Source organism: Silurus aristotelis (genome assembly GCF_946808225.1).
Source record: "Silurus aristotelis genome assembly, chromosome: 21".
NCBI classification, from domain to species: domain Eukaryota; kingdom Metazoa; phylum Chordata; class Actinopteri; order Siluriformes; family Siluridae; genus Silurus; species Silurus aristotelis.
Window position 1 is genome coordinate 17,644,351 of NC_139594.1, and position 72,089 is coordinate 17,716,439.

At 37.6% G+C, this 72,089-nt stretch overlaps 2 protein-coding genes across 3 annotated transcripts; both read left to right on the top strand.

Moving 5' to 3' along the window:
- The first annotated feature begins 20,390 nt into the window (after positions 1–20,390).
- tmem196 (transmembrane protein 196) lies at positions 20,391–32,136 on the top strand. 2 transcript variants are annotated; one of them, XM_083523842.1, is made up of 4 exons: positions 20,391–20,793; positions 24,137–24,193; positions 31,151–31,462; positions 31,551–32,136. In XM_083523842.1, exons 1-4 carry the CDS (start codon positions 20,635–20,637, stop codon positions 31,617–31,619), a joined length of 597 nt encoding a protein of 198 aa, XP_083379968.1. In that variant the 5' UTR covers positions 20,391–20,634; the 3' UTR covers positions 31,620–32,136. The 2 variants fall into 2 exon arrangements, with proteins under 2 accessions (XP_083379968.1, XP_083379967.1); XM_083523841.1 differs by having other exon boundaries at positions 20,403–20,799.
- A 2,609-nt stretch (positions 32,137–34,745) lies between these two features.
- On the top strand, positions 34,746–38,642 carry polr1f (RNA polymerase I subunit F). Its single transcript, XM_083524181.1, has 4 exons — positions 34,746–35,074; positions 35,805–35,946; positions 36,933–37,141; positions 38,125–38,642. The coding sequence occupies exons 1-4, from the start codon at positions 34,794–34,796 to the stop codon at positions 38,576–38,578; spliced, it is 1,086 nt and encodes a 361-aa protein (XP_083380307.1). The 5' UTR covers positions 34,746–34,793; the 3' UTR covers positions 38,579–38,642.
- Positions 38,643–72,089: the final 33,447 nt, after the last annotated feature.

A 72,089-nucleotide genomic window follows, 5' to 3' on the forward strand; every position in this document is an offset into this window, starting at 1 on the left:
TGGTTTGGTGCCCAGTTTTACATCGTCATATTCACCATTATCAAAATATCACACGGTTGATATTTAAAGCTCGGTTGCTGAATGTAGAATTTCATCATTATTTTTTTGCATGTAGACGCTAAAGGACGAGGTTGCTCGTTCTTGCTTAAAAGGCTGACCAAAATACTGATCCAAATAAAACAAGTATGAACATTCCTCTGCAAAGTTCATATCATGTCTAAGCTACCTGCTTCTTACCGACTAACTAGATTCAACTGTTTCTGTGTATTATAAGCAAAAATACTGTATATTACAGTGTTGTTTATTGATTGAAATGAATGAATTTATTTTTCAAATTAATTCAAATTTAATTAGAAAAGTTAATGTTTAATTAGAAACATAGGAAAATTATGTCTAAGTGATTAAATTGATCAGAAGGTTGAGAGGTAAAATCCCAGTACTACCAAGCTGACACTGCTGGGCCCTTGGGCAAGGCCCTTAACCCTTAATTTCTCAAGTTGTATAGATGAGATTGAAGTCGTTCCGGATAAGGGCGTCTGCCAAATGCCATAAATGTAAATGTAATTACTTTTCATTTTATTGAAAGGAAAGTCATGCTGTTGGTTTTAAATTCCACTATTGTCTAGGTGTATTGTCTAGGTTTCATAATATCACAGTCACATTTTGCAGTTCTGCTGTACAGTAGGCACTAAAAATTGACTGTGTGTTGGAGAGAATAAGTGTGTATGAGTGTATATGTGTGTGTGTGTGTGTGTGTGTGTGTGTGTGTGTGTGTGTGTGTGTGCTGTAGGGGTTTAAGAGTTGACTCAGGCATGATTTGACCCTGTCACAGAACAGCTATTCAGCAATGTTTTGTCCTTCAGAGGGCTTTACATCCTGACTGAGCCACCTGAGTCACAGTAAACCTACATGTGCTTTAACCTGACCGAGCACTGTGTCTGCACCATAGGCCTGCCATAAATTTGAATATCATTAAAAAGTTGTAATTCAATACAAAAGGTGAAACTGGTATATTATATAGATTCATCACACACAGACCAATATAGTTCAAGTGTTTATTTCTTTTCATTGTGATGATTATGGCTTACAGCTAATAACTCTCTTTTCGGCTTCTCCCGTTAGGGGTCGCCACAGCGGATCCTCCACACATTTGATTTGGCACATGTTTTACGCTGGATGCCCTTCCTAACGCAACCCTCCCCAATTTATCCGGGCTTGGGACCGCCCCAATTTATCCGGGCTTGGGACCGGCACTAAGAGTGGCTGGGGATGGTTCCCTGACCGGGAATCGAACCCGGGTCGCAGCGGTGGGAGCGCTGCATCTTAACCACTAGACCACCAGGGGACCTTATGGCTTACAATATTCTAACTTTCTGAGATACTGAATTTTGGGTTTTTATTAGCTGTATGGCTTACAGCTAATAAAAACCCAAAATTCAGTATCTCAGAAAGTTAGAATATTGTAAAAAAGTTTAATATTGGAGACTCGTGGTGTCTCACTCATTAAATCTAAACACCTGCAAAGGTTTCCTGAGCCTTTAAATGGCGTCTCAGTCTGGTTTTAATGTACACAATCATGGGGAAGACTGCTGACTTTTGTCCAGAAGACGATCATTGACAATCTGCACATGGAGGGTAAGACACAAAAGGTCATCGCTAAAGAAGCTGCTGTTTACAGACTGCTGTATCCAGGCACATTCATGAAAAGTTGAATGGAAGGAAAAAATGTGGTAGAAAAAGTTGAAATGAAGCCCATTCAAGAATTTGGGGAGATTCACAAAGAGTGGACTGCAGCTGGAGTCAGTGCTTCAAGAGCCTCCACACACAGACGTATCCATGGGCTATAACTGACTCATTCCTCGTGTCGAACCACTCCTGAACCAGAGACAACGTCAGATTTTGGACTGTTGCTCAGTGGACCAAAGTCGTCTTTTCAGATAAAAGGAAGAAAATTTGGCATTTCATTTGGAAATCAAGGTCCCAGAGTCTGGTAGAAGAAGAGAGGAGAGGCACAGAATCCGAGTTGCTTGAGGTCCAGTGTAAAGTTACAGTCAGTGGTGGTTTGGGGAGTCATGTCATCCGCTGGTGTTGGTCCACTGTGTTTTATCAAGTCTAACGTCAGCACAGTCCCCTACCAGGAAGTTTTAGAGCACTTCATGCTTCCCTCTGCTGACCAGCTTTATGGATATCCTAATTTCATTTTCCATCAGGATTTGGCACCTGCCCACACTACCAGAAGCACCAAAAGCTGGTTAAATGACCATGGTGTTGGTGTGCTTGACTGGCCAGCAAACTCACCAGACCTGAACCCCATAGAGAAGAACATACTTTCCAGAAGGCCAACAATTCACTAAAAATGTTTTTTTGATTGGTCTTAAAAAGTATTAAATTATTATAATTTTTTTTTAATTGGTGGGTTTTTGTTAAATGTGAGCCAAAATCATCAAAATGAAAAGAAATGACACTTGAAATATATCAGTCTGTGTGTGATGAATCTATATAATATACCAGTTTCACTTTTTTTTATTGAATTAAGTCAAGTCAAGTCAAGTCAAGTTTATTTGTATAGCGCTTTTCACAACAGACATTGTCTCAAAGCAGCTTTACAGAAAACAACAGTGAAGGTGAATGGTGTGCGTTTGTCCCTGATGAGCAGCCGTGGCGACAGTGGCAAGGAAAAACTCCCTTAGATGATATGAGGAAGAAACCTTGAGAGGAACCAGACTCAAAGGGGAACCCATCCTCATATGGGTGACATCAAAAGTTTGGTCATAAATCTTTCAACAATACAGAACAATTTGTGATCATCATAGATCCAGCATCAGCTTCTCCATGCCAGGGCCTTTAAACACTCGGCATCTACTTCTCCATGATCATCCATAGGTCCATAATCTTCACGAGGTGGGACGTGACTGGAGCTGGCCAAACCTCAGGATGCCTCGGGATGGGGAGAGAAAGAGAAGCAGTGGAGAGGAATTAGCGTAGCTGCTGTTCATGATATTAACAGCACAAGTTGATAATGTGCATGTGATCAGATGTTCTGGAGCACAAGGTTATGATGTGATGTGTGTGATGTGTGTTATGTGTAGGCTTTGCTAAAAAGATATGTTTTTAATCTGCACTTAAACTGGGAGAGTGTATCTGAACCCCGAACACTGTCAGGAAGACTATTCCAGAGTTTAGGAGCTAAATGTGAAAATGCTCTACCGCCTTTAGTGGACTTTGCTATTCTAGGAACTACTAGAAGCCCAGAGTTTTGAGATCTCAGGGAGCGTGACGGATTGTAGCGTGTTAAGAGACTGGATAGATACATGGGAGCCAAACCATTTAGTGCTTTATAAGTGAGTAGCAGTAGTTTGTAGTCTATTCGAAACATAATAGGAAGCCAGTGTAGGGACGATAAGATTGGGGTTATATGATCGTATTTTCTTGACCTAGTAAGAACTCTTGCTGCTGCATTCTGAACTAACTGAAGCTTGTTTATTAATGATGCAGGACATCCACCTAGTAATGCATTACAGTAGTCTATTCTAGAGGTCATAAACGCATGGACGAGCTTCTCTGCATCAGATATAGATAAGATATTTCTTAGCTTAGAAATATTTCTAAGGTGAAAGAAGGCTGTTTTTGTAACTTGATTGATGTGATTTTTAAAAGATAAGTTGCTGTCTAAAATAACTAATAATTAATAAAATAAATTAACTTTTTAATGATATTCTATATTAATTGAAATACACCTGTACAATTAAATATATAGATATTTAAATCCTAAGCTACCAAATGTTTATTATGTCAAGCGGATGCTATTCAATAGAAGCGCTAAAGGTAGAACAAATCAAAAGATATAAGATACTCAAACAGCCACCAGAGTGTTTTCAGTGCATTTAGGAAAAAAGAGATACAGTTTTGCATGGTGTGCATGTACGGAACTCTTACAAATATGTCTCAAAGAAAGAAAAGATTTTGTACAGTAATGGTTTAAGATGACAAATCAAACTGGCCAAAATAGAGACAGAGCTGATGTTTTGGTTCAACAATGGTGATATATTATTTACAATCCTCTCCAGTCACATGAGTGCGCTGTGAGTGCACACTCAGCCACAGCAAAAGAAAGGATACGTTTGTAAAATGCTTTCAATGTCTGTGTGTGTGTGTGTGTGTGTGTGTGTGTGTGTGTGTGTGTGTGTGTGTGTGTGTGTGTGTGTGTGTGTGTGTGAGCAATTTTATCGTGTATGTCATAACATAGCATAACATTACTTGAGCCTTCTACCTCCACTGGTAGAAGCTAATGCCACATTCCTGAGATCAGTCACTCGAAATCCTGTTGCAACATTTTACTGGAAGTGTCATTTAAATGCCATTTTGTTTAACCCACATTTACAATCAATGTAAAAAATTACAGCGGCTTCTGAGCTCTTTATTAGAACTGCTTTTTTTCCCTGTTCAGTGTAACCAAACACCATTCCAACATTCTCCTGCAATATATTTATATAGGGCAAGTGCCTAGACCAGACTGGACCCATTAAGCTTGTACTAAATGACAGGTTTATTTCTGTGCAGCCACATGTGGCACGGTCACCAAGTCTCTAGTCGATGTGGAAGTTTTAATTTGAACGCCTAGCTGAGCAGGAGGTTAAGGATATGCCCAGTATGTGTGTTGATTGATTTACAGGCTGCTCATTTCCCTGCAGAGGTTTGAGCCCATCAGCTCCCTCCCACTGCAGCAGCCTGCTTCTTCCTCCAGCTCCTGTGTTAGAGTGACTTTCTATAAGATATCAAGCACACGAGTAAGGTAATAAGAAACCGCTCCACCTCTGCCTTCCCTCTCTCTTTAATACTCTGCCTTAGGGGAGTTTGTTGATCGCACAGATGTGCAAAGCAGGAAATGGCTGATCAATGGTTAGATGAGAGCATCCTGAAGCTGTATAAAGCTGTGCTGGCATTTTATTTTAGGGTCTAGAGAAAATCCTGGACTGTTTTGTGGCTGATTTATTTACAGGCAAAGAAAATCTGAGTTGATTATAACACTATAAGGGCCAGATGGACTGGAGTCCTTTTACATAATATGCATATTGCTTATGAGTATTTTTACAAGCACGATTTGGACGACAGACTCAGGAATTAATATGCTGTCTAGGTTAATACGCCGTCTAGGTAAGATGATACAGTTGATACTGTGTGATTCAAGATTTTGACGGCTCAGCAGTCCTGGGTCTTCTTTGTTGTATTACTCATTTCATGATGTGCCAAACGTTTTTGATTTGTGAAAGGCCTGGATAGCGGACCTGGATGTCTTGTGGAAATATGCAAGGCCTACCCTGAAAAAGATGTCGTCTGGATGGAAGCATACATTGTTCCAAAACCTGTATATAACTTTCCGCATGAATTGTGCCTTCCATATACAAACTCCACACAGACAGTAACTTCTGCTCAGGAATTAATATGGAACCGGAGTGCAAGGATCCAACACTACCCACTGTTAGAATTTTGTATTCAGTATATACAATGTGTATGTATAATCATAGTGGTTCATGTGTGAGAAATAAAAACCCAGAAAAACAAAAGCCTATATAATACAGTATTTACACAATATGTATGTATATATGAATATACAGTCCCCGGGTTATGATGGTTTGACTTACAAATTTTTAATCATACGATGACGATTGTAATATTTAAAAAGTGTACAAATATTTAATGTTTTGTACAGCAGGCAAATGTAGCAGCGTAGGTTTCGCTCGCCGATACCATCTGCCGTGCGTCCACGCACCTGCTCATATATTTACATCCACCGATCAGGCATAACATTATGGCATTATAACATTATGACTGGTAAAATTAATAACACTTTTTATCTTTTTAAAATGGCACCTGTTAGTGGGTGAGATAGATTAGGCAGCAAGAGACCTTAAAGTTGATGTGCTACAAGCAGGAACAATAGGCAAGAGTAATGATTTGAGTGAGTTTGACAAGGGCCAAATTGTGACGGCTAAACGTATGGGTCAGAGTATCTCCAAAACTGCAGCTCTTGTGTGGTGTTCCCATGTTGTTCTTCATTGGTATATATTAAAGGTGCCCCAAGGAAGGAACAGTGGTAAACTGGCGACAGGGTCGTGGGCGGCTGAGGCTTATTGATGCACATGGGGAACGAAGGCTGGTCCGTGTGGTTTGATCCAACAGACGAGCTCCTGTAGCTCAAATTACTGAAAATCCACTGTTAATGATCAATGGATCAGGACTGTTTAGGCAGCAAAAAGGGAACCAACAATAATAGGGAGGTACCTGATTGGTGGCCATAAAGTTATGCAATATATGAATATATATATAAATATACAACTTATGAGTTCATTTGTACCAAATCAGTACAAACTGCAAAAACATTAGCCCTTGTTGGAGACTATTAATCTGTCATGAGATCGGATTTGCATTTTGGATTCTGACTCTAGCATAAACACCAGATCCTTAATTTTTTTTTATTTCAATAATAGAAGCTACATATTTATTATGTTTTTATTTTTGACCCTGTGATATTTAAAGCTGTAACAAAGACAAAGTTCATTCCTATCGCACCCTCTCTGGGATGAGGACACACTTGACAATGCTGATGTAATGCTGATTTACTGACATCCAATATGTGACATCGCATGTCCTTTTCTGAATCAATAGGCTAGAAAAAACTGTGACATTTCATTAACTCACAGATTTTTACTCATAATTAAAGAGATTAGTGTGTGCACACATCAGTAATTATGCAGCTTTTAGCATAAATAGTTATCCATATTACACAATAAGTCTAATAGGGCTTGTTCTTGTTTCATACAAAATAAACCCAATAACAATGCTGTATATATCCAACCCTAGCAGTGTATTGATATATTCAGTTTGTAGTCAATATTAAAATAGACCTCCCATGCACTTAGGGTCTTTCTGGGAATCTTCTTCTGTTATTTACTCACTTTATCACACACACAGTGCTAAAGCCAATTATAATCCACTCCATTCGGCCCTGTATCAATGTAACATCCACCAATATGACATTGTCACCCTAGAGGGACAAAGTTAAAGGCCAACCTGAAACAACACATTCAATAGTCTTCAATGTGACTTATAAGAATGTCACTCTGCAGCTTGAGCTCACACTCGCTCTGTATTCCCAGAGGATGAAAGTGTGTCTCACAGTAGGCCAGGTTCCTTTGTTCTGAGAACATTTTATCCAATCACTAACATTTGATGTCATCGTTGTCTGTCTCCTGTTCCTCCCAAATCTTTGAAGAATTTCTCTTCATTTTAGTTCATAAAATGTATAAACTACATTTATTTGTTCCATAAAAGCACATCATGCAGCGATTTACTCCAAAAATAACACACAAATATGCAGGAGCATTAATTTATTAAAGACTGTCGCATCACAATGTTTTATAATTACCCAAAAATCCAAAGCATCAAAAATTAAAACAAACAATTGCAAATACAACCAAAATTCCAAAATAGTTGAGACACTCAGTAGGACAGGGCCATGTTTACCACTGTCTAGGTAAGATGATACAGTTGATACTGTGTGATGCAAGATTTTGACTGCTCAGCAGTCCTGGGTCTTCTTTGTTGTATTACTCATTTTATGATGTGCCAAAGTTTTTCGATTTGTGAAAGGCCTGGACAGCAGCCAGGCCAGTTCAGCAACCAGACTATATGCAATAGGGGTTTTGCATTGTCTTGTGGAAATATGAAAGGCTTACCCTGAAAGAGATGTTGTCTAAATGGAAGCATATGTTGCTCTAAAACCTGTATATACCTTTGCGCATAAATGGTGCCTTCCAGATGTGCAAGATGCCTATTCCAAAGACACTATGTACCCAAAATCATCAGAGAGTCTTTTGAACTGAGCACTGATGGGACCGGATGGTCAAACTCTTATTAAGTCTGGAGGGCTTGGTTTCCAATTTGCCTAAGTTCATTTTAAATAAACTTTTATTTTAAATGGGTTTCTGAGCTCATCCAGTGATTTTCATTAGAGAATCTTGCCTGTTACTAATTCAGTGCTCCCTGAGTACCCAAAAATCACACGCATCAAATACTGAGTTTTAATGATATTATGTACTGATGATGATTAGATTTGATGTTGAAGAACATTATTCTGAAATTGCTAAACGTTTTGTAGACATGGTTTTTAACAGATTGGTAAACTTCTAACCTAACTAACTTTTTTTTAATAAATACTCTTTTTACACACAGTCATGTTACTGACCTCTTGCCAATTAACCTAATGGCAAATGTTCCTCCAGCGATTTCTTTTAATAACATTTACATTTCCCATCAAATGTTTCCCCATCCAAACTGTTTTGAGATGTGATAATTGAACAGAGTATGTTATATAGAGCACAATATCAGCACTTACTGCCCCATTAGGACAGAATGTGGTGGTGGTGGTGGTTCCAAGGAGGTGGCTAATGTATTTGGCTCAAAAAACTGAATCTGGTCTGCCTCTTTTATTATTTCAAAGAAATCAAGGATTTACAATTAAATGAAATGCAGAGTTACAGCAAAGCAGGGCACTAGAGGAAAAGACAAGAGAGGAAGAATTATAAAGGGCACATTTCCAAGAAATCAGAACGGCAAATGGATTGTAAGACAGAGACACATACTTCTTAAAGAAATTACATTCATGAATAAATATTATAACATATTTTTGCAGGTTTGTAGATATATCAGTTTATAGATCAGTATACAAGGTTTCCTCAATGTGACATGACTCAAAAGCTTCTAAGATTTATTCCTTATGGGTGCATTTATTTAGTCGTTTTAGAAGCACTAAAACTTTTTTCCCCACAACAACAGCAGCAGCTGTTCTAGGTTTATGCTTTTCTCAAGAGTACTGGAGACATCCTCTAAACATTTTGTTTAAACAATTATCCTTTGTTTAAAACATTTTGAGTTCCCCAGATATTTTCCCTATTATGACAGGGCTGTTAGGAAAAATAAGTATGTTAAGACATAAGTCCCAAGTGAGATAATTGTCCTATATACAGGAAACATCCTATTACATAATGCAATGCAGTTATTACACTTATAGCACAAACATTGTTTAATATTAGCATTGGTTATTTACTAATGACCCAACAGATTATGTTTTTCATGAGTTTCTAGCTATGTATATTAATACAAAACAAGACAAATTAGTTCCTGTTGTCACTTATACCAATGTACCAGTCACTTTTTCTTTTTTTCTAATTTTTTTATTTACAAATAACAGCTTCATTATACGAAAGTATGAAACTGCAGAGTGCATAGCCATGCTTTTGCATTGTGCATTGTTCAGCTGTTCATTTTTCCCCTTTTTGCAAAGATGAATGAGGCTCTGTGCACAATGCAAAAAAAGCAACCCTTTTTCTGATCTGATTTCATTGTTCTATTCTCTCATTGCATTGATCAGACTCGACACTCAGTCTGGATTTAGCTGCTCTGTCCTGACCATGTACTGAACCTACCCATGGAGATTGCTAGTTAGCGTGTCAGTGGAGCTCAAGCCCACGTGTGGCACTCACAAACTATAATTTGCTTGTCTTAAGTGCATTGGACAAGCACATGGGCCAGGTCCCTTGCGAACAATTACACAAAGCTCTGGAGCCGGAGCTCACAACAGCTGCTTGTACTGGATTGAGGCCCAGTTAGAGGAATTGCTCTGGGCAGTAACAAGTGTATAGCATTCTAACATCTCTTATTGCATATAGCATCTGATCAACCATAAAAACTCTCTGGCTAAGTATTTTTCATTATTGTGGGGGTTTGGATTAAAAAAAAAATAAATAAAGAATTGTAATATTGCTGGTTAAAAGAAATTTTATAATACAGCATTACCATACAGCAACAATGAGTTACACTGAGTTAATGAGTTGAGATTTCAGTATTATATACTTGTTAATTCCTATTCAGGTTGAAAGTGTGCGTATATATTAGTGCAAAAAAAAAGTGTATAAGCTACAGTCCCTAGGACAGATTTAAAGCCATTTTAAACTCTCATTTCAATCATTTCAATGTCTTTATTGTCTACAAATAATGACAAATTAAAGGATAACAAACAGTATAAACTTTTTTAGTGAAGTGCTGTGCCATGACAAGCCCCCAGATACGCTTCAGTGCTCTTTGCCATCAATTCTAAATGCCTCTGGAGCTGCAGTGGAACAAGATGAAGAGTGTTCTTCCACAGGATTTCCACCAGTAGGTGTTTTAATAATGGTGGAAGACAGTCTAACACATCACTTCAAAACTCCCAATTGGTTTTTAGTTGGGTTAAGAGCTGATGAGTGTGAAGGCCATAGCATCATTTTCAGATCCATCAAACCATTTAGAGTGTGGGTAGGTGAGAGATTTTATACCCACCAGAGAGAAAAAATACATTTGGATAAAGGTGATCAGTCAGAAGACCATTTTTAAGACACATTGACTTGACAAAATAATTAATAAATGCCCCCTAGTGCATACCAGATCCTTTTATTTATTTAAATTTTTTTGCCTGTTGTCTGTATTTTGTACAAACCAAATTTCCCAAATAAATGACATTGTGTAAAATGTCAAAAAAAAAAAAAAACCCCAGAATGCAATGATTTGCAAATCTCATAAATCTATATTCTATTTACAGTAAAACAAAAAGACATATTAGATGTTTAAACTGAGAATATATACCATTTTAAGGGGGAAAAAAAAGGTCATTTTGAATTTGCTGGCTGCAACATGTCTCAGAAAAGTTGAGACAGTACTATGTTTACCATTGTGTAGCATCATGTCTTCTGTCAATATTTATCTGGTAACTGAGGAGACCTCCAACTGTTTAATTTTAATAACACTTACCTTTTCCAGACTTTTGTTGCCCCATTCCAACTTTTTTGAGATATGTTGCAACCATTTAATTTTAAATTACCTTATTTCCTCAGTTTAAACCATTTATATATGTTGTATGTTCTATCGTGAATAAATGGGTTTTTGAGATTTGCTGATTATTCCATTCTGTTTTAATTTAGATTTTACAGTGTCTCAACTTTTTTGAAATTTGGGTTGAATAATGTTTTGTCTTGATTTTATTTATCCTTTACATTTACTCAGCTATTTTATTAAATTTCATTAAAATGATAAATTAATAATTATATATAAAATATGCAGTGTAAATGAAAACAAGGTTAATTATGCTCCAAAATTATAAGGTAAATAGTAATTGAATATACTCTCTCTCTCTCTCTCTCTCTCTCTCTCTCTCTCTCTCTCTCTCTCTCTATATATATATATATATATATATATATATATATATATATATATATATATATATTTATGTACATATGTATTAAGAGTGTAACGGTACACATATTCGTACCGAAACCTTTTGTTATAGGGCTTTAGTTCAATCCTTTTTACCTGTGGAACCTAGTTCAAATTTGAGTTTCAAGAAATTTGCTAAATTTCGAGTTTATTTAGTCTCCACCTCGCACTTGCAAACATATGTGAAAACAACAATGTCAGGGGTATAAAAAAGAAATGTAACTAGATTTAGCGCAGTGTCACTGTGGCAACTTACTCTGTACCTAAAATAAGATTTGTTTTGCAAATGAATGAAAACACTAAAGAATCCATAGCACTATCATTAGCCGCTAACCAGGAAGTGACTAGCAGCTGAAGTTGGTACTATTGACTCTTTAGCGTTTTATGTCCAGCTTTAAGAATTTTTCTTAAAAGGAGAAAATACTGACAATTCTGTCTATGAAAGAAGGATGGAAGAAATGATATTTGTCAAAGTATGCTGAAACATACAGAACAGTTAAGTAGATTATGAAATTAAATATTAAATATAACCCACACGAACGCACACACGCACACACACACACACACACACACACACACACACACACACACACACACACACACACACACACACACACACACACATCTGTTTTACCCAAATGGGGTCTAACAAATGTGAAGTATTTAAATAAAATTAAATACATTGAAAAATTGATGAAAATAAATTTGTACTAATTTAATTGATTACTCAGTTTAATCAATATAATACAAAAATGTATTGCATTAATTTGATTTATTCTGTTTTATTTTTTATAAAATCAAACCAACTACCTGCATGTCTTCCTTCACCACATCCATACAACTTCTCTTTGGCCTTCCTCTTTTCCTCAGCATTCTCCTACCGATATACCCCATGTCCATCCTCTGCACATGTTCAAACCATCTCAATCGGGCCTCTCTCACGTTGTAACCCAAATGTCCTACATGCGCTGTCCCTCTAATAAACTCGTTTTTATTCTTGTCCATCGTCGTCACTCCCACTCTGCTACCTTCAGCTCCGCCTCCTGTCTTTTACTCTCCTGCTATCACTCTTCTCCACCCACTCCACCCTGCCTGCACACTTTTCATCACTTCTCTAACGCACTCTCCATTACTTTGTACTGTTGATTTCAGGTACCTGAACTCCTCCACCTTCTCCACCATTTCTCCCTGCAACCACATCACTCCACTGCCCTCTCTCTCATTTACACACATGTACTCTGTCTTACTCCTACTGACTTTCATTTCCCTTCTCTCCAGCGCATATCTCCACCTTTCCAGGCTCTACTCAACCTGCTTCCTGAGAGAAATGTCAGCAAGGCTAAATAGCACACACACACACACACACACATACACACACACACACACACACACACACACACACACACTGCTCTCTATGGGTTAAAGGGAGCTCTTGTATCCCCTCCCCACACATGCACACACATAAAAATGCTGCTTTCTTTTTTTTATTATAGACTTAACAAAAGAAAAAGCAAACCTCTGACACACCAGTGTGAAGAATATGATAAAATCCTGTCCCCCAGCTCCCCCTCTCCACCCGTTTTCGTTCACTGCGCAACACTGAGTGTCAGTGAGCTCTATAAATAGCAGTTTCCTTTCTCCTTCTTACTATTTCCAGGTTTCTGCTCTGCATGGGCTCTCCAAGCTGACAATCAAATCATGCTTCTTTTTTTCTTATTTATAGCTGAAAGCTAGAGAGAGTGCACAGAAGACAGAATGCACATTAAGCCAGAATGTATTTGATGAATCAGCAAGAGTGTATCCACCCCTCTTTAAGGACTAATAGTGAAAATTCAGCCAAATGGAGTTCCCATGAAAAAAAAAAAAAGCATGACAACACAGATGGTATCTGAATACTGACACACTGCATACTTGGTCACAAATATTCTCCTAGTTCATGTAGGCACCGAGGTGAGGAACTTTTCAGACATCCTACATGACAAATGGTTAGTGGCTTGTCCAATTTTTTAGACATGAAGTGTCTAAGTGTGGAGGGGGAACAAAATAATAAGCCTATGAATAGAACAAGGCTACAGAATATCCAGTTCATTCTCCTTGCACTGAATGAACAGCTACATTTCCTGATTGGATTATTCGATTGGTCAGAGGATTCAAATTAGTTTATTCCAAAACTGAAAACTAATAGAAAAATAATGTTTTCATGTACCTGATGCTTTCAGGAAAGAGGTTGAAAAAAAAAGAAAATTTAAGATAATAAAAAATGGTATTGTCTATATTTATAATAAGCCTAATATTTGAATGTCACAAATATTTACTGGATACTGAAATCTTTGTTTTTTAATAAGTCCTTGGTTTGAGAACCCCTGGAAAGGAGTCATAATTTGACAGATTATGGTTTGATCAGTGTGATAGCTTGATTGTATTGCTGCCCAAATTAAAAAATGCAAAGAAGCAAGAAAATTTATATATATATATATATATATATATATATATATATATATATATATATATATATATATATATATATATATATATATGAATTAGTAGATGTGCAATACTTTTATTATTTAGAAAGTGACCGATAATTTGTGAGCAACATTTTAGATGTAGGTTGATATTTCCTCACTAAACTGTTTCTTAAATGCATTTTCTCACCACCACTGCTGCTACATGAATATAACGTGTCACAACACTACAGAGACTGAGGCGTGTCCTGGGAGTCACACTGAATATAGATTAACATGGCAGAGGTAGAGCTGCATCTTCCTGGAGACACAACACAAAAAGAGCATCTGGTTTTATTTGATATTTTTCTGAACCAAAGAAATAAAAGTAAACTATCTGAACCATATTAAATTAGACATTTGACTTCTCAAAAAATCTTAAAGAATCCTTGTATGCCTGTTGAACTTGAATACACTCTCCAGATGTTTTCTGTGTTGACTTTGGCTTGTCTCAGACTTACTGAAACTTGTAATTGGACTTGTCTCAGGACTCATCTCTGGATTTGGATTAGCGAACTATTTTCTTTTTATGTGTGCAAACTATTTCTTCTTCTTTTTTCTTTTTTGGCTTCTCCAATTAGGGGTCACCACAGCAGATCATCCGTCTCCATTCCCCCCTGTCCTCTACATCTGCCTCTTTCAAACCAACTAGCTGCATGTCTTCCCTCAATACATCCATAAACCTCCTTCTCCAGATTTGTTGTCAAATATGTAATGTTGTGCCAGTTATTCATTAAAGTTACTATGACACTAAATAGTATGGCTAACTATCAAATGTATAGCACAGAGACTGTTGAATTGTAGCGCTAAGATCACTGCATGTGTGAAACTCACATTAGTTTCGATTAGTCCTGCTCTTGGACTCATATTTCATCACTAGAATGTGAGCACTACATTTGTTCAATTGACTTTATAGAAGTTTGTCAAAATGGAAATGGATGAAAAGATGTATGTACAGCTTTAAAAAAGTTAACAAGGCATCACATTCGTGTGTGGGCTGTCCTCCCATCTAAACTATTCCAACACAATTACCCTACTTCACCACTTAGACTGTATTTTTCTCACACTCTCCATGGGATGCAAGACCTGCTGTCATAGCGTGTGTGCTCGATTACACTGCAACAGGAAAAATGCCAAGGAGTCAGTTATGATTCTGAGTGGCCCAAAGTGCTTTTACCCACTGATGTAATCAATGGGGGGGAACCCAGGCCTTTTTTTTAGAGAGTCAGGTAAGAATGTGAAAGACAAAAAGCACAAATAAATGTAGAAAGTAAAAATACTGCGGTTTCTACATAGTGTGAGGATAGTTCTTGGGGAATGTGCATATAATAAAAATGCAGTTAACATCTAGTGTGGTCAGCGATTTTAAATTCCAGAGTTATTTTAGAGTTATTTGTGCCATAAAGCACTGTTTGTATGCAGTAGCAACTTAATTGCAGTGGACTGGACACACTGCATGACTCCTACAGTATGTTCCACAGTGTTTGTGTGTGTCTAGGTGTGAACTGTAAAACTACCTAATTTCCCCGAGTCATGCTAGTAACGATAACAGCTAGTACTGTATACAAAAAGCACAAGACAAAAAGCAAGCATACAAAAAGTTGTACTGTACGATATTATATAAAAAAGCAGACGACATTGAGTAAGTTGTAAACCTCGTTAAACCTTGCAGAATATCATCTCGTGCTTGTTAATATCATGAACAACAGCTACGCAAATTCCTCTCCACTGGTTATCTTTTTCTACCCATCGCAAGGACACCAGAGATTTGTCCAGCTCCAGTTGTGTGCCACCTGATGAAAATGTTGGACCTTGGAATAGAAGAAGCCGACCCCACGAGAATCCCGAGCCATCTAGAGATGTACCAGCTCCAATCAGATCCCACCTCAAGATTTCAGACATTGCTCAGGATGTTTTAGACAGTAGAAAAGACATTCCTCATAATCACACACTTTATTGTTTGTAATGTTTTAATGATTTTTAATAACACACTCTTGGTGTCAACCAGATGAGGATGGCTTCCTCTTTCAAATCTGGTTCCTCTCAAGTTCCTCTTGCCACCGTCACCATAGGGTTGCTCATCGGTGATAAATAGACATAAATTTAAGTTTAAGTGAACTTTGTTCTATCATTCTTACATTCTTTAGAGCTACTTTGAGACAATGCGTATTGTTAAAAGCTTTGAAGAAATAAAATTTTATTGAAATCGAATTGAATTGTAGCTTAAGGCTGCTAATCAATTAAAAAAACGTCACGAACAAAACCAATGTCAGGATTCACAACCTTTTGACCATATGGCAAGATGTATGGACCCTCAACCAAATTCGATATTACATTCATGAGGTAGCATCATATCATTGTTGTCATATTAATTTGCATTTCAGATTATAACACATATGAAAAATCAAGCTGCATGAGAACATGCAATGCATGTAAATAGACCATAAGTGTTTGAAAACAATTTGTAGAAATGTTCATGTGATTCTGACTATGTGATGTTTGCGAGTAAATGCGTGTACCAGGAAATGACAGGGTAGGTGGACCAATTGTTTGGCTGTTTTTAACCCCATTAGATTATGTACAAAATCTGCATTAAAAACTGTAACATGGCTATCTTAAGTCTTCTATGTGCTTGTGAGAGGTAAAGGTTGTTAAAATCTGACAGTGTTCTCCACCCAGTCCAAATGGAAGCCTCTGAAAAATGAAATAGTTTCTTCTTGCTCTCTTGAGGACCCACTCTATGTAAAACCCTTGCAGGAGTAATACATTTACAACTTGCCCTGCAGTGACGCTCCTGGTTAAGGTTTAAATTAGAACATTTAAAGCTTTTTTTATGGGTGTTTCTAACCTACCAGGGGAGAAGTTAGGTGATTTATTGTGATTCCAGCTTAAACTATGATACAGTACAATCCGATACCAAGACCTTGGAGCAATATAGTATTTTTATTACGGAAACATGATGCAGTGCAGTACAAGATAATCCCCAGGTAACATATAGTGCAGATTTAAAAAAGTTAGAGTGCAAAATAAACAAGACACTTAATACACACTGAGCGTGTTATTATAAAGTTGAAGATACATTTATATTCAGCCTTGTGATTTGGCTATCGTTTTATCCAAAGTGTATTTCTAATTTGTGTTTCAAAGGATCTACCAGGCAGTGGTGTAAAGAAATTGAGTAAATGTACTTTATTACTGTATTTATTACTTCATTACTGTACTTAAGTACAATTTATGGCTTCTTTTTAGTTTTACGGAGTATCATTTATCAAGATTTAAGCGGCCTTTACTCCCGATTCAACTACATTTATGATTCAATCGATGTTCTTTGTATCTGTTTTGGCTTTTGGTCATATGAGTAAGATGACTTTTGCAATTTGGTAATTTTACTCAATTCTTACTTTGAACTAATTTGTACACCTCTGACACCAGGCCCCTGATCAGAGTAATCGACAGAACTGTTCACTAAAGGTGAATGTTCAACAGTCCACTTACATATAAGATATTTGGCAGATGCCCTCCTTATCCATTTAATCTTTTTTATACAACTAAGCAGTTGAGGGCTAAAGTCCTTGCAGCTTGGCGGTGAGGGGATTAATACTCACAGCTGCCCAATCAGAAGCCCAACATCTTAACCACTGAGCTACCTCTACCACCACTGTATTAATTATTAATACGCCAGTCTATATTAACTGCATGCATCTTGTCTTTGTTCATCTACAAATAATCGTTACCAACCCATCAATCTTCCCTGTTGCCTGATGGTAAGATCAGGAGGACCTGTCCATTGCCTTTAGTGCATAGATTTGACCAGGGCACCTTATTAAAAATAATATAAAATACATAATTGTCTCTCTACACTAAAATTTAATTGAAGGTATAATAAAGGAGACGATCTAAAGGAAGAAAACATGCAGCCTGGATGTTCCTCACAGACAAGAAAAACAGTGACAGCATCGATATGATAGAAGATAAGTAGCATAAGGAGGCATAATGGATATGGAAATTAATCTATTAACTATCACTCATCTGCATTTCCAGTGAGGTCATCCAGTATTTATTTTGTAGGAATACAGACTTGAGCTTTGATTGTTGTCATCAGTATTAAACTCCTAGTTAATGGGAAGACTTTTCAATGTTCATATGATTGAAATATTCAATGAAATTTGGGGATTTAACATGTTATTGTAAGGTGGCATTGGAGTTTTGTTAGAAATTATTTTTATAAAAAAAATAATAATAATAAAATGAGATTTCTTGTTAGCATAAGTGTTCAACCACTTGTGCTGGAAAAGCTTTTGGTTTACAATTAAAAGACTGTAGAAAGAACATTACTCATAATCTTACATTTCAGTGCTCATGTTAGTTCTCACTCTCCAGTGTTCTGTATTGTTTAAAGATTTATGATCACACTCTTGATGTCACCCAAATGAGGATGGGTTCCATTTTGAATCTGGTTCCTCTCAAGGTTTTTTCCTTATGTCATCTATTGGAGTTTTTCCTTGCCACAGTCACCATGACTGCTCATCAGGGATAAATACACACTATTCACCTTAACTGTCAAATTCTGTAAAGCTGCTTTGAGACAATAAAAATTCAATTCAATTCAATTAAATTCATTTTTAGAAAGAAACTTGACTTGACTAATAAAAGAAATTACCTAATGAGAACAAAATAATTTTATTGGAATCCACCTGCGTATCATTAAAGTTTCTGTCACATTTTTAGAATCAGAATCAGGATCAGGTTTATTTGCCATGTGTTTTGACACACAAGGAATTTGGTTTCAGCTGTTGGTGACCTTTAAAAGTACAGATATAAATAACAACACCCTACATATAGCTTATAGACAAAGACTATACAAGACGATACAGACTATACAAGACTATAAAGAGAATAGTGTCTTATTGGTCAGAATGGGATTCTAAAGGAGTAGAAGCTATTGTAGAGTAATACAAAATAAGTGTTCCCACTTTCCCAATGAGCACATTTGGATCAATAATCGGGAAGTGAAAGTTGCATTTACCAGCCAACTACTGCCAAAAAAAGGGCGTCTCAAAACTCAGCAAAACAAAGAGACTTGTGAGAGAAGACCAGCAGTCACTTTTTTAAGGTCAGTGGCTGGGAGTGGAGTAATGGAGTTTATTTCAAAAGTATATCAGAAAGTGTACCTGGAGTTTGTCAAGAGAGTTTAACGAAGCGGTTACGTGTAAATATGTTTTGTGGTCATATGCACCCAAGATAAAGCTTTTGTCCAAAATTTAGACCTCTATATTTATACACTGCCTGTCCAAAAAAAAATAATTAACCACCTGGATTTACTAAGCAAATAGGTAAGAGCCTCCCATTGGATAATTACTGCATGGAAGATTACAAAAGATGTTAATCTGTTTCAGAAGGGTCAAATTATTAGCATGCATCAAGCAAAGAAAACATCTAAGGATATTACTAAAATTGGGTTACAAACTGTCCAACGCATTATTAAAAAACTGGAAGGATAGAGGGGAACCATCATCTTCGAAGATACAGCTGTGTAGCCTTAAAAAAAACACTTATCACTGAGGCTAATCAGGAATAGAGGCTTTAATTTGCTAGGGAGCATAAAGATTGGACTCTGGAGAAATGAAAGAAGGTCATGTGGTCTGATGAGACCAGATTTACCCTGATCCAGAGTGATGGGCGCATCAGGGTTGGAAGAGAGGTGGATGAACTGGTGCACTCATCATACCTAGTGCCTACTGTACAAGCCTGTGGGGGCAGTGCTATGATCTGGGGTCGCTGCAGATGGTCAGGTCTCAGTTTAGCAACGTTATGTGCCCAAAGAATGATGTCAGCTGACCACCTGAATGTACTGAATAATCAGGTTATTCCATCAATGGATTTTTTTCTTTCCTGATGGCACGGGGCATATTCCAAGATCACAATGCCAGGATTCATTGGGCTCAAACTGTGAAAGATTGATTCAGGGAGCACGAGACATCAGTTTGACACATGGACTGGCCACCACAGAGTCCAGACCCTAACCCCATTGAGAATCTTTATGATATGCTGGAAAAGGCAGCGGTCCGATTCTCCCATCATCAATACAAGATCTTGGTGAAAGATTACTGCAACTCTGGATGGGAATAAATGTTGTGACATTGCAAAAAACGTATCGAAAAGACGCCACTGCGAATGCGTGCCGTAATCAAAGCTAAAGAAAGTCTAACAAAATATAGTGTGTGACTTTTTTTGGACGAGCAGTGTATATTTAGTTTGGTCTGTGTTTAACAAATATAATTGTGTAACAGTGTTTTGTCATTGCAATGCACATTTGAATATACTTTTATTAGTAAAATTGCTGTGTTCAATCCCCAAGCACACAGTTTTCAGGGTGCTCTCTAATAGCCTGCGTTAAGTGCATCAGCATGAGCACTAAAGCTATTTAACTGCAGCCTGCATCCGCTTCTCAGATGCGTCCTACAGACCTGTGACTGGCCATGGCCCGGAGGAGGGGCTGAGGGTGTGTGTGTGTGTGTGTGTGTGTGTGTGTGTGGACAGCGAGGCTGTCTTATAATGCACTGTAAACACCTTCTTATTGGACTAGCGCTTACACGAGGAAGGGGGTTACACTGGAGAAGAGATGCGCTCCGAGGTGCACATGACAGGAGCTGTATAGCACACAGGGGGTCTTCAGGAGCGATCTGCACACACATCTAATAGCGAAGCGCTATACAGGAGTGAGCGCAAGTGAGTAGGAGTAAGAAGAAGTATGGATTGAGGTGGGCCAAGCCTGAAGCTGACAGCACTGCTCCAAAGCGACGGGAAGGATGCCCGAGAAAGGATGTGCAGTAGTCGGAAGATCGTGTGCAGTCTGCTGGTGCTGTCCGTGCTGCAGGTGGGGCTCGGAGCGGCCAGCATCGCGCTCGGGGCCGTGGCCATCAGCAGAGCGCGGAACGACCACAAGACGCAGCAGGGTCATGCGTCCCCGGTGTGGAGCGGGGTGTGTGTACGTTTCACTTTTACATTGTGTCGTCTTTGTTTTAGGCTGAAAACATTGCTGCTTTTCTCAGCTTCGTGTCAGTCTGTCTTGTAGCTCCAAATATTGCTTAAAATCTATTTAATTCTGAAAGGATTTAGTTCAAAACTCAATATAATAACCGTGCGTAAAGATGCCATGTAGTGCGCTCCATGCAAATCTATGTTACAACTTCAAACAGTTATAGAGATAAAAAAATAAAAAATAAATAAATTAAATATATATATATATATATATATATATATATATATATATATATATATATATATATATATATATATATATATATATATTTAAATGCTAAAAACTAATTACAAGCAGCTATATTCAATACTATTATGGTGCTTTGCAATACAATTACAGCTGCAGATATTACTTACATAAAATTATAGAAATTATATTGTGCAAGCTTCATTCCAATAAATATTTACAGCTGTGTGTAGCTCACCCAGCTTGTACAATTCATGCTCTTATTTAATTTCTAAATTTAATTTCTGTTATCTCTCTGTCCATACAATTCCTATTTCTTTATATATATATATATATATATATATATATATATATATATATATATATATATATATATATATATCAACTTCAGGAAATGTCTCTTGCACTTTCAGCATCTCGCTATTAAAAATATAAATCCCACTTATAAAAAGCAAACTTAAAGATAAAATGAAAATATAAACCAGCAACCTTCTGAACATTTAGTCTATTATTTTCCCAGAAAAGTAAATGTAGAGTGCTTGTTTAAATTATTAGGTAGATTTCAAGACCATGGCCATTCCTGGTTAAAGATACATCTAAATGTACATGATGTGTGTTCACTGTAGTCACATGCTACTCTACAGTCTGCTGTTTTTTTCTGGAAGTAAAACAAAGCTCTATATTTGGTTTCAGGTGTCTTAGGGTTAAAAAATTATTGTGCCAAACTGTACCTTTTCCTGTTGCTGTGGTTATATCTTTATGGGTACAAGGTTTTTTTTTTTACTTTTATTGCATATATTTTGCTTATATACAGTAACTTTACTTTTAGAAATAATTTTATAACGCATAACTAAGGTAAATTGACTTTTTAGAATACAACTTTAAAGGTGCGTTTAAAAAAAAACACTCTTGGGAGAACACCACAAAAATATGGAACATTACATCTTTCAGTGTACATCCATACTGTTCAACAATATTTTATAATTCTTAAAATGCTGAGTTTTGATGTTTAGTTTGACACACTGTAATACAAATGAAATATTTGTGTTAAATAGTGTCAGATTATTTGTTTTAAATGCATTTTTAGATACAGTGAGGAAAATAAGTATTTAAACACCCTGCTATTTTGCAAGTTCTCCCATTTAGAAATCATGGAGGGGTCTGAAATTGTCATCGTAGCTGCATGTCCACTGTGAGAGACATAATCTAAAAAAAAAAATCCAGAAATCACAATATATGATTTTTAAACTATTTATTTGTATAATACAGCTGCAAATAAGTATTTGAACACCTGTCTATCAGCTAGAATTCTGACTCTCAAAGACCTGTTAGTCTGCCTTTAAAATGTCCACCTCCACTACATTTATTATCCTAAATTAGATGCACCTGTTTGAGGTCGTTAGCTGCATAAAGACACCTGTCCACCCCATACAATCAGTAAGAATCCAACTACTAACATGGCCAAGACCAAAGAGCTGTCCAAAGACACTAGAGACAAAATTGTACACCTCCACAAGGCTGGAAAGGGCTACGGGGAAATTGCCAAGCAGCTTGGTGAAAAAAGGTCCACTGTTGGAGCAATCATTAGAAAATGGAAGAAGCTAAACATGACTGTCAGTCTCCCTCGGACTGGGGCTCCATGCAAGATCTCACCTCGTGGGGTCTCAATGATCCTAAGGAAGGTGAGAAATCAGCCCAGAACTACACGGGAGGAGCTGGTCAATGACCTGAAAAGAGCTGGGACCACCGTTTCCAAGGTTACTGTTGGTAATACACTAAGACGTCATGGTTTGAAATCATGCATGGCACGGAAGGTTCCCCTGCTTAAACCAGCACATGTCCAGGCACGTCTTAAGTTTACCAATGACCATTTGGATGATCCAGAGGAGTCATGGGAGAAAGTCATGTGGTCAGATGAGACCAAAATGGAACTTTTGGGTCATAATTCCACTAAACGTGTTTGGAGGAAGAAGAATGATAAGTACCATCCCAAGAACACCATCCCTACTGTGAAGCATGGGGGTGGTAGCATCATGCTTTGGGGGTGTTTTTCTGCACATGGGACAGGGCGACTGCACTGTATTAAGGAGAGGATGACCGGGGCCATGTATTGCGAGATTTTGGGGAACAACCTCCTTCCCTCAGTTAGAGCATTGAAGATGGGTCAAGGCTGGGTCTTCCAACATGACAATGACCCAAAGCACACAGCCAGGATAACCAAGGAGTGGCTCTGTAAGAAGCATATCAAGGTTCTGGCGTGGCCTAGCCAGTCTCCAGACCTAAACCCAATAGAGAATCTTTGGAGGGAGCTCAAACTCCGTGTTTCTCAGCGCCAGGCCGGAAACCTGACTGATCTAGAGAAGATCTGTGTGGAGGAGTGGGCCAAAATCCCTCCTGCAGTGTGTGCAAACCTGGTGAAAAACTACAGGAAACGTTTGACCTCTGTAATTGCAAACAAAGGCTACTGTACCAAATATTAACATTGACTTTCTCAGGTGTTCAAATACTTATTTGCAGCTGTATCATACAAATAAATAGTTAAAAAATCATATATTGTGATTTCTGGATTTTTTTTTTTAGATTATGTCTCTCACAGTGGACATGCACCTACGATGACAATTTTAGACCCCTCCATGATTTCTAAGTGGGAGAACTTGCTAAATAGCAGGGTGTTTAAATACTTATTTTCCTCACTGTATATATTTCTACTGATGGATTGTATCTCAATTCTTTAATACATCAGAGGCAGCTGGAGATGCATGCCATGATCCCAGACGTTCAGTCAGAGTTCTCTTAGTCTGCACTGAAAACCAATTACAACCCCTCTTCAGGGCACTTTAGTGTAAACCTCTTGGGTGCATCAGGTCAGACATGATCTATAACGCAAGCCTTTTTGTGGTACACTTCTCCAAATCGCATCCATATACTGCACTGTATTGACTAAGTCAGATATACAGCAGGTTTAAGGACAGTATGTGTAATTATAGCATGCAGGCTGTTTCTGACCTCAAGCCCGGGTAGTGACATTTCAATACTTTTTTATTCAGCACTTTTAGAACAGCGCAGTAATGTATTTCTGCTTTGTCTCCACTTCTAGTTCCTCGTCTGTGGGCTGTGTGGGATGCTGTGTGCAAGAAAAAGGACTGGGCTGGTTGTAAGTAGTGATAACTATTTAAACTGTATTTATGAGGCCTTGGTATTGCGGACACTGCATAAAGAATCAAATATGACACTGTTATAAGACAGTAATCTACAATACTGTAATGTCATCCTGCCCAATCCAAAGCTGATCATTTTCCAGAAGTGTTTTATTCCGCTCATCACAAAACTACATCATCATCATTATCACTTTACTCCTCGTCAATCCCTCACCAGCCTTTTTTATTCCTTCCTCTTGAAGTTAAAACACCTTCATACTGGTAACTCTTTCCAAATATGTGAAATAAATATCACCTGACAGAAATTCCTACAGAATCAGCGATAATACGTGTTAATCCTTGTTACGAAAATCATCACGTCTTTGTATGAACTGTACAGGTGTAAAGAGTACCTAAAAATAATACCTGAGTAAAAGTTACTGCAAATCTTACGCCGCTCAACTTGTCATCAACTCCAATATGACGTGAGTAAAAGTCGTATCTGATTTGAACAGTACTTGAGTATTTAAATAATAATACTGAACGTAGATGCACTAGTCAGAGTTAAGGGATAGATACCTTATTGCAAAACTTAATCCAATAAGTAAATCACCAACTGCATTATGACTATTTGAAAAAATGCACTAGTCCTCGACACGTTAGTGAAAAGCCAAAACAGATGCTTTGTGAGATTTTAATTCCTAAAATACTAATTAAATTGTGCACGGCAACGCTGCATTAACACTGCAAGATCAACACAACATCTTCAACATGCCCGAATGAAACCAAGATCAGACAAATTGGTCAAATAACATCTTTCAAAAAAGGGTTCTTCAGTTAACAAATAAAATGATAGTAACGTCACAAAGTAGAAAAACCATTAGTATTCAATGGACAAATAAAATGAAGGTAAATATTTTACATTATATAAATATTTAAAGTAAAAGTGAATATTCAGAGCTGACTGACTGATTGCAAAATGTCATTGGTTATGCTCATTGTCAATTAAAATATAGTGAAGTAAAAATTATTGAATAATAAATGTAGTTCAGTAGAGAGAAAATATATATATATATATATATATACAAATATATATTTGACATTCAGTAAGACTGAAAAGTAACCAAAAAAGATTTTCCTTGAACACTTTATGCAACTGAGTAACTGCTACTATAAGAACAGTACACGTGCATTAATCGAAAATGGAATTTGACTTATACTGCTGGAACTTTTGTCACAGTTTATTGATTATATAGAAAATTAATCAACACCTTCTGACAGATGAGAGTAGAGAATTCAAGAGTGTTGGGGTACATTTCTAAATAGTAATCCATTTCATTACCATGCCACAGTATAATGAATGGATTATGTGACATTTGACTTGTACAGCATGTGGAATGTCTCTTCAAATGTCAATGACTGACTGACATGACCATAACACTCAATAACAACTATTTGTGCAAGTATATAGCAAAAATTTACAAAATCCCCTTAAATGTTTACATTTGGGTGCAGGGGCAGTCCTACACCCATACTTTTTTTATGACTCCATAATATTTATACACAACCCAAATAAATTGAGCTTTCAGTTACAATCATACAGGTTTAACAGAATTTAGGGATCTTTAGGCTGGCTGATCGTGTGGAGCCATATTCAGCAGCAACTGACTCCATCCAGAGGTAGCGCATCAGGATGAATCAGGCAGGTCCAGAAGGAGAGGAAAGGGACTTGATCACTGGGACCTCAGGTGCATGTGTTGCTCAATGGGGCAGTTATTGGGGTAATGAATTTATTTAATCCAAACTTCAATAACTCCAAAAGAAGTCATCTATAAATACGCTTCTAATTTCATGACAGTTTTAATACATAGTTTTAATGTTCAAGTGGATGTTAAAAAAAAATGCAAATAAACAGCATACCTTATGAGAAAAGCCTTTATGATATCATGCATAATAAATGAATTCATAAAATAAATCAGTACTGAGTGGGTCTGGGGGTCTTTTCTGACTGTTAAATAAGTATAGTACTGTAAAGTAAAGAACTGCATTGTTTTAGAAGTGTGCACATATCCAGCATTTGTGCAGAGACATTCTGTTCCACGATCCTGTATGAAGGACAAGATTCAATTAGACACCGTGATAGAGGACAGAGGATTCAAAGGAGAGACTGTTAATGACAAATCTATAGCAAACTGAAACCTAGTCTAAAAGGACTTGACGTCGTCCTCTTCCTGACAGCTTGATTTTCATCCATCCTGTCTGTCTTTAATATGTCTCTCTTACCCCCTTGCACATATTCTCCCTTGACTTATCTATGTGGTAACTATAAACCGCTCATCCATTCTCCATTTTATTGCACCATAATTAGTTACATTTGCATTATTTCTGCATCTTCTACATACATTCTCATCTCCTTCTCCACATCAGCTCTAACTTCTGGTGATTGAATGTATTATATGCGCATTAGAATGACTGAAATGTTTCCACACATTAGTAAATGACTCAATTGATAGCTTCTCTTGTTTCATAATGGCTCACTGTAATGGCATTTAGGACACTCTACAGTGTTAGAGATAGTAGAGTAAATTGCCTGCATTTTTCTTTCCATTGGATCATCATTTTCTGCTTACTTGTAGTAAAGCAAGACAGCCTGCAAATTCAGGTAGGAAAGTGCTTATCTAAAACTGTTTGCATTACTTCGACCTACAGGAGAAGGGAATGTAAACAGAAGTGACAAAATAATGGCACTGCAAAATGTCATATACAGAATCAGCAAAGTGGCAGTTCTCAGTTGGGAGGAGGCATATTGAGATCGGATGCTCAAGCACCTACATTTTTCTCCTAAAATAAATAAATAATTACATATAAACACAGAAGAAAAGATTTGCTGAATCTTTAATGGTATACTCTATAGAACTGTGTATAGATACTGTATATCCGATATTATATACGGTTACTAGTGAACAGTATGGAAGTAAATGTTATTTGTTAGGGTACTTAGGTAGTTTTTCACATATCTGTACTTTACTTAAGTATTTCCATTCCGAGAGACTTTAAAATTAATTTCACTACATTTCAAAGTTAAATATCTTGCTTTCTACTCAACTACATTTTGCAAAATCAGTCGTTTATTTTTATTTATGAGCGGTTAAAAACTTAACTGGTCAAACACGCAGCAATCCACCAATCAGGGTGGATACAGTTCAGCGTCTGTTCAACAACAAACAGAACAATTTGAGAGAAATAAATGATAGAAGAAACTCCTGACTACAACACCTTTGACATTATTTTAAGTGGTTGAAAAGAAGGTTTTGGGCTCATGATCATTGTAATAGATATAAATCAGTGTTTGAGTCATTAAAAATCATTTTATTAATAGATCAGTGTGCTGAGAGTCACATTAGAGTCTTTCCACATAAACTAAGTTAATTAAGCAAAGAGTCTTGTGATAAAATTATAATAGTAACATTATAGTTATAATATCAAATACTTTTGCATTTTTACTCAAAAGTTTAAAGGGACACCTTTACATAGTAATATATTGGAGTAATATTTTATATCTCAACTTCTACACAAGTACATTGTTTTTGCACTTTGTCCACCACTGTATACTGTACATTGCTAAATCTATACTTGTATAGCTGTAGCTGAAACTAGCTAGAAGATAGAATTTTTGGAGTTTGGAAGGTTGAGCAAAAAAATTTACCTTTCAACATTTCAAACAATAATGGAGTTAAATTAGGAACTTGATCACAGCTGATTTGTTTAATTTCCTAAATAGAAATGTAGCCCAATATTGTGAATTCTCTAAACAACCTGAACAATGATACAGATTTTACACATTCCATAAATTGACGGTCTTGATGGTAAATACAATGCATTTGTAGGTAAAAAAAATATGTTTAAAGAATTAGAAATATAAATTTTAGCTAGCTGTTTGCGACTAGTAGCTAAACATCGCAAATGTTGTTTTAAAGCAATATATCAATTGAAACTCAAAAAAATGCATAATAACTAGTGTATGAACAGAAAATTATGCTGCTAGTAATGGAAAGTAATATCTTCATTAAAATTAGGAGCTATTATTAGCCTCACTGCAAAAAGATATCATGAATATTGTCAGCCTGTATTTCCTTGGATAAGATAACAACCAACCAAAAAACCATGACATTGATATTATTATGACATTACAGATTATTAAACTTGTTTCTAGGCTTTTTTTTCTCTAATTTTAAGCTTCAAATCTTGAAATCTCTGAAGAAACTAAGTGGTCCAGCAATAGCATGCTTGAAATGTATTGAGAAGTCTAGAAAATTCAATGATCATATATTTATGTTATTGTAGAATGAATTATTTGTCACGTGTACATTACAGCACGCTGAAATTCATTCTTCGTATATCTGAGCATATTAGGAAACTTGGTTACCACTACCGTGATCATAAGCGCAAAAAAAACGTAAGTTGAACCATTGTAACTCAGGGACCATCTGTAGTTCTTATGAACTCTAAGTTGTCTGAGATGTCATTTCTTTTTATTTTTATTTTTGAATATTTATTCCCAAGAATTTTGTGTAAAAATACATTACAAAAGCAACTACAAATTCAATGATAATGTCTACCTTCATAACTACATTAAATGCAAATGTAGTCATTGAGAAAAGGTAAATATTAATTCTTCCTATAAGTGCCTTAAACTACATAATATGTTAAACTAACTGTGAATTACCATATAGTCATTACATCACACGCTGCAGGATAACCGCTACCCCACCCTTTAAAAGCCCCACTTCCTAACCAACTCCACACAGGCTGAAGGCTAACATCAAAATGGATGTGTATTTTCTAATTTTTAATGCTTAGTACACTTACAGCAGTGGTGACACTGTAATTAAAGCTGGTGTGGGTCTCTGTAATCAACGATAAAATGTTAATGAGAGTCGTGACTGTGGCTAAATAACACAAGCTGAGAGTGCATTCTCTAAACAATCGGAGGTAAAAGTTATAAAAAAAAAAAAAAAAAAGTGATGAGGCTGCATTACGGTGACATTAGATAACACCTCTCCCTGGCACAGTTTGTCAATTAAAAACAACAGAACTGCAGAATCCAGAACGGCCATTAAACTCATCTCTACTTTTCTCCTCTATGTCTCATTCTGCTTTTTTTTTTTTTTTCCTTTTTTTATGCTGAAGGCGCTTTAACCTTTATGGTGATCCTATAATTTGGCCAAAATATGCAAAGCTGGAGCTATCCTGCTGCGTCCTGAGACAGTTTATAATTAATGGTGTAAGACTCCACAATTAATCATACTTTAATCATTTAAAAAAATTTTGCCCCAGCAATTAATTAAATATAAGCAACTTCTGAATTTAGCTAAATTAGTATTTGGTAAATGATAGATATTGGTTTTCTGCTTTTTATATATATATATATATATATATATATATATATATATATATATATATATATATATATATATATATATATATATATATATATATAACTTGTGACCCCTTTATTCAAATACACATTTAAAAAAAAATATTTTAGAACCCTTTCCTTACTTAAAAAGCCACTGAAAAACTATATCCCTTTAGATTGCCTGGTTATTGGGATTCTGTGGTTGTTATATAAAACACACTTACAACACACATGGCTGTGGTTAATTATTAGTTTATTCGGTTGTCAGTATATATAGATATATACACACACATGGTGTTTATGGTTTTTATGGTTTTTGAGACACATGCATGAACAAGGCATAAACACAAGAATTGGACAGTGAATGAATGAAGACAGTTCTGTGGACAGATGAGTCCATATTGGACATCTGGAAGCTTAATGGTTTGGCGGTGTTTGGGAGCAGGAAAAGTTGGAGACTTCACATAAGTGAAAGGAATCCTGAACCAACTATCATTCAATACTTCACCATTACACAATGCAATTCCGTCTGGACTGTGGCTCATTAGAACCGACTTCCGTAGTCCAAACTCGCGTTATTATGTATTCCAGCAATTATATAAAAAACTGATCAAATTAATGAAAAGGTTAAAAAACTATTTAACAATTAAAATGAAAAACTATATTTAAAATATATGTTTTAAGAATTTTTATTTATTTTTTCGATAGAAACCAGTTGCGGCTTCCCCATCTTTGCATGAGAAATTGAAAACAGCTTGGCCCAATAGCTGTTAAGATTTTGGAATGGGCTAAAGTAGGTGGTACCCTAGGGGTTAAGGCATTGGACTTTGGGTTTGGGGGTTGTGGGTTTAAGTCCTGGCCATACCATACCAGGCCATGCCTTACCAGGCCCTTAACCCCCTCATGGGTGCTCATTTGTGGGAATAGAGATAAAGTACTTCGACATGGACAGTCCCAAGCCTGGGTGTGAAAGAAAGAGGGTAGCGTTTGGCTAGCAACCCAACCCAATAAGAAAACTGCAATGGAAATGGCAAGAAAGCCATCCTACCCAGGCCCTTTTCCGCCCAATGCACCCCATGGTGTGGGAGGAATTTATTTAAATAGTGAAACTAATAAAAGGTTTTGGGTCAAACCTGATATGAAAGCGTTATAGGTATGAACTGCAAATATCTCTTGGGTATGAAAAACTACCCAGGGGATTATCCATCATGAGAGCAAATGGTCATAGCATGGGAGTTTAGTAAGTTTAGATATCCCGAAATCAAACAGAATCAGATGTATACGAACAGTGTACTGGTCCTTATACATCTCTTTTCATGCAGTGTTTTGAATTTCTACCAGACATCTCGTAAGGAACTCTGTCATAGATTGTACATACATGTACTCACATTAGCCTCTGTGATTCATGTGTATGTTTACCTTTTACCATTATGACAAATACTGTCTTAAATACAAGGACTTAAGGACTTTAAGATTGGTTTTGGAGGCCACAGGTTGCCAAAGTGAAGGTTTTAAGCTTTCCATCCCGCTCTCTGTTTGTTTTGTTTTCTTTCAGATGATCCTTTTCTCAGCGTGTTGCATTTGCGGTCTGATTGGAGGAATCCTGAACTTTCAGTTTGTGCGAGCGCTGGTGAAGCGTCCTGACGCGGTACGTTCTCTCCACATGGCTGCAATGTCTCTGGCCTGCCTGGGGGTCAGCAGCTGCACCCTGTCCACATGGCTGACCTGCCGGCTGGCCAGCAGTGAGCAGCAACGCATGTTCCTGGAACGCGAGCACTCGCTGCATCACTCGCATGAGATGGCTGAGAAGGTAGAGGAAGAACGGAGGAAAGGAGAGCAAAGTCCGGGCGTTTCCCAGTGTTTCAGTGTAGGCTTGCACTTGTTTCTTGAGTTCCTGTCTCACGCTTGGTGGCGATTGCATCTTCCTGATCGTTTTCTTCCTCTTTTTTTTACAGGAAGTAATGGATAATTCCAGCAATGGCATCCCACAAATCACATACAACGGTCGGGGCGCATCACCGTGAAATGCTAGTGTATTTCCCTTCGATGACTTAGAACTCTCTGTAGGAATGGCGCTATGGGGCTGATGGCCATCTGTAAGACATTTCCTGCACACAGCAAGCCATCGGATACATTATGCTACTGTGGAAAGGGAGAGATAATCTCTGCAGACTGAGCACCAATCAGCATTCAGGGACAGGATGCTTCAGGAGGGTTCATTATTGAGTAAAGAGCATTTTATCAGTGAGCACAGAATATGCATGCAACTTTTACTCCATTTCTCTCTCATATTATCCCTTTTTCTTCCTTTTATGCATTCCTCCTGCATCTCTACATTATCCCTACTGATTATGGGTTATGGGAATGATCTCGGAATCTGTCTCAAAAATTTGTCATGTATGGCATTATGAATGCTCGGACCTCGAATATACAAAATGCACAATGTATACAAAATGCTTGTATAAGAGATTAATTTATTGATTACGAGTATTTTTATATAGAGGCTTCATATAAAAATGAAATTAAACATGAAATGCACTTTGTCTCAGATTGATTATGATAATGACACACACACACACACACACACACACACACACACACACACACACACACACACACACACAGCCACAGGGTTTTTTCCATCGAATGGTATTGCTGTGAAAGAAAATGCTAAATATGCTTGGTACTTTAAGTCATTCCTCCTTAAAATAAATACCTAAGATCTACTGTGCAAAGTAAAGCAGAGTGTGTTATAGAAAGGAAGAAACGAGTGCAGGAAGTGTGGAGTGTAGATTTATGGTAGAAGAGTATCTGCAAAAGGTAAAGGGAAAAGTTTCTAAAATTGTGATGAGACCTGCTTGAAGATGCTGAAGATTAGAAGTGATGACGATGGACAGGATTAGAAACGAGTTTATTTGAGGGACCGTGCAGGTAGAATGTTTTGGAGACAAGGTGAGAGAGGAACGATTGTGATGGTTTGTTCACGTGCAAAGAACGAACATAGGGTATATCAGTAGAAGAATTCTAAGGATGAGAGGAAAAGAGGAAGGCCAGGTTTATGGAAGTGGTGAGGGAAGACATGCAGGTGGTTGATTTGAAAGAGGCAGATGTAGAGGACTGAGTGAAATAGAGACGCATGATACGCTTTGGCGACCCCTAACGGGAGCAGCTGAAATGAAGAAGAAGAAGAAGAAGAAGAAGAAGAAGAAGAAGAAGAAGAAGAAGAAGAAGAAGAAGGAGAAGTAGAAGAAAAAGGAGAAGTAAAAGAAGAAGAAAAAGAAGAAGTTATACCAAATATCTTCTTTTTTTAGTTATTTATTGTACAAAAACTGGGGGGGGGGAATCGATTTCCCTATTGAGCCCCAGATAAATGTCCCTAGAAAGTGAGAACAATCACTTATTTCTATTATTTGTTCCGAATATAAACACAAACACTACAGTAAGTCTGGACTTTAGTGTAATCTGCATGTTTTTGGATGGTGAAAACTAGACCTTCCAGAGGAAACCCATGCCGGGAAAAGATCGAAAAACTGTAGACGAACATAAACCTGAGCTAATGATCAAACCTGGAGCTGTTCCTGTGTTTCCAATGCTAAATCTCAAAATATTTTTTTATAAATATATTTCCTTTATCTTCTCATGTAATTAACTGAGTAAAATATATACAGACACATTGGGCATGAAAGAAAATATCACCGCCTCACTGTCCTTCCTTCCCCTAACCCTTCACTCTCCACTTTACTACACAATGTTGATTTTAGCTTCTCACAAAGAGCTAAACACAACCATACACACACATAAAAAAACAGTACCGTGCACACACATAATCACTAGGGTGGCAGATTTCCAGGAATTTTTAAGACAACAAACTTTCCAGGGGAATTAATAAGAATATATTGAAATAAATTGGGAATTTACCAAATTGCAGGTTAGACAATAACAGGGAACTCAAATGTAGTTTAAAACTACATTTCCTCTACAACATAACACATTTCTTGAATCCTGCACACAAAATAATGTCAAAAAAAAATAAAAAATAAATAAATGATGCTAACAATTAAATCAGTCAAATATGTAATTAAAAATATATGTATGTTTTGCATCTTATGACAAAAAAGTTTATATTTATTGTCTGTATATGATACAATTTATATCAATTTCACCAAATTCCTAATGAATTTCAATACATTCTAATAAATTTCCATAAATTCCCATAAATTCCTGGTAAATTGGTTTATAACTAGGAATATTACAAAGATTTCCCAGATGCAGTTCCCATTGAAAATTTCCAGAATGTTTCCCTTTGCAACCCTACATATCACACACTACAGATTGTTGCATCAGTTTTATATTCAGTCAGTGTGTGTGTGTGTGTGTGTGTGTGTGTGTGTGTGTGTGTGTGTGTGTGTGTGTGTGTGTGTGTGTTTTATATACGGCAAAAACATTGACTGACTCACACTTGGGAATTGCGTGTATATCTATCCATGACACCTTTACACAGTTACCTGCCTGACCTTCAAAGGTGCCTCTGAGTCTGATCCTCTGACAGGGTCAATAGATCCATCTACACATTTCCCAGACAGTCTAATCCTGGTCAAGGACATACAGTAGAAGGTACGTGAAAGATCCTGAAAGTGGTTTTAAGCTACAACTAATAGATTGATGGTAAGACTCTTTTGAAAGCTTAATAGTTTGCAGCTGTATGAGCCAGAAAATGTGAGGACCATGATGGTGTTTCATCTGAAGGACTTAAATAATAATATAAATCATAGTCGTGATAATTAGCCGGAGCTTCCCTATGTAAAATTGTACTATAGAAAAGATTTTGCACTGTCAGATCTGGTGTTATAGACTATATAATTCATTGATCAATAATTAATCAATACCTTTGGCTATGTTTAGAAAATTAATCAATGAATAAGTAATTAATCATTTTAGTGCTGTCAGAGCTGCTGTTATAAAAAATTTATCGATCAATATTTAACCAATAACCTTTTCCTATGTCTAGAAAACTAAAGGTCATCAGTAATCATTAACTTTTGCCTAATTAGTAAAAATGCAATTTTTTAGGTCCCGATTATATGCAGATTGCTGCAACTACTCCTGTTCGCTAGGTGGAGACAAATCCCCTTGGTTTTGTTTAGTTTTTTGAGCACGAAGAAATAAACCACGTGTTTCCGTCCGCAAGTTTAGGAAACATGGCGAACCTGGAGCAGCCAGAAGCTAAGCAGAACCGCAGTGTATCTGGTCAGGATAAGTCCTCCTTGGTGTTAAACCCAGCCGCGGGGCGCGATGCTCTGTCGGTTCCGTGTCTGATCCCGAGTTTCGCGGAGGCGCGTGAGCTCGTACCCACGCCGTACTCGTGTCTCGTGCTGCAAACGCACCGCAGACATGTTGTTCTGCCGCCCATGTACCTGCACAAGAAGAGGACCGGGATCCAGCAGGAACTTAACGCTGAGCTTTTAAAGTTCTCCGAAAGGTACGTGATGGTCAATGTTTTTGGAAGAACAGTGGTCGTGTCCCAGATTCTCAGTGTTCCAGGCTTCAGTTTTCCAGATCTCACAAGCTTGTCCCAAACCCGGGACCTGCAGATCTCAGTTCCTTGTCCCAAACCCGGGACCTGCAGATCTCAGTTCCTTGTCCCAAACCCGGGACCTGCAGATCTCAGTTCCTTGTCCCAAACCCGGGACCTGCAGATCTCAGTTCCTTGTCCCAAACCCGGGACCTGCAGATCTCAGTTCCTTGTCCCAAACCCGGGACCTGCAGATCTCAGTTCCTTGTCCCAAACCCGGGACCTGCAGATCTCAGTTCCTTGTCCCAAACCCGGGACCTGCAGATCTCAGTTCCTTGTCCCAAACCCGGGACCTGCAGATCTCAGTTCCTTGTCCCAAACCCGGGACCTGCAGATCTCAGTTCCTTGTCCCAAACCCGGGACCTGCAGATCTCAGTTCCTTGTCCCAAACCCGGGACCTGCAGATCTCAGTTCCTTGTCCCAAACCCGGGACCTGCAGATCTCAGGTTCTTGTCCCAAACCCTGGACCTCCTCAAGACCTTCATATGGTGTTTGACAAATAAAACTAAATTGAATTGATAAATGACTAAATTGTTTGTATTTAGTGAGGCACAGAGTAATGTGTAAGCAACCATCCACATTGTCTCGATCAATTACACTCTAAACCGGAGCTGTTTGTCTTTTCATTGTCCCACAGTTTAAAAGGTGTCCCTCTAGCGTATAAAGACATCAAGATTATAGGACGTCATGGGGACATCTTTGACGACCAAGGCTACATTCACCTAAACATCGAAGCATCATTTGTTGTTTTCAAGCCAAAGAAGAGACAAACACTTGTGGTAAGTGTGTGTGTGTGTGTGTGTGTGTGTGTGTGTGTGTGTGTGTGTGTGTGTGTGTACTTCTGCTATGTCCTGCCTTTACTAGGTGGTTATCAAAAAGTTTCGAGACTATGGTGTTACCTGGTGCTATTCCGACCACGTGCGTTACCACGTCTGCGATTTCACCATGAACAGCAAGTTAGAACAAAGGCTCTTTAAGAGTGGAAGAACATCACGTGAGATCAGAAAGAGCTTCAACGAGCTCAACCTCCTGAAAATGTGCCCCGAAAAACCACACGTGCATAACAATCGTCCCAAGAACAATCCACACGCTCTCACCCACCCTGCCATGTGGACTCTGTCTTCCAGAAGATGATCAGCTTAAAGGTCAGCATTTTGACACCATTGCCGAGATCCGGCACGAAAGGCAGAAGGTGTCTGACACGCTTCAAACAGAAAACTTCCAGGACCCCGTTCCAGAAGTGGCAGGAGAACTGGATAATTAGCTTCAGCTATCCTTCAGCTGTAAGGATCAAATGAGCTTCAGGCAGGTTGTGAGAAGAAAAATCCACACTCTTCTTTTAATATACACGATTTCAGAAAAAGTATTGGGACACCTGACTTTTCCAGCCATTTGTGGTTCATCCCCAGATCGTTAGTCTTCAAGTCGGAGGCACACAATTGTACAGGACGGCTGTTGGATGCTGTAGCATGAAATGTTCCCATTGGTTGGAGTGGAAGATCTCCTGCTATTGAGCTCCAACCCTGTTGAACACCTTTGGATTGATTGTGAAAGCTGACTGCACCTCAGGCCTCCTCACCTTCTCACCTACAGCAGTGCCTAAAGTTACTAACACCCTTTTGTCTAAATGAGAACAGATCTAGTGGAACATCTTCCCAGAAGAGTGGAGGTTATTATAAGAGCAAATGAGAACTAAATGGTCAAGTGTCCACAAACTGTATATTTTATCAAAGTGTGTGTGTGTTCGTGTGTGTGTGTTATGTAGGGTGTGATTAATAAAATCGGAGTGGGCCACGCAGGCTGCCTGGTGCACGGCTGCTTTAACGCCAGCGTGGTGAAGCCGACTCAGCTCACTTCAGAGCAGTGGAGAGACTCTGGTCTGAAGCTGGGAGAAAGCCTGACCTTCGAGGTGTTCCAGCTGGATGCCGATGTGGCCGGAGTTCTGCTCATCAGGGGACGACTGGAAAAATCCAGGTTCTTTTAATATTTATGAAGTGTGATTTCAATTTTAGTGCTCGATCCACTTTAGTGTGTTCCATCATAACACTGGAAGAACGCGTCCAGTTTGTAAAGTTGATCAGTCACACCATGAAGTTATGGGAAAGAGTAGTGGAAGCCAGGCTGAGAGAAGAGGTGACCATCTGTGAGCAGCAGTATGGTTTCATGCCGAGGAAGAGCACCACAGACGCATTATTTGCTTTGAGGATGTTGATGGAGAAGTATAGAGAAGGACAGAAGGAGCTGCATTGTGTATTTGTGGATTTAGAGAAAGCGTACGACAGGGTGCCGAGAGAGGAGGTGTGGTATTGTACGAGGAAGTCTGGTGTGTCAGAGAAGTATGTGAGGGTGGTGCAGGACATGTATGAGGACAGTGTGACAGCAGTGAAGTGTGCAGTAGGAACAACAAACTGGTTCAAGGTGGAGGTGAAACGGCACCTCCACTATGATATTTGTGGATGATATTGTGATTTATGGTGAGTGTAGGGAGCAGGTTAAGAAGAGCCGGAGCTGGAGGTAGCAGAACTGAAGATGTTGAGGTTTTCGTTGGGAGTGACGATGACGGACAGGATTAGAAATGAGTTTATTAGAGGGACAGCACGTGTAGGACATTTTGGAGACAAGGTGAGGGAGGTGAGATTGAGATGGTTTGGACATGTGCAGAGGAGGGACATGGGGTGTATCAGTAGGAGAATGCTGAGGTTGGAGCCACCAGGGGACAGGGGGGAAACCCACACTGTGTATAGTAGCGCCTCATTACGTACATTTTAAAACCTTCTGCGCCAAATCCACTTGTAATTAAAATGCAGTTTTACTCTGATCAGACCTGAGCTGATACAAAAATCAGTCTAATCTTGAGATCTGAGCATTCCAGGTGTTTTTAATATAATCTAAAATTTAATGTTAATAGTGTTCGCTGTGTCCCAATGAGCTTCCGATCACGTGTGAATGTATTTCAGGTTAAATGAGCTTCTCTCCTCCTTCGACACTACAGAAACGGGGCAAGATGAGACAATGGAAATGACCCCTGAAGTAGACTTGACTGAAGATCAATCTGAGATGTCTGAGGCTTCAAGACCCAAAAAGAAAAAGAAGAAAAAGGACAAAGAAAAGGACAACCAAGCTTTGGAGGAGGTCGAGACAGACGAGGCTGGGCGTTATGAGGTTAACGGTAACGGAACGGAGGTCGATTCGGATCCCAGCAGCTGTCTAAAGGAGAAAAAGAAGAAGAAAAGGAAGAAGGAAAAAAAGGAATCGGACACTGAGCTGCCGTCCTTGAGAGTCGATCTCCCGGGCAGTGACTCGAGCGGATACCTCAGTGATAAAAGCAGTAAAAAGAGAAAGGCACAAGACGATGGAGTCCAAGAGGACGCTAATGGTATTACAGCTAAAAAGAAGAAAAAGTTGAAATAATGCTTTTATACTGTAAACGTTTTCCATTTTGTCTTAAAGTGCCTGAATGAAAAAAATAAATAAGTAAATAATAAAATAAAATTATATATATATATACACACACAAAACCATGCAATAAAGAAAGGATTACCCTGCACCAGGATATTCACTTTTTTAACCAATAGAGGGCAGTAGAGTTTCTAGTGTTCCTTTTCAAGGAGTAAAGTGGATTTAAAGTGAAAATCCACCATAAATGATGGTATATTGTGTATTGAAGCAGAATTCATAACTAATTGAATTATAATATCTATTGCATTTTTAGCATTTAAAATTATTACTTTGAAAGTGACATCTGGTGCATTTGCCTTGAAGTTTAAATTTATAACGCTCTTTATTAAATTGTGCAGCTCATTCAGTTCGCTACGGAAGTCCTAAAAGGCAATGCGTTTTATTTGTTTTAATATTTGCAAATCAGTAAGTGCATTTCTCGAAACTATTTGTACAAACAGCACAATACATTGGATTTCTTGCAAAAGCCTGAACTTTTCTCAAAATCCTCAGTTCATCTCTCAAAAGTCATTTTTTCATTGTTTACAAACACAATCATAATGTTCATGTTATCATTATGATGCTGCACAGTTTTAGTATTTTTTTTTATATATAAACTATGGTTTGGATCACAGAGACTGAAAATGCACAAAATTTGACTTCCATCTGTTTGGTATTTATGAATTTCAGCAGCACAAATTCATTGATTTGTTTGGATATTTGATTTATATTGATTGTAAAAGACCGAACAGGATTCACACTTTTACTGTACTATAAGTGTTCGTTTCTTTCTTAGTTGTTGATCCATTATCAGAATGTATAACTCTGTGTTTTTCTCTGTCTGTATTCACTCTTCAACTGAAGGTTCACGAGATTCACCTTCGACCTGTTTTAGAGAAAGAGTTGATTATCGGTTGATCTGATGTCGTTCACTCGCCTTCATTAGTGACATTCAAGATTCATCTGCACATTTCATCAATTCAACACATTTACAAATAAAAGTTGAATAGAAATTTTAGATGACAGACGATGATAACTGGTTTAACCATTTTGCAGTCAATGATGTACACAATGAACTGATGCTGAGATGTTTTGGAGGTTAAAACTATTCAGATGAAACCAGTATAATATATTTTGATCAACATGAACATTAACGTCTAATATTGTAGGAAACAGCAGACACTTGTACACAATCCATTAAACAAATGTACAAAATGTTCACAATTTGCTCAGTGCCTACAAGCGTACTTTGCAAGGACGCTTCTTTAATAGCTGAAAACAGGCCTGGAGAATGTACCCATAAATATTTAAGATGGATTGTGTACTTCTTATTGCATTTGCTCTGTCTGAGTTCAGCACGTACCTCTGTTTAGTCATTTGTATTGTACAAATGCTTTTTGGATTTCCTGGATAACGTTCTCAATGTTTTCAAGGTCGCAGGTTCAGCTCGAACCTGTTGGTTCATGGGACAATAAAATAAGTATTAATTGCATGCCATGAAAAATCCATTTACTGATAGCCAATGTGTCTATGAAATGCCAGACCCAACCAAAGAAAGATAATTATATTCATATAGTTTCCCAGCTGGTTTTATTACAAAATGTTAATTACATTGTGCACCATTAAAAAAAATAAGAACTTTCTGGTATTGAAAGTTGCCAAAACTCTTAGAACTTTTAATTGATTCTTTTTGGAAAGTCAACAAACTTTGTGGAGGAACAAAAGACATTTTCATTTGTACATTTTCTTAAGTACTGGAATGCAGCTTGGGTGTACTGAGCAACTTAAGATCTTTGAGGATGTAAAAGTAGGCGTCTAAATAGGCGTGGGGGATTATATTGGTACAGAAGTTCACTCAGATACTGCGCCGTGAGACCGTTAAGTGCTTTATACATCAGTAGTAGTATTTTATAATCAATGCGATATGTAATTGGGAGCAGTGTAGATGATTAAAACAGGGGTGATGTGCTCATATTTTCTAGATCTAGTGAGGAATCTTGCTGCTGCATTCTGAACTAACTGAAGCTTATTTATGCACCTACTCTCACACCCAGACAGTAAAGCATTACAGTAGTCTAATCTAGATGTAACAGTGATGTAACATGAACTAGTTTTTCTGCATCCTGTAATCTTATCAGATTTCTAATTTTATTAATTTCAAATTTTATTAATTAAAATTTTGGTAATATTATTCACGTAAGTCTCAAAGGAAAGACTAGGGTCAGTAATCACACCAAGGTCTTTGACTGCTGTACACACTGACACAGAAAGACCATCCAGAGATGCTACGTAATCGAAAAGATTATTTCTAGCTGCATGTGGTCCTAGTAAAAGTACTTCCGTCTTATCCGAGTTACGCAGAAGGAAGTTATCATGCATCCACTGTCTAATGTCCTTTACACACTCCTCAACATTGTTAAGCTGATCTCACTCATCTGGCTTTGCTGAAATATACAACTGGGTATCATCAGCATAGCAATGGAAGCTAATACCATGTTAACATATTTCACCCAGAGGCAGCATATATAAAGAGAAAAGCAGTGGGCCTAAGACATATCCTTGTGGAACACCAAACTTTACCTCAGACATCAAATAAGACCTAAGCCAGGACAGAGCTGTTCCCTTAATTCCAACAGCATTTTCTAATCTAGCAAGGAGGATATTATGATCATTGGTGTCAAAAGCTGCACTAAGGTCGAGCAAAACAAGCAAAGAGACAAAAGCCTGATCAGAGGTCAATAGCAGGTCATTTACCACCTTAACCAGCATCGTCTCTGTGCTATGATGAGGCCTAAATCCTACCTGATACAAATGTTATTCCTCAGAACTGCTGTACTACAACTTTTTCTAGAATCTTGGAGATAAAGAAGAGGTTTGATATTGGTCTATAGTTGGACAGCTGACATAGGTCAAGGTCAGGATTCTTAATTATGGGGATAAAAACTGCCAGTTTGAAAGATTTAGTTATATAACCAGTGCTAATAGAAGCAGTTTTATGATATTTTAGAAAAGGTTCAATTACTTCTGGAATTATCTGTTTGAATAAACTTGTAGGTCAGGGACCGAGAACACAAGTGGATGATTTTGATGAGGAAAAAGTTAATTTCTTAAATAGGGGTAAAACTTTGTAATTAATTGTCTGTTATAATTATAGTGCTATCTACAGGATTACCTATAAAATAGTTTGGATTTATATTAATTGTCTGCATTGTGGATTTTTGCCTGATGTTTATTATTTATTCACATTATTTCAACTTGTTTTCAGTTTTTTTTTTACTTTTTCAATAGTTTTATTATTCAAAAAGTTCATGAAATCATAACTAATTATTAATTGTGTGCATGTTAGTGCAGTACTTATATTTCCTGTTAATTTTTATACAGTACTAAATAACAACCTAGGATTCTGCTTGTTATTTTCTATGAGGGTAGAGAAATATGCTGATCTAGTACTTTCTGATCTAAGAGCTTTCCTATAATTCAGGAGACTCTTCTTCCATGCTGTTTAAAATACTGACAATTTAGTTTGACACCATTTACGTTCTAATTTCTGTTGTCTGTTTTAAGGAGTGCGTACTCTATGATCATTATACAATAATGGAGCCACCAGGAAAGAGGAAAAAAGGAAGACCAAGGAGGAGGTTTATGAATGTGGTGAGGGAAGGCATGCAGGTAGTTGGTTTGAAAGAGGCAGATGTAGAGGACAGGGGGGTATGGAGACAGATGATCTGCTGTGGCAACCCCTAATGGGAGAAACCAAAAGAAGAAGAAGAATTTTATTTTCATGATGGCAAGAATCCAATGAGTTACATTCAACTCTCTATTTTTCGCTTTCGTAGATATTTACTTCAGCAGTTTAAAATGGTTGTAAGGTTCTGCTGTGTACCTACAGAGATTTCAGAAGAACTGACACTTGTACTTCTAGTACATGACTGCATTAATCCTGAAAAACAGGATTGAGACAGATATCTGAAATGTCCTGGTATAGGTCCTAGTCTGAGAGGGATTTCCCAGACAGGACCAAGCCAACACACGTGCTTTTATTCTCGTGCCAGTATTTCGTGTTGAAGGTATAAACCTTCTTATATTACGTGCACAGGAAACATAAAAGGGCCATTCCAAACCTCAGAAAGATTTCTCTGAAGAAAAAAGAATCCCAAGGCAAAACAACGTTATTGGCAGGTGCGCAGTCTGCTCCCCACTGTGGCTTCTGTTCTAAGGAAAAATTCCCACCTGTGCGCTCTCCCAGCCCTGGACTTCAGCCTGCGTTCGTGTAGATGCGTTGGAGCGACGTTGTCCAAACCCTTTTCCCCTTTCATCGAAGGCCAATTGGAGGAGAAAATAGAGTGTCACAGGTGATGGAATACCTGCAAAAGTAAAATAAATCTAATACTACATATTATAGTACAATTTTATCTACTTCAGGAGTTGCTTGAAATTCTACTCTGATGATAGTTCTGCCTACAATCACAGTCTGAAATCCTTTCAACTGAAACAGAAATCCAGAGCAATCCAAAAATTACACCAAAAACTTGTATGGCAGATGTACCACATAATCTACATTTAGTAATAAATGTGATATATTTCTTCATATTGATGAACTAATTCTGATCCATGATCCACCATAGTGTGGAGGGCTAAACTCAAGAACCATGAAGATGCATTTGGACTGTAATTAATAAAAGTCTGCAACAATTTTGCAATCAAGCATCCATTATTGAAAAGTTAATAACCTCAAAAATAAAGGAACTTTAATAAATGGATATTCGGCACCACCCAGATGAGGATGGATTCCCTTATGTGTCTGGCTTCTCTCAAGGTTTCTCCCTCACACCATCTCATAGAGTTTTCCTTGCCACTGGCTCACTTTTTACGGATTAACATATAGGGACTGATTTATGACTCAAAAATGTATATTTATCTTTGTAAAGCTGCCTTGGTACAATGTCCATTGTTAAAAGTTCTATACGAATTGAATTGAATTGAATTGAATTGAATTGAATTGAATTGAATTGAATTGAATGGGCAGGGATTTTTAGCTATTATAATTTTAAGATTAATGGAAGAAATCTTCAGTGTAAAAACATTATAACAGCCAAAAGAGAACAAAAATTAAATTTTTAAAAGTTTATTACGAAGAGTTTTCCAGTTTTTTCAGTAACACGACAAAATGTGTTTCATTTTGTTTTATTCAATTAACACGTAAAAATAAAAGAAGTGTTATTATTATTATTATTATTATTATTATTATTATTATTATTATTATTATTATTGTTGTTTTTATTTATTGATTAGAAGCATGATAAACAGACATCCCACAATATTATGGTTAAATAATTAATATGGTTAAAATAAATAATTTTATGGTTCTTCTATAAATATTAAATTGCAGCCTTTTGCAATTTCCTGTGTTATGAGAGAAACCCTTGAGAGACACAGTGTTAAAGGCTCTAGTGACTGGCAACCGTAGGCCTGCTTCACACTGAGCCATGCCCGCTTAGCACAGCAGGCACACGTCGAAGTGTTTTATTCCTTCTAATCACATGATATGTTTTTAATAAATCTCATCAACTCTGCATTTCAGTTCATTTCATTGTAATGATTTGTTTGGGCTTTGTGAAATCTACCTAGGGTACAATATTTGGATGCCATAGTAGCCAGGACAGGACAGGACAGGACAGGACAGGACAGGACAGGACACGACACGACACGACACGACAGGCAGTAGAAACGTTTTTTACCCTATTTTATTTTATTTTATTTTATAAAAATTTGCAATGCTACTTATCTATCTATCTATCTATCTATCTATCTATCTATCTATCTATCTATCTATCTATCTATCTATCTATCTATCTATCTATCTATATAGCTATTTATTTATTTATCTATCTATCTATCTATCTATCTATCTATCTATCTATCTATCTATCTATCTATCTATCTATCTATCTATCTATCTATTTATCTATTTATTTATTTATTTATCTATCTATCTATCTATCTATCTATCTATCTATCTATCTATCTATCTATCTATCTATCTATCTATCTAGCTATTTATTTATTTATTTATTTATTTATTTATTTATTTATTTATTTATCTATCTATCTATCTATCTATCTATCTATCTATCTTTCTATCTATCTATCTATCTATCTATCTATCTATCTATCTATCTATCTATCTATCTATCTATCTATCTATCTATTTATTTATTTATTTATTTATTTATTTATTTATTAAAAATGTGCAGCTGGAAGCTTCTGTCACTAAAACAAATTCCTTTTTAAGTGTAAACATACTTGGCAATAAACATCTTTCTTATTCTGATTTCTGATTAATATTAGTAAAATCATAAAAAAGTAAAACTATTATTATTGTTATTAGGAACAATGAACTACGTTTTTGTCTTTGATTGCTGCTATATATGCCTTTTGAGTGTAATTTATTGCGGTTTTAATGAATGGCGGCGCCTAGTGTCAAAAAAAGGAGCTGCAATTTGTTCACCAAATTTGTTCATTATAAAAAAAATTAAATAAACAGGATGAAGGTTAAATTCAGCTGCAACAGAAAGTTGCTTCAACTCAACTGATGGCCATCAGATCATCAAAACTGAGTTGTTGTTATATGAGAACACACAAACAAATAGCATTTTTGTTCTCTGTTGCTCTGTGAAATTGTATGACTCATGTGGGAAATTTTTATAACTTTGCTTTGGCCTTTTGTTCTGAGAAAACTACATGTTGTAAATCTGAGGATCAAGCTGATAACATCCGTGCTTTCCTGCCAGTTCGAGTCTTCTCACGTATTACATATTTGGCTTCACAATTTTTCTACTTTTTTTACAAAAGTACATGTGTATGTGTGTGTTCAAGTGAGATGGAAGGATAGACCAAACCTGGCTTTATTTCCATTTCAAGTCACTAGGGATTACTTGCAGACTGATACATTATATTTATCTTTTGCCCCTTTAAAAACACACACACACACACACACACACACACACACACACACACACACACACACACACACACACACACACACACACACACACACACACACACACACATAACACACACAGACTGAGACGTTTTAACAAGTTCACACTATTACCCGATGAGACCCAGAACCTTTGCTGGGAGGAGATTTTTCACCTTCTTGAGTTTTGTAGGACAGAGTCCATCTCAAATTGTTCCTGTCTTTGTTTTTCCACTACCTGGGAGCTGGAGGAGGCTGACGGCTTGGCGGGTTTATTGGGCCTCCAGCTCTGATAAGTGATCCTTCCACTCTTGCCATGATTCATGAAGCATTTTTGGGTTGATTTGAGAGCACGAGGTGGACAGGGTTAGGACTAAATGATGAACCGTGCCTCTCTGAGACATGAGTGTAATCCTCGCTTCCTTTTCTAACTCCCCATAGGAAGACGTTTGTCACATGTGACTTGTTCAGCTTAGGTTTGACCTGTAATAAGTGTTATGTACAGTACATGTGTATGTGGAAAGGGGTCTTAATAGGAAAAAAGTTCTTACTTTGCATAACAGTTGCTTATGTTACGTACAATTGCCTTTAACTACCTGCTGAAAGCGAGACCAAGGAAATCTCTACCGATGCAGTCATTTATTCTGTCCCGCTGACTCACTCTGCTTGAACAGCTTGTTTAATCATCATCTGATAGATCGTTAACTGTCCTTGGAAAAATGATGGATTAGAAGCACTTTTGGTTTTAGCTGCTAGCAACAAAACCTGCTAGTCATCACACAGGGATGTGTTCCATCATTGCATTTTTATCTCCTGCAAATGACCACAGCGAAACACTAAACACATCACAAACATTGCAGTATTTAATGCCTTTCCAGCTGTTTTTCTTTACCAACTCCTATTTTTTTGCCTACAAAACCTTTCAGAGCCTTGCATACATACTCACATCCTGTTTTGTTTGCAGCTAAAGGAGGTGGATATGCTTAATGATACTGTAAGATTTCCTAATGATCCTGCTGTCTGTCAGTCCATATACGGCTACAGGCACAGCATAAACCCAAATTCTCGAGAAATATATCTATTTTTATATGTGGACTAATTTAAAAAATGTCTATTTAAATCCTTTGTTCTACACCATTCCCAAGCTATCAGAGATGAAAGTTGTAGATCTTTGCAACGCAGTGCCTTTCCCATAAATCCTTAAGAGCCAGTGCTCCTGCGGTGTAGCTCTCACACGCTGTGGTTCTTCACCTGGTGTGACTTGCTGACTCAGCGATCGGGCTGGCGTCCAGCAGAACCCACAGCTCCATCCCCGAGGCCTGAGATTCCACATCCAAACACATTACAGCCTATAATCCCAGCCAGATCACGCATCCCTCCATGGAGATGGCACTGTTTTGGATACGGCCCGTATTTAATTCCTCAGGGGAGGCTTTTTTTATTTGGTGAAGTCCTAACAAAAACAAGCAATTAATAGATACAGAGTGCCAAGTGCCTTTAAAGATTTGTTTTTTCCCCTTTGATGTTGGTTTACATAAAGAATCTGAATTCGTAGCGATGAGAGGAAATGACATCATCCCCTGCCTTGCTTGTTTATTTCACCTTGTTTCCAAAGTGTTCAATTAGCAAAACGTGTACCTGTATGTTTTCCAGTGTTACTTAGATATTTAGTGAGGGTCTGATTAACATTGAGTCTTAACCTGCGAGTTATGAGTTCCTTCATTTTTTTCCTTTTGTTCCTTTAAGTTTTTTTTTACCATTTAAGTCACTGTTTTTACAACCTGGTTTTATTGTGCAGGAAAATAGGTTTTGGAAGGTGTGCCTGTAATTGGCAGCGTTTTTCCCACCTAAAGAGCATGCTTTATTCACCGAAAGGGGAAGTAAACGATGTTTCATAAAGCAATTCCAGGATTATTGGGAGCTTTTACAAATGGCTGTATAAAACAAATACATGCAGAGGTAATGGGTCATATTTTAAGTCTAAATCATATGCAGATGGTGTATTATTATTATTATTATTATTATTATTATTATTATTATTATTATTATTATTATAATACAATACACATTTTGTTCACATTATATAACATAATTATATTTATAATAAAAAGTAGTAGCTCAGTGGTTAGTGATTGAAAGTTGGGGGTTCATCTCCTGGTATTGTCTCCTGGATCCCACTCTTGGGGACTCCAGGGGCAATGTAACATCCCTGACCCTTAGCTTCCTAACATTGCTGGGAAATGCGATTTCAGATGCAAAATTTTAAGTGTGCTGTAAAGTACACGTGACAAGTATAAAGCACCTTAACAAAGTTCAAGCACCACATTTTATGGTGTTCTCCAGTGTCCAGTGGTGTATAATAACTCATTTGAGTGTATTATTTTCATCCCCCTTACTGTCCTTTACATCTATTAGATTTTTTCATTATAATCCTACTGCCAAATAATGATTTTTCCTTACTTATGCATTTTTAGATCAATTACCAGACTTATACGATAGGTGGTATTAAAAACTTCTAAGACTAGTTTTGTAACACGCCAACAAATGGCAGCACGAGGCTGCACGCACAGTCACAAGGAGCGCCGACTTTCATAAGTCAGTGTGCCAAAAGCTATTGTCCTGTGCACATTTGGGAGCTGTGCAACTTGTGCTAATTTAACAACGTGCGTTACCACCTCTACGATTTAATCATGGACAGAAAGTCAGATCAAACAGAAAACTTTTGCATGAAACTGGTCAAATCTGCCACAGAAAAGTTTCTCGCTGGAAACAACATGATCTCATTTCCGCATCCACTTCGCCCTCTTCCCGAAGATGAAGATCCAGCTCCAAGGTCACCATTTTGACACCATGACACCATCCAGCACGAATTAAACATATGTTATTTTCCCATGTTGATGTATAACAGATACAGTATCTTACAGTGCTGAGCCTTGTATTTGGTCAAATGCGAAGCAAAAGAATTTCTGGAGATTGGAAGTAGTTCACGATAAAAAAAATTGCTTGTGTTTATATTTAAATGTTATTCTAATTTTCACACAGTTTCAATAAATATAAATATTACAATGACAGAGTACGTATAAGTACATGGAGTAGGTTCGGCTCAATGGTTAATATGTTGGACTTCTAATCAGAAGGTCATGAGTTCAAATCCCACCAGCACAAAGCTGCCACTCAAGCAAGGCCCTTAACCCTCAACTGATAGTTGTATAAAATTGTAAGTCGCTCTGGATAAAGGCATCGGCCAAATGCTGTAAATGTAAAGAATAAATGAGAGCAGCATGATATATGTATATAAATGATTATTACTGTAGAATACAAAATTAATGTCTGCTGTGATGTTTGCTTTGTGTCTGTGTGGGATTCCTTCAGGTTCTCTGGTTACCTCATACCTCCCAAAGTGTGTGTGTAGATGGATCAGCTGTGTGAATTAGTGTGTGAATTTGCGTGTGTATTGATCTGTAATGAACCGCCATCTGCTAGTATTTCCTGAAGGGGATAGCTCATGATGGACTTCCAATCAGAAGTTTGTGAGTTCAGATCCCAGCACTACTAATCTGCCGCTGCTGGGCCCTTGAGCAAGGCCCTTATCCTTCAAATGCTCAGTGGTATAAATCAAATAATCCTAAATTGCTCCCCATGAGTGCATCTGCCAAATACTATATATGTAAATGTAAAATATCCAGTAATCCCCCTGATTTCTAAAGGATATTCAGGGAATATGTTAAGGGAATATGTTATGGGGATATGTCTAACACTGGTAAAGAGTTTACACCCAAATCTCGCTCTTGCTACAGTGAATAGTTAAAATTTGTACCAATTAGAATAGAAATTAGAATATGCTCCCACTGAACATCCAACACTCAACACACTTGATACACTGGATTGGGAGGTGGTAGCTCAGTGGTTAAGGCATTGGACTTTGGATCCAAATCCAAATCCCAGAGGCACCAAGCTGCCACTCCTGGGCCCCTGAGCGAGGCTCTTAACCCCTGCTGCTTAGTTTTATTATCGAGATAAATGCCATAAATGTAAATGTTTCGTCCCTATTATTTGTATTTCGTTTATTCAAAACCTGCTTGAGGAACATTTCTCATATGGGATTTCTCTTTTCAAACCAAATGAAGATGTTTTTGTTGAGTTTATGACTGGAGCATCCTGCATCAAAATGACAAACAGCTCAGAGCACCTTCTCATACAGGAGCCATTAAATCTGTGATTTAAGAGGAGTTCTCAATGGATACTTGGAGCAGACACGATCTGTGGTCCTGTGGAACTTATTTAGAGTGCAGATTTGGCATTGTGGCCTTCTCTTTCTCTTTCTCTCTCTCTGTTTCTTCCTTCGTTCTTTTTCCTGATTAGTTCACGCAAGTCATCCGTGCTATCCTGGCCCAAGTGCAGAGATGATCACATTAATTGGTTCTGGCTCTACTCACATATACTGTGTCAGACTTTCCAGACCGGACAGCCTTTGAACCAAACACATTAAAGGAAAAGGGATTTATAGGGAAACGGCCGTCGGCTCTGACGTGGAGGTCCGGGCTTGCTTACGCGTCTCCTCCTACCTCGTAGACCCTAAACCCTTACACCCCCCCCTCCCCCCTAATTAGTGATTTGTAAGCATTTCTGACTAGCCTTCTCGGAGCTCCCAGTGTTGGAAAACCATAAAAAAAAGGAGGAGGGGGACTTAAGTGTTCTAACAGCCTGACCTGTATTTCTTCATCTTCAAAGCGTGTGCTGTATCTTAGCTTAAGAGCTGGAATTGAATTATATTAAAGGCCCCTGCATCAGGTTATTGACATCCATGAAATAGCTTTAGTGTATTTAAAAGAGGAATTGAATGTGCTTTTGGAACCTCTGTGGTTTCTCTTTTTGTATTTTTTTGGACCAAACACACTTGTTTTTATATGTAATATCGACACGTTTGCCACATTTTACAACAAAGACCGTTGCATTCTTTAAATTAATCAGATTGAAAGCAAATCTTGACAGTCTTCATCCAGCCACCATTCCCATAGTGCCCATTCACAAGAGGGTGTTAATGTGCTGTAAGCAGGTATGTGCGAACATCCTTTATAGTGAACGCTGTGCTACATGATGCCTCATAAATTTCACATGCACTCACGAGTATATATGGTGGTCACGCTGTGAGAGACGGTTTTCCAAAAACCAGTGCAACAAAATCCTCCTCTTTCCACGCTTACGATTATTGACAAAGGCAAAGTTTTAAAACAGGTGTATTACAATATTAACTGATTGGATTGACAAAAAACGTAACTAAAGTCACTAAACATCAGTGCATTACTTACAGAAGAGAGTAGACTAACTTAGTATGGCTTCCTAAATCCTCGATGTATAAATTTTTTTTTTTAAAGATCTTTTTCGTTCTTCTTCATAAAGCAATTCATAAGTGAGCAAAGACAGTATATGTGTACTAAATGTATATATCTCTCTAGAATTATACACGAGCAATGGATTTATTTGGATTTGATCATCCAACTGCTTTTTCCTACCACACAGCTCTCTCCTCTCATAAGGTAGTTACATTAGAGGCACAAGAAGCCAGATTTTTTTAACTCCTACTTATTTTACGTCACAGAGCAGTGTAACACACTGGGATAAAAATCTCTAGATTCTCTAGTAAAGTTCTCATAATCATAAGCATTTGCATCATCAACATTTGCATCAGTTATAAACAATTTATTTCTATTTTATTATTAGTAGATGTATTATACTTTAATTATTTAAAAAGTAACCAACAATTTGTGGCCAATACTAGACCGTTTCTCGAGCACGTTCTCTCAGCACTATTGCTGCTACGTGAATATGACATATTACAACGCTATGGAGACCGAGGCGTGTCCTGAGAGTCGCATAGAATACAGATTAACATGGCAGAGGTAGAGCTGTAACTTCCTGGAGACACAACAGGAAAAAGAATGTCTGGTTTTATTTAATCTTTATTTTCTTTTTTGCACTACAAAGCCCTGTTTGTAAAAGGGTTAGAAGTCAGAAGGCACTTTAGTAAATTGATGATTTGCGGTCTGTCTGAACCAAAAACATAAAAGTGAACTAACTGTACTACATTGAATTGCAATTAATTTTTTTTCCATCGCATCGTATTGCATTGAATCGCATCATGCTGATCATATAGGGGGGAATCATATTGTATTAAACATTATTGTGTGGTATTATTTTCTTACTTTTCTTACTATCTTTAATTATTTTGTGATAATAGCTCTAATTTTACTTTTGGTACTGACTAATCTATTTTAAAACCAATAAGCCAGATTTGTTGTCAATTAGACAAGTATCTTTTTTGTTGTATAGAATCCGTATTTTAAATTTAAAAGAGAGATGGATGTTTTATTATTGGGAAATCTGTCAGGGTGTACTTACTTTTGCTGGCCACTGAATGTAAACTGTAGAAATATGGTTAAGCATTTTGCATTTACAACCCAAATTTCAAGTTGGGACACTCTGTAAAATCTAAATATAAACAGAAGGCAATGGTTTGCAAATCTCATAAAAACATATTCCATTCACAATAAAACCAAAATATTTTAAACTGAGAATATACACCTTTTTAAGGAAAAAATAGGGGCATTATTAATTTGATGACTGAAACAAGTCTCAAATAGTTGGGACAGCACCATTTTTGCCAGTGTGAAGCACAACGTCTTCTCTCTGTATACAAACCCGATTCCAAAATAGTTTGGAAATTGTGAATAAAAACAGAATGCAATGATGTAGAAGTTTAAAATTTCTATATTTTATTCAGAATACAACATAGATGACATATCAAATGTTTAAACTGAGAAAATGTATAATTTTAAGGAAAAAAAAAGTTGATTTTAAATTTCATGGAATCAGCACATCTCAAAAAAGTTGGGACAAGGCCATGTTTACCACTGTGTGGCATCTCCTCTTCTTTTTATAACAGTCTGCAAACGTCTGGGAACTGAAGAGACCAGTTTCTGAAGTTTCGGGGGAGCCCACATATGGTGTTCCATATGTGTTTGATACAGGATTCTAGCTGCTCAACCGTTCTTGGTGTCCTTTGTTGTATTTTTCGTTTCATGATGCATCAAATGTTTTCATGTCAGCACAATGCAGCGATTTCCATTACAGAATTATGATGGTTTTAAATGCTGTGCCACCTGAGGGCATGAAGATCACAGGCATCCAATATTGATTTTTTTACCCTTGTCTCTTGTGCAAAGAGATTTCTCCAGACTTTTTGAAGATATTATGTACTATGTTGAGGAACATCATTTTTAAAATTGTTGCACAATTTGTAGACACAAGCTTTTAACAGATTGGGGGAGCTCTGTCCATCTTTACTTCTGAGAGACTCTAAGATGCACAGTAATCATCTTACTGACCTGTCGTCAATTTACCTTATTAGTTGCAACTGTTTAATTTGAATTACAATCACGTTTTTTCCCCCAGACTTTTGTTTTCTATGTTCTATGCTTCTATCGTGAATACAATATGGGTTTATAAGATTTGCACATCATTGCATTATGTTTTTATTTATATTTTATACAACGTCTCAACTTTTTTGGAATTGGGGTTGTATTGTGTAATGCTGTTTCAAAATGTTTTGTGACATGTTTCTCAATTAGTGCAAACCACGCAATTTAAAAATGATGAAACAGAGTTTTTTATTTATTATTAAACATCACTTTTATTCGGTTGAATCTGTTTTCATGAAGGATGACATAATCACTTGTGGTCGTCGTAAAAATGTGACCGGCATACCATAATAGCCATGGTTTTTGCAAACCATTGTTTTATTTTTTTGCCACAAAAGAAAATGTGGTTATTTTTTACACGGGTAAAGAAACTCCACCAAGATCCACCACGATAAAAACTGATAACAACAAAAATGTGCTTCTTGTTTGAGAAATACTGACACAGTTTGTTTTTTTAGTTAAAAAACTGGCTTTTTTTGGCTTGTTGATCTTTCTTCTCATCCAGTGTACTTTCATGCTGAAGTTTTTTCTTTCTATTTTCTCTCTCTCTCTCTCTCTCTCTCTCTCTCTCTCTCTCTCTCTCTCTCTCTCTCTCTCTCTCTCTCTCTCTCTCTCTTTCTCTCTCTCTCTCTCGCTTTCTCTCTCTCTTTCTCAGAGCAGTGTCTCTGAGCCAGCTCGGCTAGATTAATTAGGCTTTCTAATCTAACTGGAATTCAAAGGCTTTAAAGACGTCTAGACAAAGCTTAATTGTGTCAAGGGCCTGGAGAGCTTTGACGCTCAGGCTTTATTGTTTTCATTGCTACATAGTACTCTATAAAGGTGCTAAAATCTCTAAATACATCCTTAAAATCCCTAATCTAATAGAAGTGTCAATATTTTAAAAACAGGCCGAAGATAAACTGAAAGACTACCATGTCTGCACTACCTCTCTATACATTTCGAAAACACCTCATCTTTTCAGTATGCATTTGAGATGGAGCTCTGGAAGCTCCAAGGACCTGTCAGTGGAGGAGTAGAACATATAGCGGAAGATTTATCAACGTGTACGCACGTGTACATATGCGAATGTCAGCGTATGCAATCCCAGGCAGGCAACAGAAGCATTCCACTGCTCTCCAGGGTGCTGCGTCGCTCTCTCTCTCTCTCTCTCTCTCTCTCTCTCTCTCTCTCTCTCTCTCTCTCTTTCTCTCTCTCTCTCCACTCTGCTCCGGGTGATATATGTCAGGCCAAAGGGCTCTTCGGTCCTTAATTCATCAGATGATGTACTGCAGCAAAGCAAAACACCCTGGAGAGGTCCTCCTGCACTACACTCTACACACCTACACGAACAGATGATGAGTTGGTGACACTTGCTGCTTTTTTTGAACTGAATGTTCTCAAGTTTGTATTATTATATAAACACATAAGAAAACCAGTGCTCTGGGCCTTTCTCTTTCTGGCTGTTGTTGTTCTGTCTTGTTGACAGACTTCATTAACACACCTCTTAGTGTTCTCCAGTGTTGCCTGTAATGTAAACCACAGCCTGGGCTGGGCCGCTGAGAGACACACAGGGTCCTGAGAGAAATGAGCTCACACTAGGGTCAAGTGGAAAGCTTTAGAGGTGCAGCACAATCTTGAATATACCATCCTTTAAAATACTGCCACACTATGTTTGTACTTTTCATCATATTGCGGTATCGGCGGTCCATGTGAACTCTTTGAATAAAATGTAAAATAAACTGACTCTGCAGTTGCCTCACACACGGAGTGTACATACGAAAGCACTTTATCCACAATAGCCTAAGTGGTCATGTTTCATAAAAAATGTTGGACTTCTGGAAAAAAAAAAAAAAAACGGAGCCACTGTCATTAAAGCGCACACTATATTTTATGTCAGTCTTGACTGAGAATTTTATCTGTGTGTTTTTCTATGGTGAAAAGTTGACCAAGCTGCAATTCAAGTCAAACTCTGCGAATTCATTGGCTCATTCTTTTTTTTTTTTTTTTTTTTTTTTTTTTTTTTTTTTTTTTACTTTTCATTTGTGGAGCTGTGGTTTTTCTTTTAGTGATATGATGAATTCTGTGGCTTTCCTCTCTGACAATACAGATTGAGTGTATGTTTGTTTAGGAGTTTGGTAATAGATGGTGATGTAAAGATTCTGTGGCTTCTCTGACTGATGTTCCTTTTAAGCGGTTGTATTTTGTGTGTGTGTGTGTGTGTGTGTGTGTGTGTGTGTGTGTGTGTGTGTGTGTGTGTGTGTGTGTGTGTGTGTGTGTGTGTGTGTGTGTGTGTGTGCGTGTACGTATGGGATTGTATTTGAAGAATGCATGAAGGACAGAGCTGTGGAATGACCCAGATCTAAGTATGCAGCCTGCACTGACCTCACAGCACCCAAAATTACCAGAGCAGACGCTCACAGAGAGGCCAGTGGTGCAGGTGCGCCCTTTTTGATGTTTTGTGTGTGTGTATGTGTGTGTATGTGTGTGTATGTGTGAGTATGTGTGAGTAATGGCCACAGCAGATTTTCTGTAAAGTGAGTCGCTCCACCTTTTGTCCTTGTCTCTGTCACTAACCTTTACCCTTACCCCATCCATCTAAAGTATTATCACCTTATACACTGGCAGTTCTTTATAGTAGGTTGTATAAGAAAAGCAGACCCCCAAACATTGAAAAAAATCTAACCTCTAACGACAGCATGTTCTTCAACGGGGAGGAAAAAACCCTGTTTATTTAATGTATTTATAATAGATGTCTATTAGGAAGTGGATAAATGAATTCTTACCATTTTTAAAACTAATTTGACGAATATCAAATCTACATCCATGACACTGTCCTAAAATGAATTTGATATGAGATAAAGCTGTCTTAAAAATCTTCTATTATCTAGTTTTATTCCAAATTATTTACAGTTTCAGTTATAATGATGAGATCTTTATTATTATAAAGATCTTTATAATCTCAAAGTTTTAAAATGTCAGACAGAAAATATTAGATAAATTTTTTTTACATATTCTATATTTTTTATGAATTATTTTTAGTACTTATTCAAACTGTATATGGCTGTATAGGAGTCAACAAGTGGAGTTTATACGGGGGGGGGGGGTGGATTAGGATTATTCCTTTCATTTCAAATGTTTATCTCAATGTTTAATCATGTTTAAAAAAACAAGATACAATATAATATATACTAAAACAGTAACAGATAAATCAAAGTGGCTTTTTTAGGACTAGGGTCCTTTGACTAAGCCATCTTTCACTTTTAAGTGCCGTATAACAGTTTATATCACCTAAAATTGCACCTCTTACTCTTTCTTTTCCTCTTGCCCAAAGTGCTGACCTTCCCACATAAAACCCTGTGTCAGCCCTCCTGAATTTATAGTGGAAAATATACCTTCTCATTTTTTTCTCTTGGACCTGTTTCTTAATATCTCGCAACTCATGGTGTAGTGCACGTAATGTGCTTTTACAAGCCTGGGGCTGGCCGTGGGTCAGCGGTAGGTCCTTCACCTGTACAGGAAGTAGCGACCACTGCAGAGGAAACACCATTCTTCCTAGACTAACCTCCTTAACTGAGATCCATCACCTGGTCAAAAGACGTCTAGACCACTTGACTACGACATGTGCTGTAGCTCTTGAAAGCACAGTAAACAGTAAACAGAAAAAAAAACAGTCCCCAGACAGAGAGGCGGCATCATATCCTGCTGGTCTTACAGTGCGAATAAGCTCCAATTAAAAAGTTTATAGGACCAGTTGCCTGCATCCTATAAAAAAAAGGTTGAACACCGAGCAATAAAGCTTTTACAGAAGTGACACCCATTTACCTGGAGTGCCAAAAGGTATGCACATCTGCAAATCCATTACATCTATTTTTGTTATTTCCCCTTAGAAATATTGTTATATGTATTGACTTATTTAACCTCTGGCTAACTGTCGTAAAGCATACCAGAAGCTTTCAAACTGCGGTGAGCCACCATTTAACACGGGCAATTTAAAAATTCTAAAAAAACACCCTCCTCTTGCTGTTTGGTACTTTCCAATGTACAGCTGCCCAGCAGAAATGATCAATTGTGTCTGCTAAGTACCAAAAGCCCGTGTGAGCAAACCAAGGAACTCCTGACTCTAACCCTTGCCAGCCTTGGCCTACAGAGAAGCTTGCAGCCTATATTGGCCCAGCTTCATAAATGCCTGCGTGCTGCATTTGGCCGACACAGAACCCTCCATGGTGAGACCTTGATATACATGGAAGCCAAACTACACTGTTAGAAAAAAAATACTTCAAGGGTTTTTTGTAAAGTCACAGCGTCTACGTGTAAGTTCTATATGAAAACTCTTCAAAGAGGCAAACCCATGATTCTATGGTATCTATCTCTCAAGAGGGATCTCTCTTGTAGGGGACAGCTTTTTTTCCAACAGTGCAGCCAAGTTGTGCACACAAAATCCAGCCCTACGAATCCAGTAGACCACAATAAAGCCTACCCGAAAGTATCCCAGTCCTACACAGATCTTCTAGGCCAAAGTTGCACACTAACGTGGCCAAGTCCTATACATAGAAGCAAAGATGAAGGAACAAAATATAGCATGTCAGTCTAAAATGACCCAGTCCAGCAAATATAAGCCAGTCTAAAGAGATCCAGTCCAACACACATAAGTCAGATTGAACTAGTCAAGTTAACAAAGGCTAGTCTAAAGTGACCCAAGACAAATACTACAAATACACACTGGACACAGAAGCTAGGCTAAAGTGACATGGTCTGGCATACAAAAGCAAAGCTTTTACAGCAAAGCAAAGCAGACCATCATAAAAGTCCAGCATACAAAAACCAGGCTAAACTAACCAGTCCAGAAAATAAGGCAGACTAATATTGTCTAGTCCAACACATACTGTAAAGCCAGGCTAAACTAGCCAGTCCAGCACACAATCCAAGAAAATGTATCTTAGTCCAACATATAATCCTAGGTTTGACCTACTTTCTGACTCTCATTTACACAAGCAGCAGACAAAGCCACAACATTTTCCTTTAATATTTCAGGAGGCTGCCATGACCGGGTGGGTGGCAGGCAGTCAGGCCATCCATTACTGTTTCTTTTAGAACATAGACGCCTTGCTCGTTACTACATTACAGGACTGCTTTACTTGGACAGTGGGTAGGTGTGCAATACTGTTCTCTTTATCAATTGTTGAAAATAATATGGTGAATAAAATTGCCACAAACATAATAAAATGATATCCTATGCAAGAACACAATGAGTGTATGAGAATAAGAGCTGAAGGGAATCAAAAGTCTGAACTGACATTGTGAGAATGATGCTTGAGTAAAAGGGCCAGTTACCACTTTCCAAATTTTTCATGCACAGGATTAGGTAGAGACAGTATAAGCCCTACTCTGTGAAGCGGAGAGTCCACTGCAACAGGACAAAGCACATAAGGCCCTAGGCCTGCTCGAAATCCTTCTTATGTAAGAAGCCGGGGCCATAAAAGTGATGTGTTGCTTTACTTTATATCGAATGCCTACTCGTTAGCTCAGGGCAGCAATCTGACAAGTGAAGTGTTCTTCATGGTTACAGTCTTGCACAGCAAATGTTCAATTAAAGTTTTATGTATTTGACTAGACTGTCCCCTTTCCAGGCCTTGGGATAAAATCTACAATGTTCCCGAGACCTTGCATTTGTCTAAAGGAACGTATTGTTCTGGGATTGTGCCCATAGTCTCCAAGGCAAGTGTTTACGTGGCTGATGAGATCAGCTGGAGATTTTTGGTGGGAGATTTTTCAGGTTGGTAGGTTATGTGAGACAGACCTCCATTTCCAGCTCTTGATGATGTTATGAGTACAGGCATTACGTTAACAGGTATTAACTTGCTCATGGTAGTGTGCTCAAGGTAGTTAGAACATACATTTTTATTTCCATTTGTCATGAAAAGATCATGATCTGTGCTCTACCAGAGATTCTTAGTAGGTGGCACTTGTTAATGGTAAATATGGCTCTTTCTCTCGCTTTCTCTCTCTTTGACTTTTCCTAGGCTGGGTTCCTGAGAGCTCCCAGGCCCCGGCCTGCCTCACCGCAGACTGTGAACTGGAGTGGCCGTTGATAAATCACTCCATGTAAGGCCTTCACGATTAATTTCTGCCCGTCAGCAGTGAAGCTGCTGCGGCTTTGGGGGTTTATGTTGGCAGACAGGAGGAAAAGAAAGACATAGAATGAGTGAGTGAGAGAGAAGAGGAAAGGAATCGGGGGAGTCACTCTGAATATTTCGGAGGGTGGGGTGGCATTCCAAGAACAACATTTCCCGTCTGTGGGGTATGGCCACTGTTGCCTGACAGCCTGGCATTAATCTGGCCCACATGGAGCCAGATGTGAGGTTCCACAGCTGGGGAGGAGAGGAGAAATATCGCTCTGCTGTCTCTTTTCTTCTCTCTCTCAGCTTCTCTCAAAATATCGCTCCCTTGATTCTCTGACTCTGTGCATGCTCTTTTTTAACCTCCCATTTTTCTCTTCACAGTCCTTTGTTAGACAAAGACCCAGAGGACCATCAGGCATGGCCTGTCATTCTTTGAATGGTGAATCCTTAGAGAGAGGATGAAGAACATTAGTTAAAGATGAATGCCAAAAACGTGCAATGTCTGTGCCCACCCGGAGAATATCAAGGGATAAATTCAACAAACTATGTGTCAGGCCCCTAGGAGAAAGCATAGAAAAGCCAAGCATACAGTGATTTAATGGGATCACCACATAAACATAAGGGGAACATTTTAGCTGGAACCACATGAAGATTGTTGATTTTAAGTGCTTAAATGCATGTAGATATTGCAAAAGTGTCATTCCAATTAAAGGACCAGGATACTGTAAGTAAATAGGAATTGAGGTTGACTGACAGTTCTCTGTGTGCTTTCTGAATGCTGGGATTTTACAAGCACTTAAGCCCTGTGCATTAAACTTCAATTTAGATTTTAAAAAACTGACAAAGAGAACCGAGGTGTGCATGCTAACGGCTTGATTTATCTCCTCAAACCCCTGCATGCACATTGCAATTCCCCTCTTTTTATTTTACCTTCTTCAAAACACTTGCACATTTAAATCTTTAGAAGTGTAGAAAATCCCAGCTCACAAATTGCATATCCACCATCAACTACGGCTATTAAAAACCTAATTTCGTCTGTTTTATTGCATTTGATGGAGCACTTACGAATTTATACACGCTGGTCTTTTTCCTGACAGAATTAATGTTTAAATGGAATATTATTAAACGTCGAGGGCATTAGTCATTTTGGGAGTTTTAGGAGCATTTTGGAATAATACGTTTATTTATAGTTTGTTAACTAGCCACACAAATATATTTACACCTGCTTCAGTTTATTTTTCAGTGATGTAATACTTCCGGAACATTAGCACAAGGCAGTGTTGAGTTGCTCTGCAGGCTACATAAAGGCACATGGCTTCAGAGGCTGACAGGTAATTGGAAATGCATGTTTTATAAAAGCTAGGGAAATGGACATCTGTTTGGGATTTTCTGCTGGCTTCTTGTTGAACAGATCCAGAAGAGTGCAGAAGTGCTAAAAAGACCTAACTAACCTCAGTCGGACAGTTTTTCATCACACAAATGCAATTTCTACTGTTTCCGTGATTCCCCCTTTTGTGAAACAGGACACCTTGCATCAGAGAAACAAAATGGCCACCAGGCTAGCAAATGGAGTGCTGGCCATGTATGCTCATAAAGACAGTGATGGGATTGTGCATGCTGGCTAACCATGACATCTGTTGCCCAGCTGTTCCACCTGCAGTCACTGTCCATTCAGTCACAGGTGGATCGCAAATGCGTAGCTGCACCACAGCAGCACAATAACATGTGCAGGTCAAATGGAGGATGAATCTATTATTTATTATTCTTTAATGAAGGAATCTGCATGGGATCACATTTGAGCTGGTTTTCTCAAACTAAATGGTAGGGCTACAAAAACCCCTATGATTACAGTAAATATGCTAAATAAATACCATCAAATCAGAGGTTGAATACCAAACATGAACATTATAGCCCACTATTATCACTGGCTATGGTGACCACTAAATGCACCATGCCTGTAATCTACCTTCATCTAACCTGCAATTTAAAGATGAACTCTACAGTAGAAGTTTTTCATATAAATGCATCTGCAATTGTTGTGGTCAGCTATGCTTAATACCATGAATTAAATATTGGTATGATGTGGTTTTTGATGACCGACTATTTCTCCTGTGTTGCAATGCAAACCAAAGCGATAAAACACCCCCCATCTTCTTGAATTGACTATTGTACTATTGTGCTGTTATAGATCAGAGGACGACGGGGTTTTATTATAGGAAACAAAATGCACAATACGAATTAAATAAATAAGACAAAAGGAAAATAATAGGAATGGGAACATACTGTGGTTAGGTCTTCATGGAAAACGAAAAGGAGGCTCTCTAAAAATACGGACAGCCTGGAGTCATGGTGAGGTGGCCTGCTAAAGCAAACAAACTTAAACAGAGGCTGTAGGACCTCTGGGCTAAGAGTGGAGGAAACCCCCAGTGGAAGTGTCGGTGGGGGCGCAGAAGCCGAGTGGAGAGTTTGGGGGTTGATATTTTTTGGGGAAGGGGGGGTGGCAAGAGGGGGTGAGGGGTGTCCGGGATCTCTTCGTCCATCTATCTGCGCTGTCCGCCCAGCTGTGCAAACACACACAGTGGGCTTTGGTGGGGAAGGAAAGGCTGGCCAATAAGCCTGAGACATGGAGGGAATGCATTGACCCACAACATTACTTTCTCTCTCTGGTTCCTCATAACTTCATTCCTCTGTCTCTAGAGAGCCAGGTTACTCCAGAACTGTTACAGAAAAAAAGAAACTGTCCACACCTCCGCCTCCCTCTTTCGTCTTTCTCACTTGCTATCTTCCCACTCCTTTCGTTCTCACACTGCTTTTCCCTATTCAGCCATAATTCCTTCTTCCACTGCACTGTTCTTTTCTCTCTATCCTCATATTCCACCATTATCCCTCTCTCACAGGGCTACAGCAAACCTCTCTGGCTCCAGAGGAGTGCGTACCTCTCTGCCTTAAAGCCATAACTTGTTAGTCATGCGAGGTTTGTTTGTGAGCAGGCGGCTGTGTGTAAAACAGAGACATTTCGGCTTTGTGCGTACATTATGTTCCTCTTTGAAAAACAACACTAGGTTGATGGGATCAGATATTGGACTGGTTTATTTTTCTTTGGCAAATGAAAAGTCTGTGACTCATTTCTGTGTTACAGCCATTTACCACCTCATTAGAATTAAACAAACGCCCCACCTCCATCACCAAACACACACCCATATTGTATGCTGAAAACGTGGAACATATCTGCGGTGCTTTAATGCTGTATTTCAGATCTGTTCAGACTTTTGCCAACCGTTGCTTCTACTGCGCTACATTTTGATAGAAAAAGGCTATTTATCATACGACTACACACTGTTCCCAGGAGACAGAGCAAACCGTGACACTCAGTTGTAGGGACATTTGAATTATAAACGTCTTTTCGTTGAAATTGGCATCTCGTTTTTGTACGTCTTATTTTTTTATATATATAAAAAACATATGTATATAGCTATAAAATGTGTTTAAGCCCAAGTTGGTGAGTACAGTTGGTAGCTAAACCTAGCATGCATTTAAAAGCCATCTTGGAAAGTTCCTGGTGCTCTATAAGTATGTAGAAACATTTGGCACAGTTTGTCCGAAGTAGACAGACTACTCCCTCAGTGTTTATTGGCCTTTTGGATGCCCAGACTGAAAGTTCAGTCTGATGGGGAGACTATCACTTCAAAGAAAAAGACACAGTCATAACTCAGGGCATTACTGGCATACCTTCACCGCCAATGTAAATTGAGCTTTGTACCAGCGTTCTAATGGTCTTTTTTCAGGTTGCTCTCCATCAAATTTTCCATCAAAAGGCGTTTTACACTGTATGAGAAGTATTAGAAATCCCACAAACAATGGATTCGGCACAATATAAGTCAGAGTTTGTTCACACCGGTATCTTTATAACTACATTCCAGTTGCTGTTAGTAAAATATTTGCTCAGAGTAGAAACTCTAGTCTTTGTAGCACCCCAGGCTCTGTAAATGAAAGAAAAAAACAAATGCTGGGGACCACCAACAGCCAGCCAATCATGACTTGGTGGGGGAGGGGGGGGCATCTCTACCTGCTACCCCCTTTCTCATTAGCATTACGACATTTGAGCATGTCTTTGGAGGTAATACTATGCTGATAGGATGAACGTGTGTATCTTTTATACAGTTTGGGTTTCATTTGATCAGTTTATCCTTAATGATCACTGACTTTCCTCCTTAGTACCACATACTCTGAGTCTGCTGGTAATTTGTTTATAAATGACTCCTGTACAGACTGGTATTTTTCGGATGAAGCAGTAAGTCCTCCTTTATTTCTGATATATTCAGAATCCTTTGGGTCTTTTATTCAATTATCTTCACTGGTTTTTGGCTTTTAGTCCAGTGCTAAAGCATATTATAGAATAAAGACACAAAAAAACATCATATTGGTTTCAACTTACTTATAAATTCCTTATTATTTCCAAAGAATTATACAATGTCTCACAACAGGAATTTTACACTTGGCTGCATTTCTATTGACCAAATCATGACGAAAATTCTACTATGGAATTCCCATTTGGAACTGGGTGGAATGAGGTAAGAGTCAGAAAAATGATTTCCACATGTAACAAGTACAGGTTTAACAAGTTACAATTCTGGTTACAAAATCTAAAACCGAGGATTCAGTCTACTGAGAGTGAGAAATGAGTGATCAGAGTGATGATCAACATCAGCCATATCAGACTCACCACATACATACATCAGTGGGAAAATAATCCAAGTATTTGAGTAAGTTATTTTAGAACAAGTTTATTTCTTTTTTACCAAGTTTTTTATTAGGTTAGTTTAAAACCTGTACACAAGTGCTCTTCTTTGATTGGATGATGATTTGATGGTACAGAATTAAACTGGACTTAATGTACAATGCAATGGACAATGTAATAGATTACATACTGTACATAGCTTGAGACGGGTTTACAAATATTTAAAGAGAAATGACTTTCACTGCATTTGTTTCACTGATCTTTACAGGCAGAAAGTAAAATGTGAACCAAGTTTCCATGCAATTTGGTAATTATTTTTAACATTTGAGAAACCTAAGACGTCAAAGTATTGACGGGAAAAGTACTCAAAACTCTTTGTGCATGATGCGGTGTCACATGACCACATGATGCCAGTCATTTTGCATAAGCTATGTGTGACAACTCTAATAGATGACAGTGCAACAATTAAACTAATAAATACAGATTTTTCCACGGTGCCACTAATCATGATTCCAAAAAGAGAATATTTAAATAATATGTTTTTATTGTATTTTATTCACCACCTTAAAAATGTAAGAAATAAGAGGGAGGGTTTTTTCTTTCATGGAAACTATGAGTGCACTGTTTCATTTCTATAAAGCATACAGTGAGTGTAATAGGAGGCCTAAATGCTTTAGCATAAACTTTGAAAGAACATAATGGCTGTGCCTGGGGGACATGTTGAAGCCCACCCACCCCATCCCTCACTGAACCAGCGAGGGCACAGGAAATTCCAGCACAGCTCTGAGAAGAAGCATAAGCCTTGGGGCTGTTGAGTCTCTCAGAGGTCTACACTGTGTACATTAATCTTCTGCATTATACAGTATATTTTATATTAGTGAAGTAAGATACTGATGTACTGTAGGTGAGGAGGCCTTGAGTGCAGTCAGCATTCACATTTATCTAAAGGGTGTTTAATAGGGTTGAGGTCAGAGCTCTATTGCAGGCCATTTTATATCTTCCACTCCAAAAAAATAAAGCTCAAGAATGGACAAAAGAAAAGTGCATGTCAATTCTCTAAAAATTGCTGTGGTCTTAAAAAAACTTAACTTTGTGTCTGCCTGCATAACACCATCGTGGCATTATCAGCATAACTGCAAGTGTTTTATTACCACATTTCCCTGTTTTCCACACAGCCTCACAACAGACAGAAAAGTGCTTTATACTTGAAAATCACCTTAGGAACACAGAGGTTAGGAACACTCAAGGGCCCCAGAATTGCAGGGCTAAAACCCCCAAACTTCTGAGCAGTAATCCAGATCCTTAACCACTGGGCTACCATTTTCTCAACAGGGTTGCCTAGGACCTCATTTCCCATCAGCCACACAGACAACAGCCAGATCACATGACCATGTCGCATGTTACTGCTTTTCTGATTGGGAGGAAAAAATGCAAAACTTTAAATTGCTTGTTGTTTATTATTATTAACAGTTGTAAATAACAGTTTCCATTTTAAAAACAATTTGAAATAAAATGGCTGCTTGGTTGAATAATATATTAAATAATAGTTTAAAATAGTTTATAAAAAATAATATAGAATAAATCTAATTAATGCAATATGTTTTTTTATTATATATATGAAATTAAGTCATTCTTTACATTGGCACAAATTAATATGATCGAATAAAATTGAACAAATGGAAAAATTTTATTTGTTAGACTTAATCTGGGTAATACGGGTTTGCGTGCATGTAAATGTGTGTGTGTGTGTGTGTGTGTGTGTGTGTGTGTGTGTGTGTGTGTGTGTGTGTGTGTGTGTGTGTGTGTTTTACAGTTAATATTTAATAAGATATGATGAACTTAACTGTTCTTTTTTTAGCATACTTTAAAAAATGTCTTTATTCCTTACATCCTTCATTTATTTAGTCCTTCAAGATGCTAAATTGTCAGGATTACTTTCTTTCAAGAGAAATTCTTGAAACTAGACATAAAACGCTAAAGAATTAAAAGTGTTACTTTGGATTCTTTCTAATGCAAGCGCAAAACAAATCGAATTTCCGTTATGGGGTGAGTAGCCACAGTGACACTGTGCTAACTCTAGTTTATTTTATTTTATTATGCCCCTGGCATTGTTGTGTACGTTTTTACGTTTTACGATAATTAAAGAAATGCATTTAAATTGTGCGCCGGAGACAAAACAAACTTGTGGTCCGCCACTTAATACGTTCATGAAGGAGCACAGATTGAAACTAATGTTCCACCCGTAAAAAGGATTGCATTAGTTATACGTGTGCACTGAACCAAAAGTCCTGTACGTGTGCGAATACATATTCGCATATATATATATATATATATATATATATATATATATATATATATATATATATATATATATATATATATATATATATATATATATATATATATATATCAGTTTTATTTAGATTCTTGTGTAATGGATGATAGATGGTTTATAAAAAAACCTAATTTTTGGATACAGATCATTAATAGTTACTGCTTTATAGACAGACCATAAAATTAGAGAGATTGTATCAGGAACACATCAAAACTAAGTGAGAAAGAGAAAGCGGCAAGAACAGTGGGATGTTTAAAGACCATAAAACACACAAAGAGAGGGAGGTCGAGATATTTTATTTCTTATTTAGTAGGGCTGAGAGGGAAGTCTACTGGTGGTGCAATGCATACAATCTAAGTAAAAAAGAGGAAGTGGTTATAAAGTAAAACAGTAAGATGGCACCAGTACAAAAGCTTTAGATTTAGCTGGAGACTTCTTGGCTTACGTAATATATCTGAACAATCTGGAGATATAATTTGAGTCTTTTTATAAAAGTGCAAAGATGGGATTTTACTTACAAATCTGATTATGATATAATAATAAGGCAATACCACTTACCAAATCAATATCATATAGTTGTTTATCATATTGATTATTAACCACACTTTTTAAGCCTCTGGTTGGTCCCTGCAGGGAAAAAATATTTAAGTCTGTATAGCACTATTTTAAAAAAAATGTGATCCAAGAAGAACTACTTTAAGGGTCACTTTCTTCGGGGGAAAATTGTTCCTAGAATACACATAATAATTCAATGGGAAATGTCTACATTTTCAAGGGTTTAAGATTTTATCTTTACTATCCTTAAATCACTTTTCGTTTATACTGCAAAGGTTTTATCATATATCGTAAATAAACGATTGTGTGCCATTCATTTATTCATCAGCAGTAACCACTCTATCCTGGTTCATGCTGGGAGTTGGGAGGATAATGAAGAACTCCATTAAGATGAGGAAGCCCATGCAGATGGCAAACGAACATGCACAAAAAACTCACCAAAGTCTAAACTGGTTCTAAGGATCACTAGGGGCTGAGGGATTACTGAGGATATGTGAGAATTAAAAGTTATGCTACTCATTAATACAACCTTCTCTACATTTATCTATAGTAGTCTAAAAATAAATAAAATGCCACCAATCCAAATATGTCCTTCCATGACACTCTTAGTCATGATATAAACTTGACTTAAATCAGACAGTTTATTATACATACAGTACAGACCAAAAGTTTGGACACACCTTCTCATTCAAAGAGTTTTCTTTATTTTCATGACTATGAAAATTGTAGATTCACACTGAAGGCATCAAAACTATGAATGAACACATGTGGAATTATATATGGAATTATATACATAACAAAAAAGTGTGAAACAACTGAAAAATCTCATATTCTAGGTTCTTCAAAGTAGCCACCTTTTGCTTTGATTACTGCTTTGCACACTCTTGGCATTCTCTTGATGAGCTTCAAGAGGTAGTCACCTGAAATGGTCTTCCAACAGTCTTGAAGGAGTTCCCCGAGAGATGCTTGGTACTTGTTGGCCCTTTTGCCTTCACTCTGTGGTCCAGCTCACCCCTAAACCATCTCGATTGGGTTCAGGTCCGGTGACTGTGGAGGCCAGGTCATCTGGCGCAGCACCCCATCACTCTCCTTCTTGGTCAAATAGCCCTTGATGCCTTCAGTCTGACTCTACAATTTTCATAGTCATGAAAATAAAGAAAACTCTTTGAATGAGAAGGTGTGTCCAAACTTTTGGTCTGTACTGTATATGTCAGAATTATACAGATATTATGTCATGAGGAACGGTGAAAGTAGGTCATCTATATACACCCCAATTCCAAAAAGTTGGGACACTGTGTAAAATGTCAATAAAAACAGAATGCAGTGATTCGCAAATCTCATAAACCCATATTTTATTCTTGATAGAACATAGAAAACATATCAAATGTTTCAACTGAGGAAATGTACCATTTTAGGACAAAATAATGTCATTAGGAACTTGATAGCCGCAAAACCTTGGGATGGGGCAACAAAAGTCTGATAAAAGTTTGATCCAGAATTGGATCCCGACTCTAAAATTAAACAGCAAGAACATAGGCAGCGGTGACGACTACGGCAGGACGTGTCTATATGGCAAGCACTGAACTTCTTCCCTCACACCCAAAAACACACTTCTTTGGATATGTTCTTCTCGAGCGAGTCCGGTGCAGTGCAGGGACGACTTCCGTAAACCGAATGAAACTCGCTTTGATTGCTGTGTGTACGCTCTTCCCATACGAGGAATTTCGCCCTTCATGACATCATACTCAAAATACTTTCAGAAACATATAAGAACCTGGAGTTTATTTGACACAGAAATACTCTGTTATATGTCCAAATCGGTTTTTTTTTTTTGGAAACTTTGGCCATGTTTAGCACAAGAATCTGACTCTTTAACAAAATGTCCCAGAATGCATGAACCCCCCCCACAGTTCAGAGTCAGTTCAACAGCAAGCAGAATATTTAAAGAGGAATAAATGACTGAAGAAACTCCAGACTCAAACTCAACAACAACCGTGTCCTTATTTGGGTGATTTTGTTTTTAAGTAGTTAAAAAGTTTTTGGACTCATTGTGTTTGAGTCATTAATATCATTCTATGAATAAATCGGTTTGCTGAGAGTCACATTAGAGTTTTTTCACATAAAACTGAATTGATTAAGCAAAGATTCTTTTAACAAAAATAATAATAGGAACATTATAGCCCTAATAAATCAGTTCAATTAAGTTCTTTGGAAACCTAAGTACATTTAAAGGCAAATACTTTTGTTCTTTTACTCAAATGAAAGTTTAAAGGGAGCACTTTTAGTTTTAATTACTATTCTACATTAACTCATGTGCATGGTTTGTGTACTTCCTCCACCACTGATTTTGTATCTGTGGGGAAAGAGCCCTAATTTTGATGAAAGAAACTGATGTTGAGCAGAACTGAACTTTCTGTTACTCGTGTTAGGAAATGTTACGTTACATTGACTGATTGTTAAACACTGTGATTTGAATGCAAATGTTTTTGAAGTTTGCCTAAACTCTGAGATTTCCAAAAAATGTCCAATATCGCTTTCACAATAACCTAATTTTGGTCATTTTTTTCGCAACTTGAAAAAAAATGGTTTTCACTCCACATCTCAGTCCACTGGGAGCAGCAATGATTGCGAAAGTTCTACAAAGGCCTGGAGCACTTAAGTCCAGTCCGCTCCCAGGCCTATCTCTCTTTCTCGCTTCGGCTCACTTCACTTCGATCTCTGCTCCGAGACGTTAATTTGCTGCCGTTCTCAGCATTCTTGCTCATCTCGGCCATGATCTTTTCACTTTGACCACAATTAGGGGCCTGTTTTGTTTTGTGTTCTGGTGAATCGCGTAATGGCTGCGTGTTTTTGTAAGCCTTTATCTGCAGATCTTGCACAACAAAGTAAAAGGAAATGGTCCTGAAGTCAGATGGTGGGGCAGAAAAGAGGGAGGTTAAGGAAATGGATGGCGATATTACTATGCAGAGATCAGACTTATCTGAGGACCGGTTCCAAAGGCCTCAGGCCAAACGTGCTAGATCTGGCCGGAACTATACTTTCAGCTTTTAGCTTTTTCTATTTAGTGCTATAGAGATTGGAGTTGAATAACTTATTTTTTTGTGTGTTTCTGTCATTTATATTCCAAAATATATTCCAAAATTGATAACAAACCAATCTTTTTTTTCTCTACGTCTTACTTCTTTCTTTACAAACCTGCAAAATAAGGTTCTATACATTGGTAAATGTGCCATGAGAGGACAGGCATTTTCATAACTTTGGAAGGAATTCCACAATGTCCTGCACTCAATGCAAATCTAGAGTTCACCCACAATGCCTGGATAATCAGTTCCAGAGACAATAGGCAACATTGGTCTTAATGAAAGTATAGAAACTGTTAAAAAATATGACATTTTAAAATGAGTTAAAATGAAACCAACTCAAGTTACAACATTTCCATCTGCAATGGATAAAAGAGATCATTTCTTACACCACTATTTCAACTTATGTTTGATTTGTAGTAAATTACTTTTTTTAAATAGACCTATTTTATTATAGTTGTAATGTAAATTAAATGGAAATGCATTTGCACTTAATTCCACATACAATTATATCTGTGTACTGCTGGATCTTGCATTTTCACTTGTTCTATCGTACTGTGTTGTGTTGTTTTTGCACAAACATTGTTCGCACACGTCTGCACACTGCTTACACAATTGTAGGTGTGCTTATGTATTACTTCTGTGGTGTTTTATGTCTATGATGCCATTCAGTATGTAGCATTTCGGTCCTGAAGGAACGCTGTGTTTTCTGTCATTTAATAGACTCCAGGACAGAAAATTTTATACTTTGCGGTTTCTTGGTAACAAGCCGTGTCCGAGGGTGGTGAAGGAACGACCGCTCATAACTGCTGTAAGGTGTTGACAGGAGTTTACTTCTCTCAGGTATAGATGTACTGTATCTTAGTTATACATGTAATGGTTGGCATGTAATAGGTGGTAGCTCAGTGGTTAGGGCATTGGACTCTGTCTCGGAAGGTTGCAAGTTTTAATGCCCAGCACCACTAAGGTGCCACTGCTGGGCCCTTGAGCAAGGCCCTTAACTCTCATCTGCTCAGTTGTAAATCTGCAGAATCTCTGATTAAGGGCATCTGCATTTCTAAAAATACTTTGTACAATCAGCACAATACATTGGATTTCTTGCAAAAGCCTGTACTTTTCTCAAAATCCTCAGTTCATCTCTCAAAAGTAAGTATTTGTGTCAATAAACATCTCAATTGTATCAATATAACAAGTTCCTTAGTCATTGTTCACAAACAAGATCATCAGAATGTTTAGTCATGTTATCAGTATGATGCTGCACAGTTTCAGTATTTCTTGATATAAACTATGGTTTGGATCACAGAGACTGAAAATGCACAAAATTTGACTTCCTTCTGTTTGGTATTTATGAATTTCAGCAGCACAAATTCATTTATTTGATCGGATATTTGATTTATATTGATTGGAACCAACCCCAGCCATTAGGGTTGCACAAGCAACCTCTAAATCAATGCTGCAGCACTCATGAGTCTGTTTTTTGAAGCAGCTTCTGCACCTGACGCACAACACGAGGTCTCAATTTCTTTGATGGACACTTGCGAGGTCTGTGGAACCCGTCTTGGAAAACCTCTGTATGACCCTGTCCACTGTTCTGCTACTCAGTTTCTTACACCCTCGCCATCTTTGTAGAGAAACAATTCTAATTCTCGAATCCTCAGAGAGTCTTTACCATGAGGTCCATGTTGAACATCTAGTGATCAGTATGAGAGAATTAGACTCAAAGCACAAGATTTTTTACTGAACTTATACAATATACAAAAATTTGTATGGTCCTGACAAGCAGACAAAAACATGAACATCATGACATTATCACTTAGGGTGTACTCACTTTTGTTGCCAGTTATTAAGACAAATATATCTGTATGTTTTATAGGACAGTAAATCTGTACTGCTACACAAACTGCACACTGACTCTAAAATATATCCAAGTTTTAGTTCTATAGTATTGACAATTGAGAAGATACACTAAAATGGTTGCTGAAATGTGAGGGGTGTACTCAGTTTTGTTAGCTACCATATATATATTACATGCTGCTTATATACGTACGTATTTATCTGCACTTGTCTGTTTGCACAATTGCTACTATTTGCACTTTTATAAGGTGCTAAACTGCATGTTGTTGCTGTGTACCTGTCCTTTGCATCAAAGTTGTATCTATAATCTATATATTTGTTTATTAGCTATTAAGCATTAATTTCAGTTCCTGACCAGTTCAGTTCC

What these genes read in the sequence shown, in the direction of transcription:
- tmem196 (XM_083523841.1), top strand. Translation starts at nt 20,635, where the DNA reads ATGTGCAGTAGTCGGAAGATCGTGTGCAGTCTGCTGGTGCTGTCCGTG. An exon ending in GAAAAAGGACTGGGCTGGTT is followed by an intron (nt 24,194 to 31,150) that starts GTAAGTAGTGAT and finishes GTTTTCTTTCAG; the next exon opens with ATGATCCTTTTCTCAGCGTG. An exon ending in GCGTTTCCCAGTGTTTCAGT is followed by an intron (nt 31,463 to 31,550) that starts GTAGGCTTGCAC and finishes TTTTTTTTACAG; the next exon opens with GAAGTAATGGATAATTCCAG.
- polr1f (XM_083524181.1), top strand. Translation starts at nt 34,794, where the DNA reads ATGGCGAACCTGGAGCAGCCAGAAGCTAAGCAGAACCGCAGTGTATCT. An exon ending in CTTTTAAAGTTCTCCGAAAG is followed by an intron (nt 35,075 to 35,804) that starts GTACGTGATGGT and finishes ATTGTCCCACAG; the next exon opens with TTTAAAAGGTGTCCCTCTAG. An exon ending in GGACGACTGGAAAAATCCAG is followed by an intron (nt 37,142 to 38,124) that starts GTTCTTTTAATA and finishes AATGTATTTCAG; the next exon opens with GTTAAATGAGCTTCTCTCCT.